The 71,856-nt window shown below is 48.6% G+C and overlaps 2 protein-coding genes across 2 annotated transcripts in view; one reads left to right on the top strand and one right to left on the bottom strand.

Moving 5' to 3' along the window:
• Nucleotides 1-11,731, bottom strand: part of KPNA7 (karyopherin subunit alpha 7) — a 20,070-nt gene extending 8,339 nt beyond the window's left edge. Inside the window, exons 1-7 of the mRNA XM_075317851.1 lie at nt 11,631-11,731; nt 8,191-8,275; nt 7,410-7,544; nt 3,881-3,966; nt 2,109-2,377; nt 324-406; nt 1-84 (exon numbers count right to left, since the gene is read on the bottom strand). The exon at nt 1-84 is cut by the window's left edge and continues 180 nt beyond it. Of these exons, the coding sequence (XP_075173966.1) occupies nt 1-84; nt 324-406; nt 2,109-2,377; nt 3,881-3,966; nt 7,410-7,544; nt 8,191-8,256 (723 nt within the window). The 5' untranslated portion in view covers nt 8,257-8,275; nt 11,631-11,731. The remainder of the gene's footprint in view (nt 85-323; nt 407-2,108; nt 2,378-3,880; nt 3,967-7,409; nt 7,545-8,190; nt 8,276-11,630) is intronic.
• Nucleotides 11,732-30,573: 18,842 nt separating this feature from the next.
• On the top strand, nt 30,574-57,559 carry ARPC1A (actin related protein 2/3 complex subunit 1A). The gene is made up of 10 exons (XM_075317852.1): nt 30,574-30,682; nt 35,321-35,418; nt 36,092-36,196; nt 37,250-37,472; nt 43,812-43,919; nt 44,080-44,292; nt 44,864-44,939; nt 53,839-54,032; nt 54,835-54,925; nt 57,283-57,559. Exons 2-10 carry the CDS (start codon nt 35,355-35,357, stop codon nt 57,319-57,321), a joined length of 1,113 nt encoding a protein of 370 aa, XP_075173967.1. The 5' UTR covers nt 30,574-30,682; nt 35,321-35,354; the 3' UTR covers nt 57,322-57,559.
• Nucleotides 57,560-71,856: the final 14,297 nt, after the last annotated feature.

The raw sequence follows: 71,856 nt of genomic DNA, 5'->3' as shown, positions 1-71,856 counted from the left end.
AATAACAGCTTTCATAGGTGGATATGGGTTTTTGTTACGACATAGGTTAGACAGGGTCCATGTAATGTTTCGGAGAAAGCCAATCTAAAGAGTTAAGGTTAATTATGTTCAGTAGGATATTAACATGATCAAAGCCAAACAAGTTGTGAATTAGTAAGCGAGAAAAAAAAAAATAAATAAAATAAAAAAAAATTATGGAATTGTGAACAGGCCCCACGATGCCATCGTAGAGCTTACACAGCCATTCCACTCCAGCTGCTCAGCTCCATAGTCTACATCATTATTGCAACTGGCTCTGTATAATAAGTAAAAGAGGGGCATACCGGAGTTTTTGGTGCAATCAAGCTTAAAAGTGGTGGAATCACATCGCAGTTGATCAATGCATCTCTGTACAGTGGTCCATCACCTAAAAGAATTACACAGTTCTGTAAAGCAAGACCTTGCAGAATTGGAGTCCATTTTAACTAAATTATTTTATTGTATAATGTTACTGTCGCGGATGGGGAGGGGACGCTGCGCTCACCACGCTCGGGTCCGGCGCCGCTTTGCCTGCTGCTCGGTGGCTCGAGCGGCGCTCCTCGCCCGTGAGTGAAAAGGGGGATTGGTTTTGGGGATTTATTGTCCGTGACGCCACCCACGGTTGTGGTGAGGCTGTGACAACCGCTGTTCTGGATGGGGATCCCGGGAGCGATGACAGGGAGCAGCTTGGATGTTGTTCTTCCCCTCTGTGGGTGGGTGGGTGATTGGTTGTCCCGGGGCCCGGTGAGGGAGGGATGGCAGGCGGGCTACGGGGCCTAGTGAGGTGCAGGGTCGCGGGGGCAGCGTGTGCCGCACGCCACGGTGGTACTCAGCCAATGACGAATGCAAAGTCTCCGGTAAAATGAACGGCTGGATGGACGGGTCCCACAGACTGCTGCGGTGGTTCTTCTCCCGGTAGGTTGGTGGCAACTGTCTTTCCCTGCACCTGTTATGTTCTCGGTTCTGGTGGCTTCCCACCGGTAACCCGCTCCCCCAGCTTGGATGAAGCCTGAGGGAGCCCCTTTTGCCCGCAGGCTCTGGCCCTGGGAACTGTAGCCTTGGCAGTGACTATTTCCCTTCACGGTTTTAGCTGTTGCCTTCAATCGGGTCTTGACTGCTGGGAAACCCGAGGTTCCCTTCGCTAACGGATTTGACCGGTTTTACGGCGACTCCTAGCCTGGTCGGCGTCCGTAAGCCCTGCTGAATGGTGCTGGCTTCTTTTCACTCCCCGATCCGGTACCTGTGGGCCGCCGCCCGTCCCTTACGGTTCACGTCAATCAGCCTCTCCTGCAGACGGTCACCACCGTCTGCCAACCTTGCTGTATGTGCCCGGGCCACACACCCGGACACTGTCAGTCTCCTCCACTACCACTTCACTCCTCAAACTCCAAACTACTCAACTCATCTTCTCTTCCTTTTCCCGCCTCCAGGACTGTGAACTCCTCGGTGGTTGGGGCCAACCGACTGGCTCCACCCCCTGGTGTGGACATCAGTCCCTGGAGGGAGGCAACAAGGATTTTTGTTTGACCTTGATGTGCCTAGCCGGGGTGTGGGGTGTGTTGTAGTATCTGACGTCCTGGCTTGTCCAGGGCACCAAATTACCTTCTGGGACCAAGAGGGCTCCTCAACTCACACCGAGGCAATGGCTATGCAGCAACTTGTACAAGATTGGATTTTCACTAACTCGCAGCCCAAACCAAATACAAGGCTGCAGGATCTTACCGTTTACCTACCTAGAGCTTTTTTCTTGCCAATAATTACAATATGACAGTTTTCCAAAACTGCCCCAGATACCTTAAGGTTGTAGATTATTGCAATGGACAGATGTGATGCAGTATTCAGAGAGCTTTTTTTATCCTTTGTCATTTTATAAATGAACTTTTCCCACATATTGCATTGAGAAGTTGAGCCAATTAGACACTTCTACAATAGTGAGCAGGTATAAGTTGTGAGGTGTAATGTACCCTTTCCAATAAGCATCTAACCAACTGCACAATACTTCATGTAAAATGGTGCACTGCAATATTAACTATAAACTAGGCCACTGTATTGTGCCATCACAGATTAGTAATCAGTTCTCCAAGTCTTACCGGCAATGTTTCCTAAAGCCCATACTGCCTGCTCACTAATTTGCATGTGTGGGGAGGATATCAAAGATATGAAGGCAGGAATGGCTCCTCCATCAACCACAGCTTTGGTTTGTTCACAGGTCCCAGAAGCAATATTTGTTAGGGCCCAAGCGGCTTCAAACTGCAAAGTAATGTTATCATGGTAGCTTAGGAAATCCACCAGCTTTGGTATTAGGCCAGCTTCAATAATGTCATTCAGTGGAGGATTCCTCTCCCGGGACAGCATTTTCCTGCAACCAGAAGTAAAAAGAAGTCAAACTTTTTGTACATTAGGCTATGGCTTCATGGCAACTTTGGCCACGGGTCTTGTGACCAAGGTTGGCTGGGTGTCGCAGCTACAGCGAGAGGCAATGCAAGTGAACTGGGGGTACATTTGATCACCAAGGGTACTGGGACAAAAAAAAAAAAAAAAAAAAAAAAAAAAACCCTTACAAGTATGGACTTTTTGACCTTTGCTCAACACAGATGGAGTACCATAGATTATAAAATGCAACCCATATTCTCCTGTATTGTGATGTAGTAGCAGAGCAAATTGTGGTCACAAAACAGGTGTCTCCGCAAAAATTACTCTATAGCCTGACACTAACTACAACTTCTAAAGTTTAGAGTGTTATTTTTCAGAAAAAGGGAGTACACAGGTGGGCATACCATTGGTGCAACCACACCAAGAGGTAGGAGCCCATTTCCACCTCCAAGTTAGATAAAACTGCATTAGGATGAGCTACAGAAGGGTCCATGTATTCTTGCACCGGGGCACTGTCCACCCCTGGGCAGATATGTAAGGAGATTGACATATTGCCCAGGTTCCCCCTTGAAGACACCAGTGTCATAAAGCCTAATATGATAAGTGTTATTATACATGTTAATTGTGACATGTGTGAGTAGTGTTGAATAGTGTATAGTTTCACTCTAGGGCAAGAAAGTCTAATGTTTGGGACTAGCCCAGAGTGGGAAGAGCTAGAGTGAGGGAACAGTGACAGTAGCCTAGTAGTGCACTAGATAGCACCCAGTAGTGACAGACCCAAGCTCTGACAGGAGAGCAGAGCAACATGGTGTTGGTGTCCCTGATGTGATGAGACATTATCGTAAGATCCTGAGGAAGCAGCAAGAGTGTGGACAGACGCACATAGGGCCAGTTAACAGGCCAATATAGTACAGAAATGAGAGAATATCTAAGGCAGGAGTTCCTTAAGCGTTAAAATTAGAAGCAAAGTCCATATTGGCTAATCAGTTCCTTTAACAGAAAGGCAGGACGCAGAACCTCAGGTTGAAGATATGACTTTCAATAACTGGACTGCTGTGTTAATCTGGGTTGTGGTAAAGGAAAAGACTGGACCAAATGAAGTTCAGGAAGCAGGGGCTGTGTATTGAAGTGCTCTGAGAAAGAATTGTATGAAAAGTTGTGCCCATCATGTACTGTACATAGTTGTCAAGTGGCTGTTAAGTAAAATACTTAACTGAGCTGGTGGTCGCCCCCAGTTGTACACCATCTGATTCTAGGCAGCCAAAGCCATCAGCATCATGGGGTCTGCAAGTTTGCTACACACTCATCTTCATGCAACGTGCTGGGGTGTAAGATAACTACCTCGCCAACAGCTACTGCCCTGCGTCACCTTACATAGGAATTAAATGCACTTTGCCAATGCATTTCCAGATCATACTAACCTCTTCAAGAGAGCCACAATCATGTGTGTCATGCTATCAGGATGTGTGTTAAATCTAAGGTCACATACCTTGCAGCTTGTGTGCACCTCAATTCAAGATCTGGGTTTCCAGAATGAATGCCTTCGACTATGTCACACAAAGGAAGTGGGGGCATCTAGGGAGGAAAAAAAACAAAAAACAAAACAAAAAACAGTTTAAGGGTATGTGCCTATGAGCAACACTCACTGCATCCTGGACGCAGCAGGTCCTGACCTGCGGGGCTGAGAGTCTCCTCCGGAGAACACAGCTGCTTATACCCACGATCAGGGTTTAGTGTGCCATGGTCTCTTGCTTGTGTTCTCCCTATGGAGGCCGCATGCAAATCACAGCAAACAATTGACATGATGCAGTCTTGAAAGACGCTCCGCAGGTCAGTGTTTGCTGCTGAAAAAACAAGCACAGTGGGCACGGGATTTAAGGAAATCCATCCACTGTGCTTGTTTTGGATGCAGCAAAAACTCGCTACATCCAAAACGCTGCAAACACTGATCGTGGGCACGTACCCTAAGGCCCTGTTTTTGGTGCAGAAATTTCTTGAGAAAATGGTTGTAACCTTTCTGCAGACATTCCCAGTAAAACCTATGGAGAGAGAGAAAAAAAAAAAAAAAAAGAAACTCACCAAAAACACATTGCAGTTTTTGCTGCGTTTTTGAATGCAGGTGCGCCAATCTTTCACTCAAGAAATTTCTTGACAAAAATCCTTAGTGCGCACAGGGCCTTACTCTTTATTTGGTTGTCCCATGTTCTCACACAAGTGCCAGAAAAGGGAAGGGGGAGGGGGGGGGGCAAAACCATTCTGGGACTTGTACATACAGCATGAGAGGCTGTTGTCAGCTTATGCTGAGAGAGTCTCTGTAGCCAGTTTTGATTTTGGCTCATACAAGTGCCAGTGGTTTTAATGAATACCACTCGTTATCTGTGATACTATGGGTCATTCACTTGCCTGAGACACACATAATTCAGGAGGTATGGAATTCTCAAATGTTGTTATCTTTTGGACATCTAAGTGGCCGGGGTGTTCCGTTCAACCTTGTGAGCAACATAACAGGGCAGGAGCCCGATTCCATGGTTGGATCACCAGTTAAGCAGTGTTGTATTTTCAATGCAATCAGCATTTTTCCAGCAGATTAAGGGGCACTTCTCACATAGCGAGATCGCTGCTGAGTCACGGTTTTTGTGACGCAGCAGTGACCTCATTCACGATCTCGCTGTGTGTGACACGGAGCAACGATCTGGCCCCTGCTGTGAGATCGCTGCTCATTACACAGTGCTGGTTGATTTTTTTGGACGTTGCTCTCCTGCTGTGAAGCACACATCACTGACAGCGAGAGAGCAACGATCTGAATGTGAGCAGAGAGTCGGCGTCTGCAAGCTGCGGACGGTGGTAACTAAGGTACACGTCGTGTAACCAAGCGAAACGCTTTGCTTGGTTACCCGATATTTACCTTGGTTACTAGCGTCTGCCGCGCTCAGGCTGCCAGTGCCGGCTCCCTGCTCACATAGCCAGAGTACATATCTGGTAAATAAGCAAAGCAGTTTGCTTATTAACCTGATGTGTACTCTGGCTATAAGTGCAGCAAGCCAGCGCTAAGCGGTGTACGCTGGTAACCAAGGTAAATATCGGGTAACCAAGCTTGGTTACCCGATATTTACCTTTGCTGCGCTTGGTAACTAAGGTAAATATCGGGTAACCAAACTTGGTTACCCGATATTTACCAAGCGCAGCATCGCTTGTCTGAGTCGCTGGTCACTGGTGAGATCTGCCTGATTGACAGCTCACCAGCGACCATGTAGCGACGCACTAGCGATTCTGACGAGGTCAGATCGCTGGTGGGATCACTGGAGCGTCGCTAAAGTGTGACGGTACCCTAAGGCTCTGCACACATTGTGTTTTTTTTTGCTTGGAGTTTCATAAATTTGCAAGTAAATCCTTAAATCTTGTATACACACTTTTTTATTTTAATTGCAGACAGCTTTGAAGAGAGAAAAAAAAATAAAAAAAATAAATAATTTGCAGTACAGTGGAACCTTGGATTACGAGCATCATTGGTTCCGGGAGTGTGCTCTTATATAAAAGCGAATTTCCATAGGAAATAATTGAAACGCAGACATTTCGTTCCACAACCCAAAAATATTTATACAAACTTAATACAGTAATATAAAATAATGTACTGTATTCATATAAAATTACAGTACACTAATACAAAATACTGCGCAGTAAAAAAAAAACAAATTAAACTGTATGTTAGCTTTTAATAGTATTGTTGGTGTGCGAGAGATACAGTACAAGCAATGTGCTACACTGGTTATCAGAAAAAGTATAATACTGTATCCATAAATGCAAATGGGTAGAAATGCTATATAGTATATACTGTACAATAGTATACTGTATACAGTAAACAGTACATATATACAGATAGTTACCTCCAGAGCAGGTCAGAGAGCGGTGAAAGTACGAAACCGGAAGTGTGCACGGTGACTATTTGCTCTTCTTGCAAAGCATTGCTCTTAAACCAAGTTACAAATATTTAAAAAGCTTTGCTTGTCTTGCAAAACGCTCTCAAACAAAGTTACTCTTAAACCAAGGTTCCACTGCATGTCAGTTCTCTCTACAGTTTTACAGTGTTTCACCATGGGGGGGGGTGGGGGGGGGGGATGAAACAAAATATGTTACTTTTATGCAGCCTCCTGTCAGGAAATGCAGAAAGTCTGCAACATGTGCACATAGCCCAACACTATCAGACTACAGTTTGTGGCAGGCAGATCTGTGCAACTGAACCACTGATTAGCAGCTTGGTGACATTTCACAGGGAGCTGACAGTCAGGTATGTGGGCCAGATTATACACCGTTTAAAAGGGAACCGGTCAGGTCTAATATGCACCCAGAACCACGAGCAGTGCTGGGTGCATATCACTAATCCCTGTATCTGGTAGCATAGATAAAGAGATTTAGAAAAAGTATTTCTAAAGATCTTTTATCGTGTGCTAATGAGCAAGGGGACTAGTCCCCTGGGCATTTGTTCTCCTGGCTAGTTTGCTCCATTAGCATGTTAGTACGCGCCTGTGGGGCCATCGCTGCCAGACGCTGGATTTCAGCTCAGTGCGTATGATCCTGGACTTCCGGTCATACGCACTACTTCAGTTTGAAACCAGGACGCGTACACCCGGCTTCATAGAGCGAATGACAAATTCTGGGAACAATTAGGCAGGGATTTGCAATATGGACCCAGAACTGCTTGTGGTTCTGGGTGCAAAATGGATCTGACAGGTTCCCTCTAAGTCTTTGCTCTGCTACATCTCCATCAGGCAAACCAGTTATTCTATGAAGTCTACACCAAGCAGCCCACTGGAATAAGGTTTTCTTGCACTAGGTTATGGTGCTATTAGGTTAAATACCAAGAACCTGCTGACAGATTCTCTTTAATTGGGGGTTTTCCCTCACTTCTATTAGTAAGGTTTTTAACACTAGTTAGAATTTAATAAGATTTAGCTTTTTGGATTGATCATAATGCAGAATCCTAGTAGTAACATCACTGGAGCATGGCCTGGCTGAACCACCTGTTGACTTTTCTGTTCAGGCGAGAGGTCCCCATCTTCCGGAAAGGACGTTACATTTCTTCTTTTAAGGATCTGTTCATCTTTCTTTGCCTTTCTGAGCTCCACACTGACTTCAACTCTTCGACGCCTTAGCTCCTACAATAAGCCACATTGTCAAGTTACCAAACCATTTACCATACAGCCATTACCAGTAAATAGTTTGAAGAGTGACAGTTCCCATGACATCACAGATTCAGCCCAAAATATTATATATTTTATAAACCCTACCTAACAAGCGATCAGCTAACATTACTGTACATTCATTCCCGAAGCCATGCACTCTACAGGTTAGATCCTGCACATCCTTGAGCAGTAGTCAGTGGGTGAGCTGGGCCTCACGCCATGCTTGGTACCCATACATGAAGGGGTGTACTCTGGGTATATAAGGCATTCTTTCCATTTCTAATATCACAGGCAGGTGGTCTGTATGGCCAAAGTTTACTGTAATCCCATTAATCGTCCGATTAATTTAAGAGTCTATTGGCCTCTGCTTTCCTCAGTCAGTTGCACTAACATGCTCCGGAGTAGATGTCTCAAGACAGCACTCGCTCTGAGTAGGAGAGCAGTCAGCCACCATGGATGAAGAGGTGGCACACAACCTGTGGGTAAAGTGGTGACCTATGGCATACACTAACATTTATGTAAATTATGTTCTGCAGAATATCAGCATAGAGCGCTAGGAACAGAAGATTAAGTGAAAAAGTGATGCTATGCCCAGGAGTATAGCGTGCCATACACTCACCGCTGTGTCTTTACCCTTGTTCTTAAATTTTTTCATACGATCGTCAACTTCATTTGCAGGTGGCATCTTTTATTAGTCAGCCGTACTGTAGAACAAGCATGTATATTACAAGGAAACCACATCCTACTCAAATATCTGCTACCACATCCAGGACCACAATTGTCAACCTTATGTTAAGTTTTTTCTGGACAGTTTGTAGAAATTGCCCATCCATTATGTAACTTTGTTTTCCAATGTGTCTATCATTATAAGTGACTAACAGCATACAGGCTGTAGACCAGGGGTCTCAAACTCGGCTGGGTGTATGGGCCGCACAGAGGAAAAAATAATTTGGGGGGCTGCATTCTTTGCAGGACAAAGTGACTTATATTGGTACCTTTTTTTTCACACCTTTGGATCACTGATTTTGAACATTTCTCACTTGTTTATTATAGCAAATGTGCACATTTTGTTTAAATATAAAAAAAAAAAAGAAAATATTTCGTGGTAAAAAAAGTCATGCCTTATTTTGTTTACATTTTATCCCTTTCTTGCAACCATTAGTGTTACAATTATCACTATATAGACATTTTTGCTAACATCTTTTAGTAATGTTCTGCACCCTATAGCTCTATGCCCATTCTATAGTCCCCACCCTATAGTCCTGTGCCCACCTTGCCTTATTCTATAGTAATGTCCCCATCCTGTAGTAATGGGTCGGGGAGGGGGGCAGTGGCTATAACCTACCGATCGCTCCCCTCACCTTCCACAGATGCCGGAGTGAAGCTGAGGGGAGTGGTCTCCGGCCCCAGATCCACAGTGATTGGAGAGACCGGCCTTGTAACCGATCTTTCCAATCAAAGCTGGGGGCGGGTGAAGCAGAGGTCACCCAGCTCCAGCCAATAATCGGTGCTATAGCTGCACTGGTGATGGCTGGATTTTAATGTTCCAGCCATTTTCAATGGCTGAAACATTACAGTGTCTGAATGGCTGACGAACGCCACTCAGCCAATCACAGCCTCCGTAGGTCCGGGGAGGAGACACCACCCCTCCTGAGGTCCCCTCCTCCCCGAGGGTACTAGTATTTGCATTGCAAAGCGATCGCAGCCACCGGGGCCGCGATTTCGCCATGACTTACTGGGTACGTCATGGGTCCTTAAAGGGAATCTGTCATCAGAAATTTAGCTTGAAACCTAAAAGTTTCCCCCTCTGCAGCTCCTGGGCTGCATTCTAGTAAGGTTTCTATACTTTTTGTGGCCCCTTTTAAAACCAAATTAAATACTTTATAAACTTGTACCTTTTGGTATGTAAATTTTGTAAATCGTCCATGGGGGCGGTCTCTCTGCTGACCGTTGCTGTTCCTCCAGCACATTGACGCCGTCCCCCCCATGCTCCATTTCATCCATCAGGATGGCACCCACGGTGCCGCCCACGCCAGGATCGCTGGTGACGTGTGTCACAAGCACGAGATTATGGGCGGCGCTGTGATTGCATCGCAAGTGCCCGCCCATAATCTCGTGGACGCGCTTTCCCCCACTGCCTCCAGCGTTCTGCGCAAGCGCTCGCCGGCCAAATGACCCGACGTCACCTCCTTCCCATCTTACCCTGCAGCAGGGCAAAATGGGAAAGAGGTGACTTCGGGTCATCTGGCCAGCAAGCGCTTGCGCAGAACGCTGGAGGAAGAGGGGAAAGTGCGGTCACGAGGTTATGGGCGGCACTTGCTGATGACACTCACAGCGCCGCCCATAACCTCGTGCCTGCGCAAAACGTCACTAGCGGTCACACGTGCACAGTCCCGCTACAGTCGCAAAGCGCATGCGCGGGACCACGGGCGGCGTCCTGAGATATGAAATTCAGCGTTGGGGGGGGCGGCGTAAATCTGCTGGAGGAACAGCAACTGTCAGCAGAGAGCCTGCCCCCATGGACGATTTACAAAATTTACATAGCAAAAAAGGTACAAGTTTATAAAGTATTTAATTTGGTTTAAAAGGGGCCACAAAAAGTACAGGAACCTTGCTAGAATGCAGCCCAGGAGCTGCAGAGGGGGAAACTTTTTAGGTTTAAGGGTAAGTTCACAGTGAGTTTTTCGCGGCGTTTTTTTGCGCGTTTTTTCAGGTGCGTTTTTGGCCTCAAAACTGCATGACTTTGCTTCCCCAGCAAAGTCTATGCGTTTTCATTTTTGCTGTCCGCACATAATTTTTTTTTAAGCTACGTTTTTCAGCTTAAAAAAAAAAAAAAACAAAAAAAAAAAAAAAAAAAAACACATGTCAATTCTTTCCTGCGTTTCCCCCCCATGCAATGCCTTGGAAAAACGCACCAAATCGTGGCAAAAATGCATGCGTTTTTTGCCGCGTTTTTTGGCAGCAGGTGCGTTTGTGCATTTATAGCGGCCAAAACGCACAAAAACGCAGCGTCAAAAAAACGCAGCGTGTGAACTTTGCCTAAAGCAAAATTTCTGATGACAGGTTTCCGTTAAGTACAAGGGAGCCATGACATACCCAATACGTCAGAGGTCGCTAAGGGTTAATGTGCAGTCCTTGACATACACCCAAAAAAAAAAAAAAAAAAAAAAAAAAAAAATTCTCCTCACCTGTCCCGCATTCCCTCAGCTCTGCTTCTTGTTATTTGCAGGCCAGTTTCCTGTTAAACCATCGCGGCCGGTGCAGTGGCCGCAGCCCTGTCAGATGATTGTTATGCTGGCGCTGCGCGTGCAGAGCCCCTGACAGAGCACACCAGCAGAACATTCATCTAACAAAATGCAGACAGTGGCTGCGGCCCCTGCACCGGCCGCGATAGTGACCAGGGAACAGACCTGGGGGCCGCGTGTTTGAGACCCCTGCTGTAGACAGCAGTTGCATTACGTGTAAAAAGGTACATGAATGGCAGAGCCCTGTCAATCCCCTGGATCAGCACCAGAAGAGATCACTGATGTGCGGTGGAGCAGCAATAGTGTCAGGCTACTTTACCTATGGCCATAGTTACTCAGTATTATCCCTCAGAAATGGCAGATCATTTGAAACAACAGTTTATACCAGGCTGCAGTCCTGAAGCGAGGCTCAGTCACTATATAGGTAGAATAATAAGGGAACAGTTGCTCTATAAAAAAGGGCCCAAATTTGGTCTTAGCAGATGTTTGGCACCCTGCAAATTAAGCCTAAAGCTTGCCTGGTGCTCAGTAAGGAGGGAACAAAGCATTATATATTGCATTACCCATGCAATGGGATATATTGTATTTAGTCAGGCAGTCAACCAGGGTAGAAGCACATGAATAGCGAGTATGAGCCACCAGCTCACATTTTACATATGCTAGGAAATAAGCTTAGTCTTAGCATTTTACTTCAGAACTCAACCATTGTAATAGTGTGGTCAGGATAGTCATCCAGAGCTGAACACACATCTTGCAGAGTATTTCCACAAGTCCCCCTCAGAATACCACAGCTCCCATCCCTCCCATCCCTCACCTGCTCACGCCACAGCTCTGCCCAGCAATAGCCTCATGCACAGCCTCCTGGGCCTCCACCTTATAACACAGGGAAGGGCGTGGTTATTGCTTCATGAAACACATCAGCTGCCAAAGGAAAAAAAAAAGGTTACAGGCCTGCAACACACATCCGTGCCTCCAGTACGTGTTTGGTACGTTTTTGCACGTACCGGAGACACGTTGACCAATGTTACCCTATGGTAGATGGCACACACACGTAAAATCACACGGAACGTGTGTCCGTGTGGTAAGTACGTGTGTGCGTTTTTACAAATGGTCGACATGTCCGTTTTTATCCGTCAACACGCAAGCACGGACCCGCTAAAGTCAATGGGTCCGTGCCTGCACGGACGGCACACATAGCATGTCCGTGTTCAGCACGTACCGTCCGTGTGCGTTTTTAATCGAAACATCAGCAACACTTGTTTCCAATCTATCAGGTCAATTGTCAAATTGTCAAAAGTCCTGATGTTTCAATTGGTGATGCACAAGGCCAAGGATGTTGTCAAAGGATGTTATGGTGATATGGCAGTATGCTTGAAATTTTGGAGGAAATTTGCGCATTTCACCATAAAGAATGTTAAAATGTCCATGCGTTTTCCTTATCTTGACAAGGGGGTGGAGCCACATCATTTTTTCAACAGGTGGTTCATAATCAAGCATATGTCTCCTAACCCCAAATCTCCTAGATATCAACCATAGCAAATACATGGCTGCTTCATTGGAGAGAGACATTTTGGTGTCTGTATAATGAGTGGTAGAGCCAGAAAACAATGATTTGAAATGTTTTTAACCCTTAGGCTAGGGCCCCACTTTGCGTTTTTTCCTGCTTTTCAGGTGCTTTTTGGGTGTGTTTTGAGAAGCACCTTTTTTATGCCCAAATGCTTGCGGTTTCATTTTCCAGCCATTTCAATCGCATTTGTGTTTCTTCTGACCCAACTTTGCGTTTGTAAACGCATCTGCGAATTTGCATATTTTGTGGCAAAAACCATGCGTTCAAAGAAGCAACATGTCAATTGTTTTTGCCATTTTGGGTGCGTTTTGCTAACATTGAAGTCAATGAGAAGTTGCCAAAACCAGGATTCCTTCAAATTCCTACGTTTTACCTGCTTTTTATGTGTAGAAAACATGCTTTTTGGACATTAAAATAATGATTTCATATGCAAAAAGCGCTGAAAATGCATCTAAAACGCGGTAAATACACATGCGTTTTCAGCGCTAAATTTCTGAAAAAGACAACTTTGGTCAAATCAATTAAGCCCAAAACGTGCGTTTAGAACTGCAAGTAGGAGAACGCTAAGTGGGGCCCTAGCCTTATACACCAATGAGGGACGGAAATTGACCAATAAACAACACCAGGATCTCATGATGAAAGATTAACAACGTAATTTGGGTATGAATGCGGATCTGAAAAAACGTAAGTCACACGGACAGCACACGTACGTATTTTATGCCAATACTGACATTCCACACGTACACACGGCAAGCATACACCATCACACGGATGTCATACATACCGGAGAGACGCCCATAAAAAACTGAACACGGACCCGAAAAAGGGAACGTGTCACATGTACGTTTTTTATGCGGAAGTGTGTTTTAGGCCACAAACAGGGCTCATGCGCACGTTGCGTAATTTCATGCTGCGTATAGCACTGCAGAGTAAATGCATGCGTCCTGCGTCCCCTGCACAATCTATGTAGATTGTGCATGACACGTGCGCACGTTGCTTTTTTTGAACGCAGCGATTTGGGTGCTAAAATTTTGACCCAAATCCGTGCGTTCATAAAATGAACATGTCAGTTATTCCGTTCGCTATGGATGCAGCTCCCACTCTGTCTATGGTGGCTGCAGCAGCCATAGCGCATGAAATCGGCTTTTTTCTACAAAAAAAACTGCATCGATTATGCAGTGTTTCTGCAGCGATTTAAAGCGCACATGTGCTGTCAAATCGCTGCAGAATATGAAGCAGTTACGTGCGCATGAGCCCTAAGGCTGGTTTCACATCAGCGTTTTTTTGACGGTCAGCAAAAAAAAGCAAAACGCATCTTACCGGATCTGTTGTCTGCTCAAGGCAATGTCAATGGACTTGCGTCAACATGCGTTTGCATGCAGTAGTGTCAGGATCTGGTGAGTTGCAGTTTTTAACCTTTTATCAAAAACGCAACTTGTTGCATTTTTCACCTCCATCCAAAAACTGCATGTCACCGGATTCTGTACATTGCGGCAGTAGCTGCAATGTATTTCAATGGGCGCCGGATCCGGTTTTAACAGTTGCGGTTGTATGCTGCAGGAAGGATCCTGTTTGCTGTACAGAACATGGCCTGAATATTACTCTCTCACTCTCACTCACACACACACACACACACACTCTCACGCACACACACACTCTCACGCACACACACACACACTCTCACACACACACTCACGCATACACACACACTCTCACGCACACACACACACTCATGCACACACACACTCTCACACACACACACTCACGCACACACACACTCATACACACACACACTCTCACACACACACACTCTCACACACACACTCTCACACACACACACTCACACCCCCACACACACTCACTCTCACTCACACACAGACACTCTCACGCACACACACACTCTCACGCAAACACACTCTTATGCACACACACACTCTTACGCACAAACACACTCACGCACACACACTCTCACGCACACACACACTCTCACACACACACACACACACACTCTCACGCACACACACACTCTCACGCACACACACACATGCGTGTCTGTGTGCTCCACACAGCAACATGTCCTTTTTTCTTCGGCCGCACGGGTGTCACACAGACCGCACACTGATGTGATCCGCGTAACATCACTGTGACACATACTGGAGAAAACACAGGTCACATAAAAATATATTTTTTTATACTTACCTATCTCTGGCGCTGCTGTCTCTGCCTCTGCTGTTACTTCCGGGCCTGCTCATTATGCTCATTGCATATTCACGGCACTGACCGCGGAAGTAAAAGCAGTGCCGGGGACAGGTAAGTATACCAGCTCATGCTGCCCGTGTGCTATCCGGATGTCACATGGATAGCACAGGGGCAGCACACATAAAACACAGGCACCTACACCATGGATCATGAAACACCTGTGTGTTTTATGCGGATGTGTGAAAGGCTGGGGTCAGACGATACGGGAGCATCAGATGTTATATGATAATGACACTTGGCTCAGACTCTGCTGCGAGCGTGACCGAGTGTCACTCACTGTGATCTGATTCTCTCACATGGGAGAATCGGAGCACAGATGCAGAGAAGATAGAGAACTTAATCTCTCCATCTTCTCCATTGTCTATCTCTGTGCACTCGGATATCATCAGCCATGTTTCTCACACACCTATAGACTTGTATGGGTTCAAATGAGTCGATATACGCTTCCAAACACAGCGTGCAGCCATGTTTTCAATTATTTTTCAATCTTAGATGTTCTCTGCCTCATTGACTAACATTGGTCAGAGTGTAATGTGAGATTTTCTCTCCTCCGTATTATACGCTCGTGTGACCCCGCGGCCATAATTGCATAAAATGATCAATTGCTTTTCCCAATGCTACATTCCTATAGGATTTATGAGAGTTCATATATAAAATCTTGAATCTTTGTTAAAAACTGCAAATAATGTGATTTTTTTTTCAGTGTTTTTTTTCCTTTTTTTTTAAACTTGCAAAAAAATGTAGACTTTTTTTTACTATTTAAGGCCCCCTTCACACGTACGTGCCTCCGGTACATGTTTGGCAGTTTTCTCACGTACCGAAGACACGTACACACGTAAACCTAGGTATTCCTATGGTTTAGGACACACGTAAGTATTTGCGCACGGAACGTGTGTCCGTTCCATAATTACGTGTGTCCGTGTGTTTCTCAAGCCGACATGTCCGTTTTCTCTCCGGCATCACGGGTGTCACAGGGAACGCAAACGTGTCACACGTAACACACACGGACCACACAGATGTGTTCCGTGACACACACACCGGAGAGAAGACATGTGTGTGAGAAAAAAAAAAACATTACTCACCTTCTCCTGCCCTGCAGTCTCTGCCGCTGCTGTCACTTGCTGCCGACCGCTGCTCATTATGCTAATAGAATATTCACTTCACTGCGGCCGGAAGCAGCAGCAGCGGGGAGTCGGCAGGGCTGGAGACCGCAGATCAGCACCACGGACAGCGACGCCAAGGACAGGTGAGCAGAAAGTTCCCGTTCTCCATGTGTTATCACGGAGAACACACGTAGCCCATAAACAGGGGTCATAGAGGGCAAGACGCACCTCTGAAACGTGCATGGTTTTTCACGGACGTGTGAAAGAGGCCTAAAAGACAGATCCAGGTTCAGATGAGCGTATGTTAGGGTACCCACACATCAGCGTTTTTCTGCCGCACTCGCAGATCCGGCATAAGGGCAGTACAGTACTTTACAGTTCACTGGCAAGCTCCGGGCACATAGGGTCAGGTGACCGGAGCATGTGACAGCATGTGACCGGGGCTTGCCGCATTGTCTGTGAACTGTAAAGTACTGTACTGCCCTTGTGACGGATCTGGGAGTGCGGCAGAAAAACGCTGATGTGTGGGTACCCTTACATGTGTGACGCCCGGGACTAGTCAGGTCGTCACAGGGTTCTGCACAATCTTTCTCTCCCCGTGCAGGGCTCAACCCCCCATGGTTCTGGGAACCTAGCCTGCAGTACTGCCTCCACCAGCATTCACAAATCCCAGATACACCTTGCACCACACCCTGTCGCCTAGGGATCAGGCAGGGAGGTGGGAGGTGTCAAGTCATTTGAATGGTAGCCCTCAAGCTGTGAGGAGCTCTAAGTAAGCTGGGAGTTGTAGCTCCCAGGGGAGAAGCAGACTAGGTCGCAGACGGTGGTCTGGACCTAGAGGAGTCGGACTCCTGGTCGCAGGGGATTGAGGCTAGGTGCCTGGAACCTGTCTTAGAGGACGGTCAGCAGCCTGTGCCTAATCACCGGTCTGGGACCGAAGGCACGACGGGGTACACGGACCCTAGGTCGGGGAGAAGCTTTAGGCAACCTGGCAATTTACCTGCGGAGGACAGGATCTCTACGGACTGTTATCCCCGAAGCTCAGAGATCGGGGGCACTAGCGCAACGAGGGGGATAGGGCTTTCCAAACAAGCAGCCCACTGAAATCCCAAGCGTGAGCCCCGGAGAGCAAGCTCTTCTACTTAACCATAGTGGGGAGCGGGGCCCGGAAAGCTCCAAGCTGACGGGCCACAAAGGACACTCTAAATTACTGTGCCAGGAGGCAGGTCACAGACCACCAAGCAGTGCAGCAGGGGACGGGACCCGGATGAACTCCCCCAAGAGGGCAGCGGCACCCAGAGACTTGGTTTACCCTGTTGTCAGCGTGTGCTTCATTGCTGAGTGAGTACCAGATTAACCCCTGCAACCAGCAAGCCTGCGCTCCCCCTGCACCCCACATCACCATCCAGGGTCCAGAGGCCTTCCCTTACCCGTGGAGGGTGATGACATCTGGCTGCCCCACTCCATCCCCCGGGTACTCCCAACGGCAGTGGCGGTACTCGCAATTACTGTACACCACGGGTGGCATCACGAACTATATCTCCTTTGTAAATACCCCCTTTCTTCATTCGGGTGTGACCCTTAGCCCCCGGGTCCGGAGACCCTCGAGCCACGAGTAGCGACGTCCGGATCCGAGCGTTTTGACCGCTGCCGGGGCGTTACACATGTGTGTGCCATTCCTTTTATGTTTAATCTCTTTTTTATTGAAAAATTAAGGTTGGTTACAATAAGCAGGGCTGCAGACCAAGGCAAACCCCCAAATAGAGACAAAACAAAAAAAAACAAACCAAGAATGCAATGAAACATGAAAGGCTTTGCATGGTTGCAGCCATATACAGTTTGTTACAATAAAGAACATTTAAGAACATTTATATCATTCTGTCTTGAACCATTATAAAAGTATAAAATCCATAAACTATACCATAAACAGCAAAGATTTACCATTCATACCATAGAGGCACATAATGGTAAGTCGAAGGAAAAGAAATAAAGAGAGAAAGAAAGAGGGAAGTAGACAAAGTGAATGATGACGGGGTAAAGGATCATGGGGAAGGGCAAGAAAGGGCCGGGAATAACTATAATAATACAGCCACTGGTATGGTATATGTTATGAAGAGACTGAATTACAGCAATAATACCTAAAATATAACTTTTAATAATTCTTCTAAAAATAGGGAAGGATCACCTTGCCTATGCATAAAATTCCATAGGTTGCAAAATCCTCTATGCCACTCAGAGGACTAGCATATCCTGAGAACGGCGACTGCTTAAAAAGTGCTCTGACAAGGCGGCAGTGTACAGCCGATAAGATATGTGTTGTCACCATATGATTAACCCAGTAAGAGGTTGTCTCCTTAGCTAACTCCCCTGATGAATGATATATAGGAAACGCGTCGGGAGAAGGGAGAAGGAGATTCTGGGAGAGGACAGTTAGTCCCTTCATAAGGGGTCCAGGACTTGTGTGGTGAAGGGTCCGATTTGGAAACGCCGGATATGAGGACTAACTGAACATATTTGGGAGACAAGACACCAGCAAATTGGGTGAGATTGTTCCCTATCAGATATAACCAGGTTAACAACTTGGCTATTTAAATCTCTGGTTAATGCTGACTTGTTTAACCGAGTGTGGAGCATATTGATCACAGACCTGTGGGTATTATGGTCACGTTAGTGATTAACGCCACTGTTGATTTGTGAATAGGATCTAAGTGAGCATCTGCATTAATAATTTTGACCATATCGGTTATATCTGTTGAAATTTGCCAGCACTAATGTATGTATTGATGTCATTGTGTGTTTATAGGATATGCTAGTCCTCTGAGTGGCATAGAGGATTTTGCAACCTATGGAAATTTATGCATAGGCAAGGTGATCCTTCCCTATTTTTAGAAGAATTATTAAAAGTTATATTTTAGGTATTATTGCTGTAATTCAGTCCGGGAATAACTAGCAGGAAAAATCTAGGTAGAGTCTCAATTCGCCCCAAAGAGGGACCTGAAGTCCGGAGAATCCAAAAACATGACCCAGGGATTCCAGATCTTAATAAATTTTTCAGTAGCGTCCTGAATTTCAGCAGTGAGACTCTCCATTCTGTAAAGGGAGGCCATCTCCTCAAGCCACTCATCCAAGGCGGGGGCACGGGTGGACCTCCAGTGTCTGGGGATCACGGCTCGGGCAGCCGCTAGGCAAAACCGCAATAGTCCCATTTTCTGAGATTTAACAGACCCCGGTAGTATAGATAAGAGAGCGATTTGTGGAGATCCAGAGAGGGCCTCCCCACTAATGCTATTGTATGCCGAGAAGACCCCACTCCAAAAAGGCTTAATGAGGCTACAGCTCCACCATATATGCAACATATCCCCCCTCTCGTGATTACACCGCCAACATCTGTCTGACACTGAAGGGAAGATTGCGTGTAGGGCATGAGGGCAGCGGTACCAGCGGGTGAGAATTTTATAACCTTTTTCCTGGACCGAACAAGCCCTAGAGAATTTGTGAGTGAAAAGAAAAACAGTCCTCCATTCCTCAACCCGGATAGTCACGCCCAAGTCTCTACTCCATCCCCCCACAAATTTGAGCTCGTCCACATCCCCCTTCTGGATCAAAAGGTTATAGATAAGGGACAGGGTATGTCCAGGAGCCTCTTCCAAAAGAAAGAGCTTTTCAAACGAGGAGGGGGGGGCAGTATAAAGTGCCTCCCGGCCTGATCCGGTCAAGAGAGACCTGATCTGGAAGTATTCAAACCAGGGTATGGCCCCTCCCAAGGCAGAGGCAGACAGCAAGTCGTATGTAGGCAATGGGGATCCGTGCCATTCCTTTTAGTAGCGGATGTCACACAGCATGCGCTCGCTGCAGTTTTTGATGTGTTTTTTGTGCAGTTTGTGGTGACTACAACTGCATAAATTTCCTTCCCCAGCAAAGTCTGTGAGATTTCAGATTTGCTGTGCGCACGTTGCTAAACCTGCAGCATGTCAATTATTTTTTGCATTTTCAACGCATTGGTGATAAAAATGCAAGAAAAACGCATGGTCAAAAAAACGCACCAAAAACGTATGCGATTTTTAATGCATTTTTTACCATAAGATGCATATTTTTAGCCACAGGGTGCATTTTTGTGGTTACGACAAAGCTGCAGCATGCGGACATAGCCTTACACCTAGACCATCTCCTGGATCAATACATTAAGGTGTGAAAGGGTACACTGGCTGTAATACCCCCAACAGATCTGCTATAAAATCTACAGGTTTTGCTGCAGATTTAGTGAGAGTGAATTTATATGTAGATTATGCAGCTGATTTGTCAGGGTTGTAAGATAATGGCTCATTGAATCTGCCCCTAAGCAAATTACACACGGACCATCAATGTGTCACCAGATCCATCTGTGGACTCGCCGATGCTGCACGCAGAGGAGGGCAGGGGCACCGAGACTGGCAGTATCCAGCAATCTGGAATAGAACAGCACTTATACGCTCTACTGGAAAGAGCTTGTAAGGACTGCGCTACTTACCTAGACCGGCCTCTGGTTTTTGGAGGAGTTTATAGAATATGGTGTCTTTTTGTTTTTTTATCTTTTGTAAAGTATTTGACATTTTTGGTGCTAGAACGTTGCAACCAATGGTTGAAGAAAACAGCATTTTTTACTATTTTGTGTCATGTTCACGAACCACATGCACTATTTTGAAAAATTTGGTGCAAAAAAGTCAATGAAAACAACAAGACAAAAAAAGAACAGCGAATGAGACTTCAAAAATCATGAATGAATAAGGCTCACTGTTTCTGTCATGTCCTACATCCATTAGGCAATACAGTCATGAAAATTCATGCCATGTTACTGTGTCTCAGTCATTGGAAGGGGAGAATAAGGACTGGCAGGGCATTGTAAATATATTAGGTGTTTTCTGTATTTTGTTCTTACATTCGTGCATGTGCCCGAACATTTTTTTGTAGACTATAGTCCCTTGTTTTCCTTGATTGAATAGAGCATAACTCAGTGGGACTCTGGCGTACCGCCAATGTCAGCAGACCACATGGCCTCTAAGAGGCCAGTGAGTTAGGAGGGCAGTGCTAGCCAGGGCCGGCATCTGGCCCCCCTGCCCAGTATCACACTTTTAACTGTATCAGCATAGCAGATGCATGCTGATCTATATAATGGGGGTGCATTATACTATATGGAAGGCGATGTGGGGAAAATTATACTATATGGAGGACTATGGGTGTGCATTCTATTATATGGAGGTGCATTATACTATATGGAAGGCAATGTGGGACCCATTACACTACCTCCCCTTGCTCCCCAAATCGTGTCCTCAAATTTCTCCCCCCTCGTTCTCTATTTTGTCAGCACCCACCTTCCCCTCACGCCTAATTGTTTCCGCACCCATCCCACACCTCGCTTCCCAAACTGTGTTCTCAAATAAACCCTGCCAAATTACAATAAATTCTGTCTTCAGTTCCCCTGGAGCACTGACCACCAACGCTGTCTGCGACTCAGCAGCGTGACTAGATGAGCTGACCACACTGCTGACTTTGCTGGGAGTGCCGGAGGCCAGGGCTTCTGTGATGCCCTGGTGAAGCGATGGCCGAGAGGACCACCGCGGTGCAGAGAAGATTACAGTACACAAGACGAGGTGCGAACAACAAGGGTGTATTTATTAACAGGCGGGGAAAGATGTGGAGAAGGCAGGTTCAAGCACGGGGTATACAGTGGCAAAACGTAATTTAACAACACTTTTGTATTCTCTAGCTGGTCCGCTCAATAGCACGGTGCTCCAACTATTACAGGTTCAAGAAACACAAAAACAGTCAGGTACAATGCTACCCTACACGTAACCTCTCTGGCCTCTGCTAAACGGGCCACATGGATGCCATGTTCTACCTACTGAAGCCTACTTTAGCCCCTAGTATGCGCACAATATTCAACTCACAGTGATGCTGGGGATGTGGATCCAGTCCCGGGGGGCCCCCAACAACAGTCTCATCCGAAGGTGCGCCCGTCTCCTGGGCCGAGTTAAGGGGATCAAAATCTTCTTCTTGCTTCAGATTCCTCGCTGGTTCCCTGGGATCTGTGAGTCACTCTCTCGATTCAGAAGAAAACTCCAATCCTCCGAGACACACCAGCTGTGTGTTCCTTCACACGCATCCAAAGGAAAACAGAAAACTCACTTCTCTTCTTACACTCGGGCAGCCCATTAGCACACTTTCTGCAGGGGGAGCAGAACATTCCATTACCCCCAGACACGGGGAGGTTTCTGTCTCTCAAAGTGGCAGCGTGTTTCTTATTGTCCATAGCAGTAACACCCCCCAATATGCCTCCCTACTTAATGATGGTCGTCCTCGGCCATCACAGCTTCGAGCCCACCGTGTAATGAAGGAAGGTTCAATGTGCATACAGCACCTGTAGAGGAGACAACAATGGCAGTACAGCAGACCTAGTACACCGTTCAACATATCGGATTGGTGGAACCCCTGCAGTAGACCTCTGAGATCTTCTAAGATCTTGACTATCAGGCCAGGCTTGGCTAGCTTCCGGAGGAACACTTGCTGTGGGAGCTGCAGTGGAATCTTGGCTGGTCTCTTCTTCCCGTGGCGGTAGTGCCTCATCCATGGGATCTCCGTTTCCGGAAGGCTGAGGGTCCCCCCCTGCATCGGGCACTGTCCACCAGTCATCATCAACTTCACACACGGATGACGTAAGTTCAGGGAGTGGGGCAGAGACTGCAGGAGATCTTGGCGTAGAAAGAGCTTCAGACCGGCATGGTCGCAACATATTTCTGTGTAATACGCTAGGGCCGGACGCTCCATTCTCAATTTGCACCTTGTAGACCGGGCCGTCAGCATACACCCGTTCGATTACTCTGTAGGGTTGAACTTCCCACCTTTCACTCAGTTTACCCTTCTCCCTAACTAACACTCGATCTCCAGGTTGAAGCGGTATCTCTTGAATCGGTTTAGGGCTCATATGTTCTTTCTTCTGTAGCTGTTGACAAGCCAACCGACGTATCGTCTGTAATCTTTGTCGATGTTCTTTCACCCACGAAGTGACAGTTCCATGAAATCCTCTGGCTGCTCCAAATTCAGCTCGATGATTTCTCGCCCAATTCTTCCAAACAGCAGTAGATATGGGGTGTAACCTGTAGTGGAGTGAACTCGGTTATTGTAGTCCCAGACCAGTTCTGCCAGGTAATCTGGCCGACATGCCTTCTTATCTTCCTCTAATGTTCTCAGCATTTGAAGTAGAGTTCGGTTGAAGCGTTCACATGCTCCATTGCCTTGGGGGTGGTAAGGTGTAGTCCGAGATCGCTCGATTCCATACATATGACATAATTCCTCCATCACCTTGCCTTGAAAACATGCACCTTGATCGGAATGGATCCGCTTTGGGCATCCATACACCCGGATGAAGTCTTGGCAGATGGCCCGTGCCGCCGACTCAGCAGTCTGATCTCTAGTCGGGGTGACTACAGCGAACTTTGAGAAATGGTCGGTCATAACCAGACAGTATTGTAGTCCCCGAGTGGAGTGTCCCACGAGGAGATAATCAATCATCAACAGTTCTAGCGGTTCTTTGGTCTGTATGGTCTGAACGGGTGCCCTTTGTTCGTTGCTTTTAATGAGGTCGCATACTCGACATTGCCGGCAAACCTCTTCCACCACAGACTCCAACCTGGGGCAGTACACGTACTGCTGTAACCATTGGTAGGTCTTTGCAGGTCCGAAGTGAGCGCCAAACTCGTGAGCTTCCTTAGCTACCTCTTGAGCCATTTTTCTGGAGATGACCATCTGCCATCTTGCCTCTATGTCTTTTGGCTGTTGTCTCTTACGATATAACACTGATCCTCGAACTTCCAGTCTATCCCACTGGTGTAAGACACTCTTCATCTCGGCGTCCAGATTAGCCCTTTCTTGTTTCTCTGGCTTCTGCTTCTCAGTTACCCAGTGTTTCATCTGTTGCAGCCCTTCGTCTGCATCTGAGCACGTCCCATTCTTCATTGGTTCTCCCAGGGAATGGGGCAGTGTGCAAGCCTGCCTACTTAACTGAGACGCAACCACCGAGGGCCCAAACTTGCTAAAGTCTGGCGTTTCTTCCTACTCTAATCGTTCATCGAGATCCCCACTGGGGTCTCCACCGTCACTCGACAGCCCATCCGCATTTGCGTTTTCGGTAGCAGGGCGATAACAGATGGTAAAGTCAAACTTTGCAAGGCGAGCCACCCACCGTTGTTCCAAGGCTCCCAATTTGGTATTCTCAAGGTGGGCCAGAGGATAATTGTCTGTCTGGACCTGGATCTTGGTTCCTGTCAGGAAGCCAGCAAATATCTCTGTCATGGCCCACTCTAGGGCCAGGAGCTCTAGTCGAAAGGAGCTGTAGTTGTGGGGGTTTCTTTCTCTGTCCCGCAGGGACCTACTGGCGTAGCCAATGACTCTCTCATGTCCATTTTGCATCTGAGACAATACTGCACCAAGTCCATGAAGGCTACCATCTGTGTACAGCAGGAATGGTCGGTCGAAGTCCGCATAGGCCAGGATCGGGGCTCAAGTAAGGGCATTCTTCATAGCCTGAAAAGCCTCATCTTGTCTCTGAGCCCAAGAGATGCCCTGGTTCTTCGACACTCTGGCGGTCCCCCTCAGCAGCTCGTTCAAAGGACCCGCACCTTTGCGAAGTCTTTGACGAACCGGCGGTAATACCCGGCGAGTCCAAGAAATGCCTTGAGTTCTCTCACCGTTCGAGGGACTGGCTACTTCTGAATGGCCACCACCTTTTCTGCGGAGGGTAGGACTCCATCTTGTGACACTGTGTGGCCCAGGTACTCGATCTCTCTCTTGAAGAGGTGGCATTTTTTGGGCTTCACCTTCAGGTTATGAGCCTGTAGTCTCCGAGTACCTGTCCAAGCCGGTCAAGGTGTTCTTTGAACGAGGCCGAGAACACGATGATGTCATCCAGATAGATCAGGGTCGCTTCAAAATTTAGGTCTCCCAAGCACTTTTCCATCAGCCGTTGAAACGTGCCCGGAGCATTGGAGAGTCCGAAGGGCATCCGGTTAAATTCAAACAATCCCATCGGGAGGATGAACGCGGTCTTGGCTTTGTCTTTTTCCACCACAGGTACTTGCCAGTACCCGCTTGCTAGATTCAAGGTGGAGAAGTACTTGGCCTTCCCCAATGCCGTCAAGGATTCGTGGTAATGGGTACGAGTCGCGAACGGTACAAGCGTTGAGTTTCCTGTAGTCTACACAGAACCGGATGGTTCCATCCTTTTTCTTGACGATTACCACCAGGGCTGCCCTGCACTATTCCTGAATCAGCATCTGCTTCAGTAACGTCTTTACCTCTTGGTACATTTGGGAGGGATCTATCGGTACCGTTCTCGAATCGGACGAGCTTCCCCGGTTGGTATCTCATGCATGATGGCTTCAGTGCAGCCGAAATCTTCAGCGTGGCGAGCGAATGCGGCCTGGTTCTCCCACAGCATATCTTCTACTGCTTGCACACGCTCAGGGCCCAGCGATTTCACATCCACTTCCATCTGATCGAGGATGGCCTTTGCACTCCACTCTGGGGATGGCATCTCTTCGGCCCTCGCAGAGACTGCTAGGGTCCACCCCGCACCTTCTATCGGCGATAAGGATATCTCTTTATGACTCATCACCTCGCCTTTATGTACGTACACCAGGGCCAGATCCGTCCCTCGAGGCAAGGTGACCTCACCGGGGCCCACATTCAAGGCTCTGATAGGGACGCGTCCTTGTTGGAACACAGCTACCGTACAAGCTATCATAACTTCTTGGTCCACTCTTCCGGTTGCTACAAGCTGAACAATCACTTCTATCCCATCGAGATTGCGATAGGTTCCCACTGGGAGGTGTAATATACTTTCTCGCCCGGGAGGCAGGATTATAGGTTCCTTCCCAGGAGCCCTGATGACCCCTACCGTCTGATGAGATGGCACACTCTTCTGCGTCCCACAGACGCAGATCAGCCGTTGAAGTGCTTCTTGTGTAGGCTTATGTGTAGTAGCTTGCTTCCAGTATCCGGGTCCCCGTTTGGTGAACATAATCTGATCTAATTCACGTAGGACATTCATCCCCAATATTACAGGTACATCTTCATTGACGGGCTCGGGGACTAGTAGGATCCCTTTTCTCCCCACTTCTTGCCCACAGATTCGAACATTCATCCACACAACTCCTGTGACCGGGATCGGTTGTTGATTAGCCGCAATCACCCGGATCAGTGTCTATTTCTCTGGCCTGGCCAGTGTCTGGAAATGTTGATTGAAGTATGCTTCTGGCATCGTCGTCACTTGCGACCCGGTATCTATCAAGCAATTCACTGGGACACTCTCGAATTCAGAACGTAGGATGGGACACCCAGCGATCAAATGTTCGTTATGATACGGAGCGGCCTCCCTTCTCGCCTCCCCCGCAGAGTGCCGCACTACTGCGGGGGTTGGTAGTTTACTGATGACTTCCGTTAGCTTTGAGTGTTATTCCGGCACCCCCTAGCAATATGCCCCCGACCTCCCCATCCTCAGCAGTGGATGTCTTCTCCTCGCTGGGGAATACCTCGTGCCTCTGGTGGCTGACGAGAGGAAGCCTGCAGCCTCCAGTCCCCCATTGGTAGAGCCGAGGAATTATTGCATGAGTATGATGGGCCAGGTTGGAAGAAGGAGGGTGCAGCTGGGTAGGGATGTTCACTAGACAAGTCCCTCATTCTTTGCTCCATCTGGGTCAGCTTCTCCTGTACGCTGAGGACGGATTTCTGTAAATCTTGCACCACCTGGACCAGTCCCACCTGGCGGTTTGGTCCACTCTGGAAGTTGCGGTTTGGACGTGCACCACCCCAGATGCGTAACTTTCTTCTTTACTTCAGGCTACTGCTTCTGCTAGGATTTGACGAAAAGTAAGAGCCAGATTCGCTCTGACCCGTTCCGCCAGGGCTCGCCTCAAGGATTCGCTATGCAATCCCAGAATAAACTGTTCCCAGAGTATCCGGTCGGTAGAGCCTATGCCGCTGAGTCCATCTGACTCGTTTCTCTGCACCTCCGCTAACACTTCTTGTAGTGCTGTTGCATACTGAGAGATCCCTTCTTCTTCCCGCTGCAGCCTCGAAAAAAATTGGCGCGAAGATGTCCCGCGCTAGCAGTCTCACCATAGATCTCTTTCAAGAATCCAACTAACTCTTTCAGGGTACTACGGGTGGGTTCTGGTTGTAGACAGATGTTTCTACGAGCTTCTCCCTCTAGGGCAGTCAAAGCGATGTCCACCTCAAGCTCTGGGCCGATGTTATACACTTTCAGGGTGCTCTGCAGCCGGGACACCCAGTCGCACAGTGCCATGTTATTGCCATCGAATTTTGGTAGCACACTAAATATGGTGCCCATTGGAAGTGTCCTTGCAGGGGTTCCACCATTTCCCACAGCACCCCCATTAACATTAGCGTTCCCGCCGTTACTGTCTGCTGCCTCCATCTTGGTGACCGTACCCTGCTCGCAGCGCCACTTGAAGCGATGGCCGAGAGGACCACCGCAGTGCAGAGTAGGTTACAGTACACAAGACGAGGTGCGAACAACAAGGGTGTATTTATTAACAGGCGGGGAAAGATGTGGAGAAGGCAGGTTCAAGCACGGGGTATACAGTGGCAAAACGTAATTTAACAACACTTTTGTATTCTCTAGCTGGTCCGCTCAATAGCACGGTGCTCCAACTATTACAGGTTCAAGAAACACAAAAATTGTCAGGTACAATGCTACCCTACACGTAACCTCTCTGGCCTCTGCTAAACGGGCCACACGGATGCCGTGTTCTACCTACTGAAGCCTACTTTAGCCCCTAGTATGCGCACAATATTCAACTCACAGTGATGCTGGGGACGTGGATCCAGTCCCGGGGGCCCCCCAACAACAGTCTCATCCGAAGGTGCGCCCGTCTCCTGGGCCGAGTTAAGGGGATCAAAATCTTCTTCTTGCTTCAGATTCCTCGCTGGTTCCCTGGGATCTGTGAGTCTCTCTCTCGATTCAGAAGAAAACTCCAATCCTCCGAGACACACCGGCTGTGTGTTCCTTCACACGCATCCAAAGGAAAACAGAAAACTCACTTCTCTTCTTACACTCGGGCTGTCCATTAGCACACTTTCTGCAGGGGGAGCAGAACATTCCATTACCCCCAGACACAGGGAGGTTTCTGTCTCTTAAAGTGGCAGCGTGTTTCTTATTGTCCATAGCAGTAACACCCCCCAATACTGGCAAAACCAGGTAGTCACACAGAAGGCCCCCGCATAACACCTTCCCACACAGGGTTACATACAGCCGACCTGAAACCCTAGCCACCACCCCTTAGGGTAGGACAGACACACCAGTGGGCCGGACCAGACGGATGAGAAACGCCCACCTAGGGGTCTGGAGAACCCGGGGCGGGAAAACAGTCAGTCGAGTTGTTGAGTGGAAAGCTGGAGTTAAGTTCAGGAGGAGAGGAGTGGAGTAGTGAGGAGGTGAAGCTCAAGTTCAGAAAGGAAAGGTGTCGGGGTTGGAGCCCTGGTGTATTGACTAGGTGGCAGACGGTGGTCCATATCTAACAGGAGACGGGAAGACAGCTGCCGGAGCTCCGAGGTGGACTGGGACAGGGTTTTAGCCCGCCGGTACCGACACCGGAGAACCGACCCGGAAACCGTGCACAGAGGGGGTACTTGGACCCTGAAGCCAGGACCGGAATCAACGGCCTAGCTAATTAACCAATTGAGGGCAGGATTATAGGTCCTGTCCCAATCAAAGTCCCAAAAGCAGACAACCACCCACCGAGAGGGATAGGGCATCCGCCAGGGCCCGGTAGATCCCAAGGGTCAGCAACAGCGGGCAAGGCTCCCAACAAAAAGGACCGGAGCGGACTCCCGTGTTTCACACCGGGAAGTCCAACACACCACACACTGAGTGCAGAGGAAAGTGATACGGATCATCAGCCCGTGTGTGGGACCAGATACACCCGACCGCGGCGGCCGGCCACCAGCACCTTGGTTTACCACTGGACTTGTGTGATTTATTCAACCGTGAGTAATCTAACATCCCCCGGTCTGACCGGGCGCAGCGGCCCGACCGGGCACAGTGGCCCCTGCTGTCACCATCCCCGGCATAGAGACACTGGGCCCCGGGGCATCCATCCCTAGCCACGGAGGGGTTAAGATCCAGCTGCCATCCCATCGCCCCTGGGAGTCCCACAACAGCAGCGGTGGTGCCACACTTCACCACACACCGTGGGTGGCGTCAAAAACAGTTTACGGCAAATCCCGTACAAAAACTTCCCCTTTTATTTGAAGTGTCCGCGCGACCCCCGGGTCCGGTAGAATCCCTCGAGCCACACTGCGGATCCGGATCCGAGCATCCCGGCTGCTGGCATGGGGGCAGCACACTTCAATTGTACTTACGCTTGAAAGACGTGAGTACAACTGATAGCTGGGAGACGGCGCGCTGCACTGAATCTCTATCCGGGATGCAGCTGCTGGGGAGACACCTTGGAGGCTGGGGCTATATGGCGATGTGTCACATGACAGTAATTCTCAGAAAAGTCTTGTGATAGAAACATTTTCTTGCAGTCATGCAACTATTTTACAACTCCGATTTTGCTCTAAAAAAATCAGCCAAGTCGTAGACCAGAAGCTCCCGAGCCGCATGTGACCTACATTGAAGTCTATTGTGTGTCGCTTGACCACTGACAGAAAGCCCAACACATTTAGGCCATGTGCGCATGCTGCGGATTTACAGCAGATTTTGCCGTGGATTTGCTGCAAAAAATGTCTAACATTGCTGCAGTCAATTCCCAAGCAAAACCTATGGGTTTTAAAAAAAATGCTGTGCGCACACAGCGTTTTTTTATACCTGCAGATTTACCCGCAGATTTACCCGCGGAATTAATGAGCATGTCACTTCTTTTCTGCAGGTATCTGCGGTTTTTGCCATAGATAATGGGAAAAATCCGCGGGGACCAACCTGCAGAAAATCTGAGGTAAAAATCTGCACAAAAACCGCAGCAAACCGCGGTAAAACTGCATGCGGATTTCATTGCGGTTTTGGTGCGTTTTTTACCGTGGGTGCGGGATTCTTTAAGAGGGTCTGGATTTTCCTTAAGAAAAAGTCACTTTCTAGTGCGCACATGGCCTTAGAAACATTTGTGACTGTGTTGCAGCCAGAAGGTGACACCATAACCGTCATTATGTCCAGTGTAGAAATGTGATGCTGTGACTTCAGGGTCGCCATGCAGCCCAATATGAACAAGCTCCATTAAGTGCCCAAAAGGATGGCAGAAAAAACATGATTACTGTACAGGATGAAAGCAAAAAAACACAGAAGAGGGGAAAGATCACATAAAGCAAGTGACAGGGGTCTGCACCGCCACAACCAACTAGGAAAAATCCAAACGATTCCCAACGTCGGTTTGTGTGGTCCGGACGTGGCGGATCCCTCGCGTTACGCTGCGATCTTTGGCCACGTGAGCGGATTCTGCCTTGTAATCCAACCGCGCATAAAACCAACGGGAACCTTGTATCTGCCAATATCGCAGCTTGTATATCACACTAGATTTTATTGTAGGGTGACATCGCAATGTATAATACTGTATGGGATAAAAAGGGGAAAAATCCTATTTCTCCCTGGTTTTCATGCACATCCCCTGGAGTCGCCCACCATACACTGATTTCCTATGATTCATGTGTAGCCACTGCAGCTCGCCCCATTACACATGCTCACTGCACGGCGACCACGACACCACTGCAATCACCCACATTATTACTACAGAATCAGACGCCTCTCCTGCTGAGCATGCGCAGATGACTACACTGCGCGGCACCGCCCGGCTTCAGGCATGCGCATTGCTGTCCTCCTAATCTCCGCCATCTCCATTCCATTGCTTGGTTCGCGTTGACTGACCAGAGTCCGCGAATCATTATCGCCCGGTAAGTGGCACACCGGACAGCGAGACGCGGGCACAGGCGTCTGTGGGGGAAGCCCGGGCCGCATTCTGGGGAAACCAAACCCCGGACACTATAGAGAAAACTGCTGAGGAGGAGGAAGAAGGGCCGCGCGGGTCATTTCCGGGTCCTCACAGAGCTGTCAGGAGCAGGCGATGGCCGACCATACTGCAGGGATACGTGACAGCTCTGCCCACACCCGAGGAGAGACCAGCATATAGCGTGTATAGGGTGCAGGCACTGTGTGCCCAGTATATATGGGGGCAGGCACTGTGTGCCCAGTATAAATGGGGGCAGGCACTGTGTGCCCAGTATAAATGGGGGCAGGCACTGTGTGCCCAGTATATATGGGGGCAGGCACTGTGTGCCCAGTATATATGGGGGCAGGCACTGTGTGCCCAGTATAAATGGGGGCAGGCACTGTGTGCCCAGTATAAATGGGGGCAGGCACTGTGTGCCCGGTATATACGGGGGCAGGCACTGTGTGCCCAGTATAAATGGGGGCAGGCACTGTGTGCCCAGTATAAATGGGGGCAGGCACTGTGTGCCCAGTATAAATGGGGGCAGGCACTGTGTGCCCAGTATAAATGGGGGCAGGCACTGTGTGCCCAGTATAAATGGGGGCAGGCACTGTGTGCCCAGTATAAATGGGGGCAGGCACTGTGTGCCCAGTATAAATGGGGGCAGGCACTGTGTGCCCAGTATAAATGGGGGCAGGCACTGTGTGCCCGGTATATACGGGGGCAGGCACTGTGTGCCCGGTATATACGGGGGCAGGCACTGTGTGCCCGGTATATACGGGGGCAGGCACTGTGTGCCCGGTATATACGGGGGCAGGCACTGTATGCCCAGTATAAATGGGGACAGGCACTGTGTGCCCAGTATATACCTGGGGGCAGGCACTGTGTGCCCAGTATATACCTGGGGGCAGGCACTGTGTGCCCGGTATATACGGGGGCAGGCACTGTGTGCCCAGTATATACCTGGGGGCAGGCACTGTGTGCCCAGTATATACCTGGGGGCAGGCACTGTGTGCCCAGTATATACCTGGGGGCAGGCACTGTGTGCCCAGTATATATGGGGGCAGACACTGTGTGCCCGGTATATTTATGGGGGCAGGCACTGTGTGCCCGGTATATTTATGGGGGCAGGCACTGTGTGCCCGGTATATTTATGGGGGCAGGCACTGTGTGCCCGGTATATTTATGGGGGGGCAGGCACTGTGTGCCCGGTATATTTATGGGGGGGGCAGGCACTGTGTGCCCGGTATATTTATGGGGGGGGGGGGGGCGGGCAGGCACTGTGTGCCCGGTATATTTATGGGGGCAGGCACTGTGTGCCCGGTATATTTATGGGGGCAGGCACTGTGTGCCCGGTATATTTATGGGGGGGGCAGGCACTGTGTGCCCGGTATATTTATGGGGGGGGGGGGGGGGGCAGGCACTGTGTGCCCGGTATATTTATGGGGGGGGGGGGGCAGGCACTGTGTGCCCGGTATATTTATGGGGGGGGGGGGGGCAGGCACTGTGTGCCCAGTATATACCTGGGGGCAGGCACTGTGTGCCCAGTATATACCTGGGGGCAGGCACTGTGTGCCCAGTATATACCTGGGGGCAGGCACTGTGTGCCCAGTATATATGGGGGCAGACACTGTGTGCCCGGTATATTTATGGGGGCAGGCACTGTGTGCCCGGTATATTTATGGGGGCAGGCACTGTGTGCCCGGTATATTTATGGGGGCAGGCACTGTGTGCCCGGTATATTTATGGGGGGGGCAGGCACTGTGTGCCCGGTATATTTATGGGGGGGGCAGGCACTGTGTGCCCGGTATATTTATGGGGGGGGCAGGCACTGTGTGCCCGGTATATTTATGGGGGGGGCAGGCACTGTGTGCCCGGTATATTTATGGGGGGGGGGGGGCAGGCACTGTGTGCCCGGTATATTTATGGGGGGGGGGGGGGCAGGCACTGTGTGCCCGGTATATTTATGGGGGGGGGGGGCAGGCACTGTGTGCCCGGTATATTTATGGGGGGGGGGCAGGCACTGTGTGCCCGGTATATTTATGGCGGGGGGCAGGCACTGTGTGCCCGGTATATTTATGGGGGGGGGGGGGGGGCGCAGGCACTGTGTGCCCGGTATATTTATGGGGGGGGGGCAGGCACTGTGTGCCCGGTATATTTATGGGGGGGGGGGGCGGGGGGGCAGGCACTGTGTGCCCGGTATATTTATGGGGGGGGGGGGGGCAGGCACTGTGTGCCCGGTATATTTATGGGGGGGGGCAGGCACTGTGTGCCCGGTATATTTATGGGGGGGCAGGCACTGTGTGCCCGGTATATTTATGGGGGGGGGGGCAGGCACTGTGTGCCCGGTATATTTATGGGGGGGGGGGGGGGGGGCAGGCACTGTGTGCCCGGTATATTTATGGGGGGGGGGGCAGGCACTGTGTGCCCGGTATATTTATGGGGGGGGGGGGGCAGGCACTGTGTGCCCAGGAGTATACCAGTGTGCCCAGTATATATGGGGTGGAGGCACTGTGTGAGCAGGAGTATACCAGTGTGCACAGTATCTAGAGTATATGTGTGGGTGGGATGGCGGCTGCCTGTTCTCAGGAGTATGTTTGCTATGCCCAGTATGTAATATGTATGTGGTGGGGGGTGCCCACTATAGATGATGGCGCTCCCCTTATGTGAGCCGTGTATCAGTGTCTGCTCATCATAACGATGGCTGTGCAGGGTGCACTGATATCCAGGAGTGGACACAGAGGAGGCTCCTGTGTAAGGACAATCCTGGGCACTTCGCAGTCATAATGCACAATCCCACCTGTCCATGGAAAGAAAAAAAATAACAATGTAATTTTCACTTTCTGCTTTCTCCTGCACATAATTTTTTTTTAAAATCCTTTGTGTTAAATGGTCACCGCACACCTTGATAATTGCTTTGAGGGGTGTAGTTTCCAAAATTGTCATCACTTTTCGCGGGGTTTCCTCTTTCCTAAGACATCAGGGGGTTTCCAAATGCAATACTGTATTGTAGCAGTAAACCATTCCAGCAAAATGTATGATCCACTGGCGCTCCTTCCCTTCTGAAGCCCGTTGTGTGCCCGATCATTGGGCTACCACCACATATAGGGCATTGCTGTACTCAGGAAAGATTGAGGTTTTTTTTTATTATTTATAACGACTTGTAGAAATGAAAAATTTTAAGCAAAATCACCCACATAGTGTCCAGTTCTGATAATTATAAAGATATTGAGTGTAGGCATAGGCCTTTGTGGGACGTATGGACTCTGCATATGTTATACCTTTATTTTAAGCAGGTGTGGGATGCCAAATTTTTGTTTGTCACATTCAACCCCTAATATGAAATTAGATATAGATATTTATATGTTTATATATATGAGCTATAATTTAATAATGATAATTCTGTTTGCGTGTATGAAGTGCTGAGTGATATTTTGACAATGTGCCTTCTGCTTTCAGAAAATATCTAGGTATGGTGGTTTAATGTAAGTTTTTTTTTTTTTGTTTTGTTTTGTTTTTTTCTTTTCTTTTTTGTACATGTCAAAAGTATGAAAATTGTTTTGTCAATATATATAAAAAACAACAACCCTGGCAGTGAAAGGGATAATGTGGCTTGGCTTGCAGAGTTCGGGCACAATAGCACAATGTGGATTACCACCAAGGTCGGCTTGATACATACGTGAAATAGAGGCAGTTCTCTGAAAAGAAGACCCGGCCAGACCACTGGATCTCCTAACCTGCGCTACCCGCCCTGTAGGCATATATCAGACAGCTCACATTAGGGGATCCGGTGGTCTGGCCAGGCCTGTCAAAGCGAGAACGGCCGTGTTTCATGGATGTGACAAACCAGCCTAACCTCATAAGTGGCTGATAAATGATGAAAACACAGCGGCCCTTTTGCTCTGCTGATTTAGGGATGTCTCTGGATTCGGGTCCTCACTGATTAAATCTCTTGAAGTGCAACTTGTTTACATTTTTATTTCAGGAATCAATAGTGCACATGAAAATCAGCACCTTTATGATACATCTGATCAGACACATTTGCTTCTTTCTCTGCCAGGATTGATCAGTCATTATCAAAATTCACGATTCTGAGGTAAAATCTGTATTCAGGGAAGACATTACTGAGATAGATGGCAGCTGTTACTGAGGAGATTCTAGGTAGATAGAAGAGGGAGGAGGCGGAGCTGTGCCTTTAGCTCCTCCCTCTGCCTCTAGCTCCTCCTCCTGTTATCATAGAATCTTTTCGGTAATGGCTCTCATCTCCTATCTCAGTGATGGGAAAGTCATCCCGAAATACAGATTTGACCTCAGAATGGAGAATTTTCATAATGACATACTTTAATATCCGGCCAGGGTCTGAGCCGCACAGACTAGTCGTATAGGCGGGTCCCCGGGTGCTTTCCTTGAGTTACCGTTTACTCCCTGCATCTGTGTATAGGGAGAGTCAGTCACTGGCAGTGGCGGGAAGAAGAGTCTAAAGTATGTACGGTATTTCTGTGGAGCACCGCAGCATTTCAGAGTCAAACATCCCTGACTGGAATCATCAGCGTCTTATACCTGCTGTCTGTGGATCTGCTGTCATTTATATCTCTGTCTTCAGTTTTCTAGGTTTCCCCACCACAAAATAAAGCAGAATGTCTCTTCACCAGTTCTTGCTGGAGCCCATCAGCTGCCATGCCTGGAATAAAGACCGTACCCGTAAGCTGCTCCCTCCTCTTCATTCTCATTAACTGTATTTCTAGTATGAGATTTGTCATGTAAGATGATCTGACTTTCTTCAGTGAAGTATTACACATGAAATCTCAGAAAGTAAAGGATTAGAAATAAGCAGGTAAATATTGAGCCTTTCTGGTGATAGACTCGGCCAGGTGATTATCCGGGTCACTGCCCTATGCCTGAATTATAGATTGTCATTTGTGCTGTCGTACTCCATTGTAAGGAATAGGAGCTGTGGACAAAGCCAAGTAACTGTTATGGAGGGTGACTGCAGACATATAGGCCCCATGAGGTCAGAATGGGCCATTCAGTTCTTTTCTAATCAGGATTGATGACAGTTCCAGCTGTTTGACTCCATTGATCATACTGTCAGCAATATTTAATTGGCATGTGATGAGGATTATTCCTGGTACCCTCTTTGTGTGAGCTCAGTGGAGGTGAAAGTGTTGTCTCCCAGAATAGCTCTATTTAGATGTTCTACTAAGGCACATGAATGTGGTAGAGCTTACAAACCTGAGAGATCACGAACAAAGCGTAGCTAACATATCATGTGTATTCTGGCCAGTGACATGTGTAAATGAAAGATAATAAAGATGGTCTTGATGTGTTACTGCACTTATGATTGCTCATGTGGCGTTTTCATTACTCTTCACAGAAATTGCATTAAGTCCTAACAATCATGAGGTCCATATCTACAAACAAAATGGGAACCAGTGGGTGAAAGTGCATGAGTTAAAGGAGCACAATGGACACATTACCGGTAAGATAACTAGAGGTTTTCTGCCTCGGATGTAGAAAGCAAAACTTGTTACCATATGAAGAACACAAGTTCTCTCAACTTTTCACTTGTAAGCATAAGAAAGCTTATATGTTCCTAAAAAACCTTACCATTCCCAGACTGATCACCTGCATTGTCTCTGTATTTGGCCAAAATCCGTTGGCTCGCTGCATTATTGCCCAGGAATTTATGTAAAGAGGTGGTCCAATACTTATAAAGCCATTTGTACATACATATCTTTAAATAGTAATCACTCTTGTAATTTAGCTTTATTATTATATTCCTTACACTTATTATTCTGCTATGTCCTATGTGTTTTTTGTACTTTGCTTTTGGGGATGTTTCGTTTGAGAGGAGGGATGGCACAGGCGGCTGGGGCTGCATTCACTTCTCTGCAGTATCTATCGCCTGAAACAAGACATGATCATGGCTTGGTGCTGCAGTCACTTGCCACAGTTACTGTCACCACTGTCCCTTTGACATTCTGGTTCAGTAGAAGTGATTGAGGAATGATTTCATCCTCAATCGCCACCGTGTTATTCACTGCTTCTAACACCACAGTCTTTCCCTTAAACCAATCGTTATCAGGGGCCATTGATAGAAGCTGTGTGAGTGACATCAGCACCGCCCGCTGATGACAATTTGAGTGAGTGCAGTGATAGAAGCTGTGGGTCAGCACTGGTGTCACATCCTGCTCGTCTCTTCTCACCACCCTCAAAAGAATCATGATGACGATTGTTGATGATCGTTTCAGACTTCTCTCAAATGAAATATCACAGGATGTAAAGTAAACATTACACATAGGAAATGGCAGAACAGGGTGAAGTGTAGGGAATGTAATAAAGCTAATTATAAAAATGGTCAAGGCTTAAAGATTTGTTGAAGTAATGTTTGAATTGAGGATTCATCAGATGGCTTTGTGGATTTTGTAAAGCTCTGTTCAGATCAGCATAGCACTAGCAGAAATTCCAGCAACCCCTCTATTGTGTGAATACACCCTGAAGAGTCTCTTCTTTCTGTGCTTTATTTCTATAGGAATTGATTGGGCTCCCAAGAGTGATCGTATCGTGACCTGCGGAGCTGATCGTAATGCGTATGTGTGGAGCCAGAAGGACGGAGTGTGGAAACCTACACTGGTCATCCTACGTATAAACCGGGCAGCAACCTTTGTGAAATGGTCTCCTTTGGAAAATAAGTTTGCTGTTGGAAGTGGTGCAAGACTCATATCTGTGTGTTATTTTGAGTCAGAAAATGACTGGTAAGCATCTTCTATAGTGTCTTCCTATATATGCCTTATGGCCACTCACATTTTAGACACAATTTCCCTGAATAATCCCATTAGAATATACAGTAATGCAATTGATGTATGCTACATTAGGTAAAGGGGTTGTCCTGCACTTTTGTTTTTTTACTTATAAGTATGGTACAGCAGGTCAGTAAAAACCCCGCTCATCTGCCAATCCCTATCTGTAGTGCTCCCCAGGTCTTAGCCATTTCTTCTGGCAGGGATATTGTGAGACTGCAGCAGTCAATCTATTATCGCTGTGGCTGGTTATTTGGCTGCTGTAGTCGCATGTCTGTATACCTTAACAGAAGACTATTGTACATCCAGGTCCCAAATAGATGTTGTCCAGTAAATAACCCTTTACAGACAATACTATTACGAATCTAGCATATTGAGGAGTAAAGTGCTGCCTCTGCATACATTGGATGCCATCACTAAGGTTTGAGGAGACATGGTGGCTATGCTCTTGTAAGTGTTACACTGGTATAGTAATCCACCTACTGTACACATGGTTTTCTTTTTTAAGCCCGGAAATTTTCTTTATCGTTCCTATGGGAGACCCAGACCATGGGTGTATAGCTACTGCCTCCGGAGGACACACAAAGTTACTACACTCAAAACGTGTAGCTCCTCCCTCCCAGTATATACACCCCCTGCTAGCCAGTCCTAGCCAGTTTTTTGCTTTGTGTCAGGAGGATCACAACACACACATGCATCCTTTTTTTTTTTGATTTTCATTTTTTCTACAGATTTGGAAGAAAAGCGGGTCCACTGGACCCCCGGCATGTCCCTTCACACCCCCCTGGCGGCGGTGCTGTTAAGGTTGATTCAGGGCAAGAGCCCTTCATGCCGCGCTCCTTCACCATCCCATGCTGGGGCTCTGGCTTGAAGTGGGAGCCAACACGGTTCTCACTGCTTTGCAGGAGACCGGCCTCCATCCGCAGCCCTTTGACAGGACCCTGCTGGACGGAGCACTGGACCCCCACCCCACCAGGGACTGGTGGACCCTGCGTCTCAAAGCTAAGTATAGAGACGTTATTCAGAGGGTCCTTCTGCAATGTGGGGCACTTTATTAGGGGGACAGTGTTTGACTTTGATAATGCTGCTTGTACTGTGTTTCCGGCCGGTTCCACTGTTTTTTTCTGTGTACCGCGCCGATGATGCCTGATTTTCGGCCGCATGTTTAACTCTAGGCCCCGGCTTCGGCCGCGGCCTAGTTTCGTCTCGTTCCCCTGCATGTCAGTCATGCAGGGGGACGCTGCAGCACCGCCCGCCGGCCGCTCTGCACAGGGGAGGACACTCCTTGTTGAGGAGATGATTCCCTCCCCTGTACATTTCTTAGCCCTCCGATTCCCGCTCCTGGGTTAACCCCCGCCCTCCCCCCTCACTCTAGCGCCATTTTCTCAGCGTTCTTAGTACGCTGATCGGCGCTGGCTGCTCTGCAGTGCAGAGGGAGTGAATACCTGGCTGGGGGTCCAGGCTTGGAACCTGGGGGGGCACTCACAGCGGCCTGACAAGTCACAACCTCTGGTTGTGCACTTTTATATACTATCAGGGCATCGTGAAGGAGTTAATTCTTTATTATAGAACCTCCTCCTCAGCAGCATGTCTCACTAGGAGCAGAGCTCCAAGGCTGGAACCGGCACAGACCCATACTGTCATGGTTCTTAGGTGGTGGTGCCTCAGCCTGGAGTCTCCCCAGGCTGAACCCCTGTCTTGTGTTTTCTACACATTCTAGACAGAGCCCCCCACTTCTGCAGCAGGTCTCACAGAGCGAGGCTGCAGGCTGTTTTTTATTATCCACTGCTGGTAGTCTCGTACGGCTGTACCGAGCTCATAACCGCTGTGGCCCCTCAGCTTGGAGCCTCATGCATGGTCCCTCCAGCTGCTCCGGGTTCGGTGGCTGACCCCTGGGGGAATCTCTTTTTCCAGGGGTCGGCTGTCCCGGCATCCCCTGAGCATGCAACCCCCTTCTCAGGGCGTTTTCTGCTTGCTCAGCAAAGCTCACAGACCCCGTCCTCCTGACAGGGAGACGCAGGGTCCCCTGTCCTCCCCGTTCCGCAGCTCTGATACGAGCTGACCCACTGGACGAGGAGGATGTCTCTATCAGGGGCTCGGACGCTGCTTTACGTACTTTGATCCGTCCGTAGATGACGGGGATGCGAATGATTAGATTGCGTCCATTATATTGGACCTCCATCCGCCTGTATCAGGGGAGTATTCCCCGCTGGCAAAAAGGCATCAGTATACCTTTAACAAGACGAGGAGTGTGTTCCTTAACCACTCCAGTTTTCAACCCGCTGCGTCCAAGCCCGCAGCCTGTCCTGCAGATCCCACAGCGGGGTTCTGCTGCCTGTCTCCCCCTCCCATCAGAGGTGGTCAAGGAGTGTACTCATTCGCCAAGCGTGGCCACTCCGGTGTCCAGACTTTCAGCCCGGATAGTTGTATCAGTGGCTGACGGCACCTCTATAAGGATCCCACGGTACATTAACTTTGTACTGGACCTCAATCCGCCGGAGTTACCTTATCTAGGTGAACACAACGTGTGTTCCTTAACCACGCCAGTTGTCAGGCCCCTGTAACCAGCCCAGGGTCCGCTCTGACAGTCGCTTCCCATGAAGCGTGATTCTGAGGACTGGGTTTCCCCCGTCCACCAATGATGGTCAAGAGGTGGGCTCATTCACCTCAGGTGGTTCAGCCCGGACCGTTATGTCAGTGGCTGATGGCTCCTCAGAGGAGATGCATTCCCTCACAGGGACTCTATGCCCACGACGGTTGCCTGAACTTCCAGACTTCAGTCTTTCCATCCTCTGCCAAGTCTGCCATGCTGGTCACCGCACAGCGGTGGTTTTGGCTACTTTCCTCGCTATCCGCAGGTGTGGCTTCGGCAATGGAAGGCAGATGCGTCTATAGAGGTTCCTTGCTGGGCTCCCCTTTGGTGGGACCAGTCTCTTCGGAACCAACTAGATGAAATTTAGGAAGCTCTCGGCGACGAGAGTTCTTCCTTGCCACAAACCTAAACCAGGGCAGGAATCAGTTGAGGTTTCGGTGGTTTCCGTTCCTCCTTCTGATCGTCCTCTAGCTCGGCCTTAGTTCATAGAACCAAATGGCTTGAAGCTGCGTCTTCAGAAGACCGCAGGAGATGCTACCTCGGAGTCAGCTTCCTCCGAGCTATCTGGCCACGCCAACCACCTCCCTGGTCGGTGGCAGGCTCTCTCCACTTGGCGACGTAAGGTTCTACCACGTCTCCGTTCAGTGGGGGCGAGTTTATATCTCCCATGGCTACAGGATGGAATTCTGTTCACCCGCCAAACAGATTTTTTCTGTCAACTCCTCCCGGCTCCAAGGCCGCCGCCTTCTCACAGGCCGTGGCATTTCTTGCAGGCCAACGGAGTAATTGTTCCGGTTCCCGACTGGGAACGGTTCTGAGATTTTTGCTTAAATCTATTTCTAGTCCCCGAAGAGGGCGGTGCCTTCCGACCTGGATCTTTAGCTTTTCAAGCATGGTCAGGTGTGGCGTTTTCACATGGAGTCTCGGTCTTGTTCCGTGTGTTTTTCACCGGATCAATCAAGAACCCAAGGAGATTCCCTAGAAGCCATCGGCATCAGGGATGCCTTTCGGCAAGGATCAATCGCAGTTTCACACCAGCGTTGACTACGTTTTGCCATCGGAGTGGTCCAATTCGTGGCTCTTCCCTTTGGGTTAGCCACGGCCCCTCGAGTATTCTCCTTGGGGCTGCTGTGATTAGGGTCCTGCACCCCTAGGGGTTGGCAGTGATCGTTTGCCCTGGACGGTTTTCTTCTCGGGGTTTCATCCAGCGCAGACTCTTAGTAGAGTACTTCGCTTACTCTCGCCACTCTAATCTATTCGGGTGGCTTGTCATTCTGTCCAGGTCCACTCTGACTTCGCACCAGAGGTTTTCAGGGACGCAATTCGAGACTGTCTGCACTTGTGAAGCTGCTCTTAGTCGATCAGTAGTCCCTCCGGGTCGACGTCGTTCTATCAGACACCAAATAAGGTGCTGGTCAGACGGTGGCGTCAATGGAAGCGATTCCTTGCCCAGTTTCTCCTGCGTCCTCTGAGACTGGAGGGTTTCCGCTGTACACGCGACCTCCCTCCTTCTCGGAGTGGTGGCTTCGCCACTGACCAGGGGCTCCTTGCAGTGGTGGTTTCGGCCACTCTGTCTCAGGGATGCTCCTTCCTAGCCCCGTCCCGGGTGATCCTCACCAGGGTGCTGGTCTTTCCGCCTTGGGAGCAGTATATCTCCACCGTGGAGCGCAGGGCGCTTGGACTCTGTCCGATTCAGCCCTCTGGTTCAATGTGCTGGAAATCAGAGCTGTATTTCTAGCTCTCTAAGCCTTCACCATCTGTTGGCGGCTAGGCACATTCGAGTCCAGTCGGACAACGTGACAGCGTTTTCCTACATCAACTTCCAGGATGGGACATTCAGCCGTCTGGCAATCTTGGCGGCTCATCATTCTTCAGTGGACAAGGGACTCCTAGTCCACCATATCCGCAGCCCACATCCTAGATGTGAAAACTGTGAGGCAGACTATTTCAGCTGTCCAACCGTGGTCCATTGCGGTAGGCACACTGGTTCATGTTTGATCCCAGCTTCGTCTCTACCTCTTGCCCAGAGTCCTGCGCAAGATCAGTTAAGGGGGCCGTCGGGTCATTCTCATTCTCCAGACTGACCCAGGCAGGCTTGGTACCCTAACCTGCTCCTTCTGTCCGTTGGATTGCCATGGCATCTTCCGGACCGTTCGGACCTTTTCTCAAAAGGGTCCGTTTTTTCCGTCAGAATTCTGGATTCTCAGATTGACGGCGTAGATCTTGAGTCCTGGATCTTGGCGACTTCTGGTATCCTTCCTGAAGTCATCTCCGCTATGACTCGAGCTTCAAAGTGTCCTTTGACCTTTTTAGCCTTGCCGACCCTCCTGTCTCTTTCACAGTCCGGTTTACAGCTAGGACTATCCCTCATAAGGGACAGGTCTCGGCTCTGTCAGTATGTGCCAGCGGCGTATCATCCGGCTGGCTCCGGTGCGCTCCTTTCAGGGCGCATCTCACATTATTCCGCCTTTCCTGCGGCCTATGGAGCCCTGGGACCTTAATCCGGTCCTCCCGGTTCCCGGAAACCCCCCTTTGCGCCTCTTAGGGAGGTTTCTTTGTTTCATCTTTCACAGAAAGTAGTCTTCTAGTGGCTATAATTTCCCGCCAGAGAGTTCTAGCTGTACTCTCTCGGAGTCACCCCCTTCTTGGCCTTTTGCATCAAGACAAGGTGGTCTCCGTCCGACTCCGGACTTTTTTCCCTGAGGTGGTTACTGCTTCCACCTTATCCGGGGCAATTTTCCTGCCTTCCTTTTGTCCGGCTCCTGTTCATCGTTTGAGAAAGCGTTGCATATCCTGGATCTGGTGCGGGCGCTCCGGATCTATGTGTCTTGCACCGCCGTTATTAGGCAGTACACCTCTCTCTGGTGCTGACCGCTAGTCAGCGTAGCGGTCTCTCGGCATCTAAGCCGACCCTGGGTCGTTGGCTTAGGTCGGCCATTTCCGAGGCCCAACAAGTGTACTCAAGTGCCTTCCCCGCCGGGGATCAGAGCACATTTGATCAGACCTGTCGGTGCCTTTTGGGCTTTCAGGCTCCAGGCTACGGCTCAGTAGGTCTGTCAGACTGCAGCTCGAATTAGTCTGCATACTTTTTTCGAAGCTCTATCCAAGCCATGCTTATGCTTTGGCAGACGCGGGCTTAGGCAGACGCATCTTTCAGGCGTCTGTCGCCCATTTGTGAAGTTAGGTTTTGCCTGCTTCTCAGTTGTCTGTTTATTCCCACCCATGGACTGCTTTGGAACGTCCCATGGTCTGGGTCTCCCATAGGAACGATAAAGAAAAAGAATTTTGTTTACTTACCGTAAATTCTTTTTCTTATAGTTCCGTCATGGGAGACCCAGCACCCTCCCTGTTGCCTGTTGGCAGGTTTCTTGTTCCGGTGTCTTCACCGGCTCTTATTGTTGTAGACAGAGGTTCCGGTTCTTCCGGTTTTTACTCTGTCTCTTCTTGTGGGTGGATGTCCTCCTTCAGCTTTTGCACTAAACTGGCTAGGACTGGCTAGCAGGGGGTGTATATACTGGGAGGGAGGAGCTACACGTTTTGAGTGTAGTAACTTTGTGTGTCCTCCGGAGGCAGTAGCTATACACCCATGGTCTGGGTCTCCCATGACGGAACTATAAGAAAAAGAATTTACGGTAAGTAAACAAAATTCTCTTTATTCTGCTAAATCAGACAATGTTTTCTAATTATTTTTTTTCCTATAGGTGGGTGAGTAAACACATCAAGAAGCCAATCCGTTCCACTGTGCTGAGCCTTGACTGGCACCCCAATAATGTGCTGCTGGCCGCTGGATCCTGTGACTTCAAAACCAGGTACAATGATTAGATTGCAGCCCTCAGCATGTGAGCGCAGACACCATGCCGGGTGCTGGAATTCACAGAAAATGTCAGGTCTCAATATTTTCTAGCTGTCAATATCATTCTGGGTGTGACTTTATCCAGTGGTTTCTTTCATTTCTATTTGCATTTACAGGGTGTTTTCTGCATACATTAAGGAGGTTGATGAGAAGCCTGCTAGTACTCCATGGGGATCGAAAATGCCTTTTGGCCAGCTGATGTCTGAGTTTGGGGGAGCCAGCAGTGGGGGCTGGGTTCACAGTGTCAGCTTTTCTGCTAGTGGAAATCGCCTGGCTTGGGTCAGTCATGACAGCTTGGTGTCTGTAGTTGATGCATCCAAAAACATGAGGTAGGTTATTAAATGATTTATGTCTTGTAATAGTGACTGCAGATTACTGTAAAAATTCCAATCACTAGTACAAGTAAATATCTATATTGTATTAGAGAAAAATGATAAATATATCCATCAAAAAGCTGAATGGGGGGTGTGAAGCGAGCTCAGGAGCTGAGCCTGATCCCTACAGGGCAGAAACCAGCTGTGGTGCATCATTTGAGCCATGCAGCATTCATTCTGGGCACCCATTGTATCCTTGTCATGTTCCCTTGCCATATGTGCATTTCTGGGAAGCCTAGCTTTTTACAGTTCACTATGGGATCTAAAAAAAATATATACCGTATTTTTCATTTTATATGATGCATTGGATTATAAGATTATTGAATGTTCTCAACTGGACTAAAATATCCCTTGGATTATAAGACGCACCCCAAATTTGAAGGCGGAAAATAAAAGTTACGGCTCTATTTTTTATTTTGTGAAAAAAATATAAGCTCAAAAATGGAAAGTTGCCCCATTTTTAAGTGATTAATAGACTTTGCCCAGTAAATAAGGGTATATAATAAACAATGTGGTCTTTTTGCAGTGTTTCCCAGCTGAAGACTGAATTGTTGCCTCTGCTGAGTGTCATATTTGTATCGGAGAACAGTGTCATTGCTGCTGTAAGTACCTTTTTCTTTAGGATTTCATGTTGGAAAGCTACAAGCTGTTTCAATTCCAAAAGAGGCTATTTCCGTATGGGCTTTGTTGGCTCTTGCCAGGATATGCTATTGTAAAGTGAAGCAGTGCTAGTAACAACTTTGTATCCCGTCAGCCCCCATGGCTTTTTTTCTAGGGGCTGAATAGTCAGACGTTGAGTGGCACAGTGTTTTTTTTTTTTTTGTAAGACTCACCTCTGCCCATACACAATGCTGTATGCATAAGGATAGCATTTTACGCTCTTTTGTTTTGATCTAATCTCTGGAAAAAGATACATCTGTAAATGGAAGAGATAAATACATATATTCACTGAACATTTGTTTTTAAAAATCAGATACATTTTTATTAAACTTTTTTTGCATATACAAGAAAGAAAAAGTAAAAAAAATAATCAAAACAACTCCCATCTTTCCCTCACCCCAGTTACTCAATGCTTTATGGCAGCCCCTGTGCATAGACTCTGATAGTCAGAATCCGACCCCTAGGCTTATTACAGTAGAGCTCCCTGCTGTGACTTGGACGCGCCCCCTGGGCTGTCCAGATCACAGCAGAGCGAGGAGATCAGCGCCATCTTTCTGCAGCTCACAGCGGTCATGCTGTGTGCTGAACTTTTCCCCCTGTCACCAGATCAGCCCATGGAGTAGTGTACCGGTGCTCCTCCCCCTGCCGCCGATGCTACTGTCTCTGACAATACCCCCACGCTCTCCCCCATGGCCTGTCAGCTGTCGGCCTGTGTGTGAGTAGTGTACGGCCCCCCTCCTTCCCCGGCCGCAGCGGGTGTGCTTGTGTGTGTGTGTGTGCTGGCAGAGCAATGTGTGTGCATGCTTGTGTGTGTGTGTGTGTGTGTGTGTGGCAGAGTATTGGGGGTGAGCGTGCAGCAGAGCATTGCTCCGCTCTACCCAGCCCCCGCTACTGCTGCCTCCCCACCCCCCCGCCGTTACCATCTCTGACACCCCCTCCCTCCTCTCTACCGAGCCCCAGTGTGTGTGTGTGTGTGTGTGTGTGTGTGTGTGTGTGTGTGTGTGTGTGTGTGTGTGTGTGTGTGTGTGCCACTGCATGTGAGTACCTGTGTGTGTACCGGTGATACTGTCTGCACAGCTGTGTATCTAATCCTGCCCTGTGTGATACTGTCTGCTGATTCGTGTATCTAATCCTGTCCTGTGTGATACTGTCTGCTGAGCTGTGTATCTAATCCTATCCTGTGTGATACTGTCTGCTCAGCTGTGTATCTAATCCTATCCTGTGTGATACTGTCTGCACAGCTGTGTATCTAATCCTATCCTGTGTGATACTCCTGCTGTCCTTGGTGACACTTTAGACATTTCTGGTCACCAACAAAATGGCTGTGCACTGTCTCCCTACATGTCATTCTCTGTTATCTGTTGTAAACACTCAGAGTAGGAGGGGGGAGGCGTGCTATCACACACAGGAGAGCAGACTCCGCCCACTTTACAGCAGGCTGTAATGCAAGCTTTTTGTACAGTCGGATTTCTGTAGGATTTCAGAAGCTGCTCCCCCCTAGTGTTTAACAGTGGAAAATATCAAACTTTTTAATTTTTTTTTTTTTTTTCTTTCTTTATATTTTGCACAATTAAAAATAAATAATAATATTTAAACAAAACATTTAAACATTATTACTTTCTGCCGGGGTGGGGGAGGGGGCGGGAGGGGGAGTTAAAGGGGTAATAGATGTGATAAACTTAATTTCTCTGACGCCTCATTGGGGGACACAGGACCATGGGTGTTATGCTGTCTATCCATTGGAGGACACTAAGTAGATGCAAAAGCATAGCTCCTCCTCTGTAGTATACACCCCCTGGCCGGGCCAGGCAAGCTCAGTTTTAGCTTAGTGTCTGTAGGAGGCACTTCCTTTCAAGGTTTGTTATTTTTGGAGGGCGACTGTTTCCTTTTGGGACCGATCTCACACTACCATCAACGGGCGGGAACGTGAAGTGTTGCCTACACGTACCCCCTCCCGCGACGCTGGATTTTGGGCTGGACGACTGGTTCCACAGACACCGATTTTCCAAAGCCCAGGGTAGAGGCCTGTGCCCTATAGCCCAATTCCTCAGCCCTTCTCTGCAGGCTCTGAGTTGAAGATGGCACCAATTCCTCAGCCCCTTTCTGCAGGCTCTGAGTTGAATATGACACCGACACAGCAAGCTGACTCTGCTATTTTCACTGCCTGGAAAGCAGTGTTTTAAGGTGAGATCCCCCCCCCTGACTGGTTTCCCAGACAAAGGGAGAAAAGACACTGCAGGGAAGGCTCCCAGGACATTTACAGTATTTATGTGCAAGGAGCAAGGATCCTGCACACACAGTGTTAACCTTCTCTAGCTTGCTGGCTGGAGGAGGGGGAAGTTCTGCTGTTTGCAGAAAGTCTTGCAGATAATTTCCCGTGGCAGGGGGGAGGGCCCAGGGCTCAGGGCTCAGGGACTCGCACTGTTTATTATCTGCTCTGTTTATTTGCTCTAGCAGAAAAGCCGGCTGATAACCACCAGTGACAAGCTGTGTGCTGACTGTAGGGAAAGGGAGGAAAACTCAGAAGCTCCCTTCCCGCCGTTTTTTTTTATTACCCACAGTAGGGGGGGGGGCACACTGACTCATCTTCCCACTCTTTTAGTGCTAAGCCCCGCCCCCGCGGCCGCGATAAGCCCTCCCCCAGGAAAGCCTGTGAAGATCTTCATAGAGCTTAATCCTTTTTGAGGACAGGGCCATGGGCTGATTCTGGTGAGGTGCTTGCTTTAATTGTAGCTCTGCTGAGCATTGCTCCCCCTCCTGGCATACTCCTATTAGGAACATGCAGAAATCTAAGGGCACTAAGAGTACTAAGGCCCACATAGTCTATTATTCAGCCTGCACTGCCTGCCACGCTGAGCTACCACATAAACACACCTCTTCTCTCTGTGAGTCCTGTGCCCCTATAGCCCCCCAAGACCCCCCTGCCACCGCCGCCGCAACCGGCAGCCCAGAGCCTAGGGCCCCCAGCCCACCGGAATGGGCACAGTTTCTGTCCCAATCCATGGAAAAACTCACAGAACCTGGTTCTGGCTATGCAATGTCGTCCTCCACACTCTTCTGGGTCCCTGGACGGAACGCAGCCTGAGGATACCCCTATGGAGGCTCCTTCTGAGGTAATCCGGGCACATGCTTCACCGGTTGCAGGGATCAGGAAAAGAGCACACGGCCGGGTGTCTCCAGCGGGCTCTCCCTCGGGAGCACACAGGGCAGGCTCTCCCACACGCTCCACGGCTTCTGAAGAGCTGGAGGAGGGAGAATGCTGTTTGTACAAGGAGGATTCCTTGGTTTCATCCTCCCCAGATGATCAAACTGCAATAGACTCCCTTATAGCAGCAATCAACCAAACTCTGCATGTGGAGGATCCCCCATCCACTACCACGGACCATGCGGTCTCCTTTAAGAGGGAAAGGAAACCCCAAAAGGTTTTCGCTGATCACCCAGCTTTTCAGATATCCTCACAAAGCAAAGAGAGAAGCCTGACAGGCGCTTCGGTAACCGAAAACTCATGGAGTCCCGCTACCCTTTTGCCTCACCTGCTCCTAAGGGCTGGGCCGTTCCGCCCTCGGTCGACCCCCCCCCCCCTTTTCCCCCCGGTCTCCCGCCTTACCACAAAGACGCTCCTGTGTTTACCCGATGGTTCTTCCATCAAGGACTCGACAGACAGGTGGAGCACCTCGCCCGCACTGCTTTTGAGGCTGCGGGTTCCTCCCTCTCGCCCTCCTTTGCCTCTGTGTGGGTCGCAAAGGCGATCTCGGTCTGGGCAGAATCCCTTAACACTTCGCTTGAGGAATCCCAGTTCACTCATACCTTCACAGAGGTAACAGCTCAAATTGCCGCTGCGGCGGAGTACCTCATCCAGACCTCCATGGACGCTGCTACCTGCGCAGCGTTTGCCGCCTCAAATACCATAGCCATCCGTAGAGCTCTCTGGCTCCGACAATGGCGAGGGGACTCTGCCTCCAAGAAGTCTCTCATGGGCCTTCCCTTTTTTTCAGACCGATTGGCGAATGTCTGGACAAGCTCATTTCTGACGCCACGGGAGGAAAGTGTACTTCCCTCCCCCAGCTGAAGTCCAGGACGTCCTTCACCAGATGTCCACAGTCCTCGTTCTGCTCCTTTCGGAACTCATTTGGTTGGTCGACATCCCGTGCTGTCCCCGCCACCAGCCGCGGACTACGCAGGGACCGACCTTCTCAGCTCTCCCCGAAACCCACTTTGTCATGGCAGCCTAGACTGAAACAGTCCAGGACTAGGGAGACTCGGCCACGACGGTTTCCCCCCTCATGACTCCTTCGGCGCCCCGGAAGACACACTCATTGTAGGTCGACTGCGGCTCTTTCAACACATCTGGGCTGCCGCCTCAGACGACAAATGGGTGCGAGACCTTGTGTCTTCTGGTTACCACATAGAATTTCGGACCCGACCCCCGAGTCGGTTCTTTCTCTCAAACCCCCCAAAGACTCGAAAACGACGCAATGCTTTTTTTTCTCAGCAATCAACTCGCTCCAAACAGCAGGAGTGATAATACCTGTCCCAGACGACGAGAAGTTCGGGGGGTTTTATTCCAACCTCTTTGTGGTTCCCAAAAAGGATGGGTCAGTTCGACCCATCCTGGACCTCAAACACTTAAACCAACATGTGCACGTACGGAGATTCAGAATGGAGTCCCTAAGGTCCATTATTGCATCCATGGTCGAAGGGGAATTCCTCGCCTCCATAGACATCAAGGACGCGTACCTGCACATACCCATCGCTCCAGATCACCAAAAGTTCCTCCGCTTCGCAATTCAGGACTCCCACTTTCAAGTCGTAGCTCTACCCTTCGGCCTTGCCACCGCACCAAGGGTGTTCACCAAAGTCATGGCGGCCGCCATGAGCGTCCTTCACGCCAGGGGAGTAGTCGTTCTCCCTTACTTGGACGACCTCCTCATCAAGGCCCCCTCCTTCCGCGACTGCTGAACCAGCGTACAAATCACTGTGGACACCCTATCCCGCTTAGGGTGGCTAGTGAATCTGGACAAATCATCCCCGATCCCATCACGATCAATCACCTTCCTGGGCATGTCCCTGGACACCCGTCGGGGCTTGATCCTTCTCCCTCTGGACAACACATTCGCTCTTCAACGAGCGGTACGCTGCCTTCTACGTCCTCCGTCTCGCTCCATTCGATTCAGCATGAAAGTGCTCGGCAGGATGGTGGCGGCTATGGAAGCAGTACCCTTTGTTCAACTGCACCTCCGCCCACTGCAGCTAGCCCTTCTAGCGGCCTGGGACAAGAGCCCCTTCTCCCTGGACAGACATCTTCACCTGACGCCTTCAGTCAGGTACGCACTCCGCTGGTGGCTTCGGTCCTCATCCCTATCAAAGGGGAGATCTTTTCTCCCAGTGAACTGGCTGGTCCTGATCACGGACGCCAGGCTCCTAGGCTGGGGAGCAGTGTACCGGCACCACACTGCTCAAGGACGTTGGATGCCCCAGGAGTCTTTCCTTCCCATCAACATCCTGGAACTCCGCGTGATCTTCCTCACGCTCAGAGCGTTCTGCCCTCTGCTAGCGGGTCGTCAGATTCGAGTCCAATCGGACAATGCGACAGCTGTAGCCTATATCAATCGGCAGGGGGGTACCCGCAGCAAAGCGGCTTATCTCGAGGCCCACAAGATCCTCAGCTGGGCCGAATCGACCGGATCAGTGATATCAGCGGTACACATACCGGGGGTAGAGAACTGGGCAGCAGACTTTGTCGGCAAGGCCTGGCTGCCGGAGAATGGTCTCTCCACCCAGATGTGTTTCTACAATATCTGCACTCGCTGGGGCACACCAGACGTGGACCTAATGGCCTCAAGGTTGAATGAAAAGGTACCCGCATTCATAGCCAGGTCACGCGACCCGCAGTCCATCGGCGCGGATGCTCTAGTCTGCTCCTGCCACCACTTCCGCCTGCCTTACATATTTCCACCTCTACCCCTGCTGCCGCGGGTAATCGGGAAGATCAAGGCAGAGAGAGTCCCGGTGATACTGATAGCACCGGATTTGCCAAGGCGCGCCTGGTACGCCGAATAAGTACAAATGCTCACAGACGCACCGTGGCGCCTTCCACACATCCCAGACTTGCTGACCCAAGGGCCCATTTCTCATCAGAACTCCAGAGCCCTGAAGCTGACGGCATGGCCATTGAGACCTGGGTATTAAGAGCGGGATTCTCCCCCGCGGTTATTGCCACCATGATCAGCGCCCGAAAGCCTGCTTCATCCCGCATTTACCACCGTATGTGGAAAATCTTCCTTTCATGGTGCAGGGAAACTAACGTCCAGCCTATGCCTCTGGCCATCCCCAGAATTCTCGACTTTCTACAGTCTGGCTTTCGAGCGGGGTTTGCTCTCAGTTCCCTTAAAGGGCAGGTCTCAGCGCTCTCAATCTTCTACCAATGCCGCCTGGCTCAAAAACCGCAAGTCAAGACCTTCCTCCAGGGCGTTTCCCATCTAGTTCCCCCGTACAAACGGCCGCTGGAACCATGGGACCTCAACTTCGTTCTGGACGGTCTCCAGAGGTCTCCCTTTGAACCCCTCAAGGAATCCTCCCTTGCTCTTCTGTCCTGGAAGGTAACATTCTTAGTGGCAATTACGTCCATCAGACGGTTTTCGGAGCTGGCAGCACTCTCTTGCCGCGAGCCTTTTCTGATCTTTCACCAGGACAAGGGGGTTCTGCGCCCTCTCCCGGATTTCCTTCCAAAGGTTCTTACCCCGTTTCATTTGAACGAGGACATTGTCCTGCCTTCCTTTTGTCCACACCCGGTTCATAGGGTGGAAAGGTCTCTGCATTCGTTAGACCTCGTCAGAGCTCTCAAATATTACATATCCAGGACAGCCCCCTTTAGGAAAACGGACTCTTTGTTCGTCATTCCTGAGGGGCCTAAGAAGGGACAGGCAGCTTCAAAGGCGACTCTGGCTCGCTGGATTCGCTCTGCGATCCAGGAAGTCTACCGCTTGCAACTCAAGCCCATTCCTAGTGGGCTGCGGGCTCATTCCACGCGAGCAGTTGGAGCTTCGTGGGCCATTTGGCATCAGGCTTCAGTGGAACAGGTGTGTAAGGCTGCGACCTGGTCTAGCCTACATACGTTTTCAAAGCCTTACAGAGTCCATACCCAGGTTTCAACTGAGGCAAATCTGGGTAGGAAAATTTTGCAAACGGCAGTAGAGCACCTCTCTCAGTAGGCGCTCCAGGCTGTCTGGGACTGGTTCCTAGTCCTTGGGTTGTGTTGTCTTTTATGTTTCCCACCCATGGACTGCTTTAGGACGTCCCATGGTCCTGTGTCCCCCCCAATGAGGCGTCGGAGAAAAACGGATTTTTGTGTACTCCGTAAAATCGTTTTCTCTTAGCCATCATTGGGGGACACAGCACCCACCCTGTTGGGCCTTGGTTCTCTCAGTACCTTATTTAGTTATGACTTTTTTTTTTTTTCTCATGTTCCTCTGTTGAGGTAAGCTTTTACTGTTTTTTTTTTTCTCCTACTGCTTGTGTACTAAAACTGAGCTTGCCTGGCCCGGCCAGGGGGTGTATACTGCAGAGGAGGAGCTATGCTTTTGCATCTACTTAGTGTCCTCCTATGGATAGACAGCATAACACCCATGGTCCTGTGTCCCCCCAATGATGGCTAAGAGAAAACGATTTTACGGTGAGTACACAAAAATCCTTTTTTGGATGCCGATTTGTTATTCTGTTGTATGTATTCTGTTTTAATAAAGTATCTGATTTTAAAAAAAAAACAAAAACATTATTACTTTACATTTTTTCAGTTATTGAATTTTTTTTATTTTTTGATGATACCTTCCCTTTAAATGTAAATCTGCCCAGTAACAGTGAGTTGACAGTTGGGATTAGTCAGATGGGGACACCGTTGAGTAGAGAGCAGTAGCTGTACCTGAGAGAGGTGTAGTTAGAGAAGCCCAGAGTAATTCGGCCAGACCCTCAGGATCACCCCAGGAAGTCCAGAGCAAGAGGTCAAAGGAGACTCCTCAGTAGCCAGGTGCAGAAATAAGCACGGACCGACCTTGAAGTTGTGGGCCATGATTCTAGTGTAATTTCCTGCAAGCAATGACTAATAGAACCGGACTCGGTGTGCAGTAACCTAGAGCTGGGTGAACTGGTCGTCGTAGACAGTGGTGGAGGAACTCTGTCCAGTGGTGTAACCTCCCTGTGGGAGGGGACGCAGATAGAGCCATGTGGGGACTCTATGAATTCATTGGCTGCCACTGTTGTGTTACCAGGAGAGGAAGACAGTCCTATAGTAGCTGGAGAGATGTGTAGGAGGGAGCAGTGTGCTGGAAAATGTGCAAAGAAACCAAACTGTAACAAGCCTGTAACGTGCAAGCTATTGTGCCCGCAGCGGATGTGTTCCACAGAAACTGCGCGAGTTATTCAGTAAAGAATTATCCTGGACTTGGTGTCTGAATTTGTCCTGAGGAGGAGAAGCTGTGGTGTCCCTGGTTGCACTGTGGAGGTGGCAGGAGTGCAGAATAGAGGAGAGATGCTGCCTTGAAGCAGGGGCTCGCCTGTGCCCACGACTGCGGCCCCCAGCCACCCCCACAACAAAAAACAAGCCAAAAAAAATCGCCAAACCTCCTCCCATCCCCCCCACACACACCCAGCATGATCCATTGTCCATAACAAATAATATTCATTCTCATTGTTGCCAGGGTATAGAGCACATGTCATCAGCAATAGCAGTATCCTAACTAAATTAACCATTTAGTCTGACCCAAGCAGCACTATCATTCACTAAACATTTAAAGGAATCGTGGTTTGTTTGTTTTTAAGTGTTTAATTCAGATTCTGCTTCCTTAGGGGCATGATTGCTGTCCCATGCTTTTCACCTATGATGACCATGGCTCATTGACGTTCATTTCAAAACTGGACATTCCCAAGCAAAGCACTCAGCGCAATATTTCTGCTATGGAGCGCTTTAGAAACATGGATAAGCGTGCAACCACTGAGGACCGCAATACCACCCTGGAGACCCTCCACCAGAACAGCATAACGTAGGTGTAAATGTGCACTGGAGAACGGCTTGTCCCGGTGACAGTCACCTCCAAAATGCTCTTTACCTGGTAATCTGCATGTAAATAACATTTAACGAATGTCAGGCATATTTATTAAATGCACACTTACAGGGAGAAAATGCAGTTATATCCTCCCTGTAGCCGCTTAGTTTCTGTAATTGATACCGTGCAAGGAGCGTCTTTTGTTTGCATATTTTGATAAACCTGACTTTTATGGAAGCAGTGGTTTTAGTTATTTATTATATGGGGGATAGAGAGAGAAAGGTGATGATTCAGTTTTTTTTTTCTTTTCTTTAAAACATTGTTTTCTTCCACTTTATCCTGTATTTATTAAAGCAATACCATGATGGCAGGCACAGGGTTTTCAACAGACCCCTGGTGCTTAGCATCCCATTTGCGCTGGTGATCACTTTAGCACAAGGGTTGATAGGCATGTGGAATGGTGAACTCCATGCTGGTGCAATGTACTTGCCAATATCACAGATTGATAGCAGCATTTAATAGGTTAATAGCTGTGGCTAGAGCTCTGCTGTTCGACACACATCCTGGCTGTATATCACAGCCATTATCTGACGGTTATAGAGTGGGCTCACAGTCAGAGCCCACCCCATACACGTCCCAACTTATATGTACCGCCATATACGTACCACAGATGTTGGCACTGGGTTGATTTGTCAACTGCAAAAGTGCAACTATGGGTCATATTAGTATTGTTGATAAAATTATATGGCTGAAATTATTTAATGCATATTTCTTAATTCATTCTGACTTTGTCTTGCAGCCAGGTGTCCATTTATGATGGGGATAAATCTGACTGCCGTAAGTTTTGTACCACAGGCATCGATGGTGCTATGACTATTTGGGACTTTAAGGTGAGTTTCAGCAGGTTGTGAACTCTGCATTATCCGGTTCCTTTTTATTCTGCCTGGAAACATGTTACCCTACTGACTAGTGACATGGTGCGACACAGGAGCACTGACAGGTCTCCTTTAATATTAATTTTACATATACAGTGCCTTGAAAAAGTATTCATACCCTGCAAACTTTTCTACATTTTTTTTCACATTACACCCACAATCTTAAAGTGTAGTCGTCCTTTTAATTTTTATTTCAGAAATCCATAATACAAATGAAAATAAGCAACTTTGATATATTTTATCAGACAAATTTGTTTCTTTGCCAGAATTGATGTTTAATTATCAAACTTAGAGGACGGAGGAGCTAGAGGCAGATCTCTGTCCCCGCCTTTCTCTTGTATCTACATAGAATTTCATCAGTACCAACTGCCATCTCCTATCTCAGTAATGGGAAAGTCTTCACTGAATACAGATTTTACCTCCGAATTGAACATTTTGATAATGACTGATCAATTCTGGCTGAGAAAAAAAGCAGATTTCTCTGATAAGATTTATTACAAAGTCGCTTATTTTCATGTGGACTATTGATTTATGAATTAAAAATGAAAACGACGGTTATGCTTTAACTGTGTTTTATGTGATATAACAACACTATGTAGCAAGTATTTTTGAAACATAAAGGAGATGATACATGGTTGTCTACACATATTAAAAATAAAAATCTGAAAATTATGTGCAATTGTATTCAGCCCCTGAATTGTGATACCCCTAAATACAATCCATGGTGACAAACGGTCTCCATAAGTCACATAATAAGTAAATGGTGAAGTGTGTCCACCTGTGTGTAACTTATTCTTGGTATAACTACAGCTCAGAGGGCTGTTTGTGAACATTAGGGATCAAAGAGCATCATGAAATCAAAGGAACACACCAGAAAGGTCAGTGATAAAATTGCAGAGAAGAGTAAAGTAGGGTTAGGTTAAATAAAAGTTCTGAACATCTCATGGAGCACTGTTTAATCCATCTTCCAAAAATGGAAGGAGTATGGCTCAACTGTATAACTACTAAGACATGTCCGTCCACCTAAACTGACATCCCAAGCAAGGAGAGCAGTAATTATGTAAGCAGCCAATAGGCCCATGGTCACTCTGGAGGAGCTGCGGAGATCCATAGTTCAGGTGGAAGAATTTGTCCCCTGGACAACAGTTAGGCCGGGGCCACACGGGGACTAATGCGATCCTCACATGACACCCCGCTCACGCTGGCAGCATAGCAGGAGCCGAGTGCCACTGCGACTGAGGTCCGATCTTGCGATTGGACCTCAGGGGCGGGCCAGCAATGAGGGGCGAGCCAACGTTGAGGAGGGGCTGGCCGGCACGGAGGAGGTGAGGGACGGATTTATCTCCCTCTCTTCTCAGTAGCCAGCTATTGCCATTCGCGTCCTGCACTTGCTGTACACCAGTGTACTGCGAGTGCAGTGCGATCTTTCTCTCGCCCCATATACTTGAATGGGTGCAAGAGAAATTACTTTACTGCATGCTGCGATTTTCTCGGTCCGATTGGGACCGAGAAAATAATCGCTCGTGTGCTGACAGCTTAATATTGGTCCGAGTGGAATGCGATAAAACTCTGTCCGATTTTCATGCCGTGTGTCTTAGGCCTTAGTCATATACTCCATAAATCTGGCCTTTATGGAAGAGTGGCAAGAAGAAAGCCATTTTTTTTTTTTTTAAAGCAAGTCGAGTTGATCGGAAGATGAAAGGCTCACCTTCCAGCAGGATAACAATCCTAAACATACTGCCAGAGGTACAATGGATGGTTTAGATCAAAGTATATTCATGTGTGTGTGAATAATCCAGTCACAGTTCAGACCTTAATCCCATTGAGAATTTGTGGCAAAACTTGAGAATTGCTGTTCACAGATGCTCCCCCTCCAATCTCGCTGAGCTATTTTGCAAAGAAAAATGGGCAAAGATTTCAGCCTCTAGATGTGCAAAGCTGGTAGAGACATACTCCAAAAGACTTGGAGAAGTAATTGCAGCGAAAGGTGGTCCTACAAAGAATTGCCTCAAGTGCTGAATCCAAATGCACGTCACAATTTTTAGATTTATATTTTTAAAATATGTAGACAACCATGTATCATTTCCAGTATACTTCACAAATATTTACTACTTAGTGTTGCTAGATGACTTAAAATTTCAATAAAATACATTTGTTTGTGGGTGTCGCATGCAAAAGTTCACGATGTATGAATATTTTTCAAGGCACTGTAATATTTTTTTAGCCTTATGTATTTTCCTATATTTGCTCCTTTTTAGATTATTATTGATACAATGAACTTACTGCCTTGTAATCTGTTCTCAAACTTCTAGACCCTGGAGTCTTATATTCAAGGCCTGAGAATTATGTAATCGAAGACCAAGCGTCACTAAAAAGACATGATCAAGAATCGGGAATTCCTGTAGCATACCTGATACAGGAACGTGCGCTGAATCTTCACTGACCCATCTAGCAGTGAATAGAAACAATCCTTTCTATATTCCAAAAAACTGGTATATTCCTATGAAACTGTAATTCCAATTACTTGTATGTGAAAGCTACAAGTTTGTGTCACTATAAAAAAAATCAAATTAAAATGCGATGAATTCATGTCTTGTTTGTAGTCATTCATGTATATAAAGGGATATAAAATAAATTTATTTCTGATACACCTGGATCAAGAATGATCCCACACAACAGTTCCATGGCTGCACAGTGAAGCCGTGTCTCTGATTGATATGTACTGATGATAATTTATCTATAAAAATCATTTATGATCATGTAACCTCAGCAAACCAACATGCAGCAGTGCATGCTTACAATACTCTCACTAGAAACTTGATTTTCTCATTAGAAACAGGCCAGTCCACAGCTCGGCACCATTTTTTTTTTTTTTTTGTAACCAAAAGCTGAGGTCTTAACTGAAATATACCCCTGTCACCGCTCACCCAGTATTCAGTAGCGAAACAATCGCTGATCTCAGGGAGACCAGCCAGAGAAAGCACTGACTGCAGCCAGCGAGGGTGATCAACAATGAAATCCTAGGTGCATTGCTCCCTGGGAAGTGTGCAAATGAAAAAGGTCCGTGGAGCCTCTGTTAGGAGTCTCAACACGGAAAAATAGCCAGATATCCCTCCGGGAAGGACCTAGCCAAGGAGTGGCTCTTTTTAGGAGACCACCGTATTAAGTGGCCCTTTTAGTCAATATCCAGCTCTTTTTACGTGTCGAGACTCCTAACAGAGGCTCCACGGACCTTTTTGATTTGTAGTATTCAGTGGCGATCAGTGATAGAAGGTGCGAGGAAGAGACAGTGAGTGGAGTATCAGGGCCGTGAGCACAGGTTGGCAGCCTGACATTGTACTGCCAGTGTCAGGCTACCGCGCCGTCCTCACCTCTTGAATAAGTTACCTCTGCAGTTCTGCTTTGATCAGTGAGAACAGGACGGCAGAGGTGACTTCTTTCAGCAAGGAGAACAGCTAGGTAGCCTGGTATTAATAGTACACTGTAAGGCTCCTGACCTGCCCTTACCACGGTGTAAAGAACACAGCAGAGAAAATAATCACGCGGCTGTGCTCTGAACATGAACTCCGCTCTGCTAAGGCAGCTTAGTTACATCTGAATGAGGCTTTTCACTAATGAAGCAAAGCCACGAATCCAAGCCCATTTGTGTTATGTACCTAAGCCAGTCATATGTGATGCTGTCCACTGAGCCGCATATCTTAGCCCGTAAAGCGTGTTGCAGTTCGCTGAGGTATGTATCTTAGCCCATCATGCATGATGTAGTCCACTGAGCCATAGATCTAAGCCTGACGTGTGATGCAGACATATATCTTAACCGTCATGTATGATGCAGTCTGCTGAGCCATATACAGTGGTGGGATTAAATTTGAGCAGATTCCCTGTTTGTGTTTGGAAACCACACCCATTGAAAAAGTCACTCTCATTTTGCTTTTCACACACTTTTTTTCCTCAACCACAACATACAAGTAACGATAACTAAAAGTAAAGACGCTTTACACTTCATACCCTACCTACACCTCCATGTGGAGCAAATAAGAAACACACGACCAAAAATCCAAATTGCAAAGGTGATAATCTTTATTGACACAGGGGTAGGTGCGGGGCGGCACGAAACAAGTGAGGGCACGAACCATCAATCTCTGACCAGAGCGCATAGATAATTGTCAAAAAAGTCTTATAAATTGACATATAATCTAACCATAATGCACATGTATATAATCAATCATAAATATGAAATCAGCAAAATTGGTAAATAGTGGGTATATGAACACAAAAATCAACCAGGCAAGGCTGTGTCACTACAGGATGGAGAGGAAAATTCATTCACATCCTATCCATGTGGGCCCCTGATCGGGGCTAAACCACAGCTGACAGGATAAGGTTGGGCAATGCCATAACTCAGCTGGACACTGTGTTACATTAAGAGTCAGGGAAACAACTCCAATACTTCATGTAGATCGAATAAACCAGTGGCACACTTTACCTGGGAGATTATGATGGTCAGAGAGAGGTGTCCGTGTCCTTCCCGACGGCCGTTTCGGCTATGGAGCCTTCGTCAGGGGGCATGGACAAGTGAGGGGGAGTGTGAGTTTAAAAAGGAGCGTCAACCAATCAGCGCCGGTTGACGTGTCAGTGACGCAGGTAGTATCCAAGGCAGCACGGGACGCTCAGCGCCAACCGCGCCGCCACCCGTCCGACAGTTCCGGTCACATGACCGCCACGTGTGCGCATCACGTGGCCGCCATGCGAGCAGACGTCACACAGGGAATAAGCGGCGCAGCAGCGCGATGACGTCCACCGCTCCCGGACGCATGCGCACCAGCACTCAAACCAGTGATATGAACGAAAGGATTTAACACTTAAATGTAGAGGATGGAGTATCATAAGGGGTGAAAATATATAAATATATCTCAAAATAGCCACCAAGTATCACAATACAAGTATAAATATAATTATAAATTGATATGTCATATGCGATATCAGAGGCTATAGATATATATATATGGAATATCTGACAACATATCATGCTAAAAATAGCCAGATGATGCATAAAAGATAACAATATAGATGAGGAAAGGGCACAAATGGTCATTTTACATCAGAAGGTAAATAACTTATATACAGTATCTCTCACACATAATGTCCAACATGCCAATTGACATGTAACACAGATTGTTAATAATCATTATACTTCTTGCTTGGTGTAGTCCAGTTTCCTCATAGAATAGATAACAACTTAAGATGATGCAGTACTCCAACTTCCACCCTCAATATCAAATCCTGAAAACTGAGGGAAGACGCCTAAAATAGATCAAGGTTAAAAATGAATAACAAAATTAAAAACAAAACAGCAAAACGCCCTCCTATTTACTAAAAACAGGACCACGGCTATCACAAAAATGGGGCATAAGAAATATTCTCATTCAATCCCAAAGGGTGAAGAGTTTTTAATGTCCAAATCCATCTTGTCTCCATCCTGGCCAGTCTCTGACTAATCTTTCCCCCACGGATGTGAGAATCAAGGTGGTCAATGCCCCTGACCCTTAACAATGTTGGATCCGATTGATGGTATTGTCTAAAGTGACGTGGGATAGTTTTAAGTGATAGGATATCAGAGCAGTTAGCCGCTGCGACTATCCCGTTAACATGCTCCCGAATACGTACTTTAAATTGCCTGGTTGTCAGGCCGACATATATTTTGGGGCAGGGGCAGGTAGCATAGTAGATGACCGCCGAAGTGGTACAGGAAATGAAAGAGCTTACAACAGGGCGAGACACTCTACCAGTCACTCCCTGTTGTATGCCCCCAAGAGACCTCAATCACGGGAAACTCTGAGATTTGTTACCGATTACCATGGCCAATTTTCAGCCATGAGATCGTGCCTGCAGAAATTTTGGCCAGTTCTGCAGGCCGATCCGATTTTGGCTCAGATGATCCCTGATAGGCCAATGCTGAGTATTCGCAGATCCAAAAATCTTCGTGACCATCTTGTTGTAAGCCATTATGATGAGGGCACTCAGTCGCCTCCCTTTGGTCCTGTGGCCCCTCGCATTGGCTGTGTACCATGTGGTCGGTGTGTGGCCTGTCCAAATGTGGACAGGACGGACATGTTCATGGACTCTACGGGGGAACACACTTTCTCCATCAAGAAATTCATTTCCTGTACCACTTCGGCGGTCATCTACTATGCTACCTGCCCCTGCCCCAAAATATATGTCGGCCTGACAACCAGGCAATTTAAAGTACGTATTCGGGAGCATGTTAACGGGATAGTCGCAGCGGCTAACTGCTCTGATATCCTATCACTTAAAACTATCCCACGTCACTTTAGACAATACCATCAATCGGATCCGACATTGTTAAGGGTCAGGGGCATTGACCACCTTGATTCTAACATCCGTGGGGGAAAGATTAGTCAGAGACTGGCCAGGATGGAGACAAGATGGATTTGGACATTAAAACTCTTCACCCTTTGGGATTGAATGAGAATATTTCTTATGCCCCATTTTTGTGATAGCCGTGGTCCTCTTTTTAGTAAATAGGAGGGGGTTTTGCTGTTTTGTTATTAATTTTGTTATTCATTTTTAACCTTGATCTATTTTAGGCGTCTTCCCTCCGTTTTCAGGATTTGATATTGAGGGTGGAAGTTGGAGTACTGCATCATCTATTCTATATATATATTCTATATATCTATTCTATGAGGAAACTGGACTACACCAAGCAAGAAGTATAATGATTATTAACAATCTGTGTTAATGTCAATTGGCATGTTGGACATTATGTGTGAGAGATACTGTATATAAGTTATTTACCTTCTGATGTAAAATGACCATTTGTGCCCTTTCCTCATCTATATTGTTATCTTTTATGCATCATCTGGCTATTTTTAGCATGATATGTTGTCAGATATTCCATATATATATATATCTATAGCCTCTGATATCGCATATGACATATCAATTTATAATTATATTTATACTTGTATTGTGATACTTGGTGGCTATTTTGAGATATATTTTTATATATTTTCACCCCTTATGATACTCCATCCTCTACATTTAAGTGTTAAATCCTTTCGTTCATATCACTGGTTTGAGTGCTGGTGCGCATGCGTCCGGGAGCGGTGGACGTCATCGCGCTGCCGCGCCGCTTATTCCCTGTGTGACGTCTGCTCGCATGGCGGCCACGTGATGCGCACACGTGGCGGTCATGTGACCGGAACTGTCGGACGGGTGGCGGCGCGGTTGGCGCTGAGCGTCCCGTGCTGCCTTGGATACTACCTGCGTCACTGACACGTCAACCGGCGCTGATTGGTTGGCGCTCCTTTTTAAACTCACACTCCCCCTCACTTGTCCACACCCCCTGACGAAGGCTCCATAGCCGAAACGGCCGTCGGGAAGGACACGGACACCTCTCTCTGACCATCATAATCTCCCAGGTAAAGTGTGCCACTGGTTTATTCGATCTACATGAAGTATTGGAGTTGTTTCCCTGACTCTTAATGTAACACAGTGTCCAGCTGAGTTATGGCATTGCCCAACCTTATCCTTTCAGCTGTGGTTTAGCCCCGATCAGGGGCCCACATGGATAGGATGTGAATGAATTTTCCTCTCCATCCTATAGTGACACAGCCTTGCCTGGTTGATTTTTGTGTTCATATACCCACTATTTACCAATTTTGCTGATTTCATATTTATGATTGATTATATACATGTGCATTATGGTTAATTATATGTCAGTTTATAAGACTTTTTTGACAATTATCTATGCGCTCTGGTCAGAGATTCATGGTTCGTGCCCTCACTTGTTTCGTGCCGCCCCGCACCTACCCCTGTGTCAATAAAGATTATCACCTTTGCAATTTGGATTTTTGGTCGTGTGTTTCTTCTTTGCTCTATAATTATTACGACTTATCCTCAGTCCCCATCCAGTCCCTTATGCATAATATGGTTTTCTTTGTCGCTCCATTGGGAGACCCAGACAATTGGGTGTATAGCTTCTGCCTCCGGAGGCCACACAAAGTATTACACTTTAAAAAGTGTAACCCCTCCCCTCTGCCTATACACCCTCCCGTGCATCACGGGCTCCTCAGTTTTTATGCTTTGTGTTGAAGGAGGCACACATTCACTCAAGCTCCCATTTTAGTCAGCAGCAGCTGCTGATTGTATCGGATGGAAGAAAATAGGGCCCCTAACAGGGCCCCTGGCATGCTCCCTTCTCACCCCACTAAGTCGGCGGTGCTGTTAAGGTTGAGGTACCCATTGCGGGTACAAAGGCTGGAGCCACATGCCGTTTTCCTTCCCCATCCCTTAGAGGCTCTGGGTGAAGTGGGATCCTAACCGGTCATCCAGGCACTGGGACCGGGCTCCCTCCGCAGCCCCTGTGGGATTCTGACGGACAGGAGACTGAGTATCATCAGGGACAGGCCCTGCATCATAAAGGTACTCTGTGTCCCCTTGGGGACGGTGCATGGAGCACTTGGTCTCAGACGCTGCAGCGGCTGCTGTTTTTGTGTGACGACCGGGACTACCGCGCCTGCTTGCCGGCCGCGATATTAAATTTAGTCCCCGGCTTTTGCGGCCTAGTGCATTAAACTCCCGCCCCCGGGCCTGGCAGTCAGGGGTAAGGGCGGGATGGTCGGCCTGACGTCGACTGTGAGGGCTGGAGCATACTTAGTGTCCTCCTCCCCCCCTCACTCATCACTCTGGGGCACCAGATTCCCGCACTTTATTGATCACGCCCACGGCTCCCTCCTCCCCTTAGAACGCCGGCAGCCATGTTTTAAACACATTCTGCCGGTGGAGGACTTCTGGCTGCAGCTCTGGGAGACCCAAGGCAGGGAATCTGGTGGACACACACCGCTCTGGGCGGTCGGTAAGCCACACCGGTCACCCGGTGCTGGTCCCCCAAGGGTGCCGAACTGTGTATATATATATATATATATATATATATATATATATATATATATATATATATATATATATATATATATATTATATTTGTATACATTTTCTACTTTCGGCCGCAGTGTTTAGCCCTTGGCTATATACCCTCAGTGATTACTCTCCTAGGAGAGAACAGCATGTCGGTCACAAGGAGCAAGGGTACCAAGGCACAGGGTTATTTTGCAACCTGTACCTCTTGTGCGGCTATGCTACCTGCAGGTTCCACCTACCCTCACTGTGAGCAATGCTCGGGCCCTGTGGCACTCGCTCAGCCGGAGCCTCGGGCACTGGTGGGACCCTCGGCCCAGGTAGAACCGCCGGCCTCCCCTGTCCAGGCGGCAGGGACAGAGTTTGCAGTTTTAGCTGAGAAACTCTCTGAGTCACTTTCACAATCCATGGCTCAGTCTATGGACAAATGGTCTGCTAAGATACTAGAAGCCTTGCAGTCCAGACCGGCCCTTACACAGGCCCCGGGCACTGCGGGATCATCGCCCCCAGGCCCCTCTCGGTCTGCACCGCAGCATGCTCCTGGGGTGGCCCCTAGGTCTCACGAGGAGGACTCCGGCACGGACCGCAGTCCCAGACCGGCTAAGCGGGCTCGCTGGGAATCTTCCCCGACTTCATCACGCTGTTCGGGGTCTCAGCTTGAGGACTCTCTGGAGGATGAGGCAGAGGGCGCAGCCCAGGGCTCTGACCCTGACGTGGCTCTCAATCTTGATACACCTGATGGGGACGCCATAGTAAATGACCTTATAGCGTCAATCAACCAGGTGCTAGATCTATCTCCCCCGCCTCTACCTGTGGAGGAGTCGGCTTCACAGCAGGAGAAACACCAGTTTAGGTTTCCCAAATGTACATGGAGTGCTTTTTTCGATCACTCTAACTTCAGAGATGCTGTCCAGAAGCACAGAGCTTTTCCGGACAAGCGCTTTTCTAAGCGCCTTAATGACACACGTTACCCCTTCCCCTCTGACTTAGTCAAGGGTTGGGCTCAATGTCCCAAGGTGGATCCTCCAGTCTCTAGACTGGCGGCTAGATCCGTAGTAGCAGTGGCTGACGGTTCATCGCTCAAGGATGCCGCTGACAGGCAGATAGAGCTCCTAATGAAATCCATCTTTGAAGCCACAGGCGCGTCTTTCGCCCCGGCCTTTGCAGCCGTGTGGGCACTCCAAGCTATCTCAGCTTGTCTGTCTGAGATTAATACGGTCACACGTACCTCTGCTCCGCAAGTAGCGTCTTTGACTTCTCAGGCGTCGGCTTTTTCGTCCTACGCCATGAACGCCGTCCTGGACTCTGCTAGCCGTACAGCGGTAGCATCCGCTAATTCGGTGGCAGTCCGCAGGGCCATGTGGTTACGAGAATGGAAGGCAGACTCTGCTTCCAAGAAGTTCTTGACGGGTTTGCCTTTTTCTGGTGACCGATTGTTTGGCGAGCAATTGGATGAAATTATTAAGCAATCTAAGGGAAAGGACTCGTCCTTACCCCAATCCAAGCCAAAAAGACCTCAGCAACGGAAAATTCAGGCGAGGTTTCGGTCCTTTCGGCCCTCAGCCAGATCCCAATCATCCTCGTCCAACAGGCCGCAGAAGAGCCAGAGGAACTCTTCTGCATGGAGGTCTAAGTCACGTCCTCCAAAGACCGCCGGAGGCACCGTCTCGAAGGCGGCCTCCTTATGACTTTCAGCCTCCACAAACCGCATCCTCGGTCGGTGGCAGGCTCTCCCGCTTTGGCGACGCCTGGTGGCCACATGTCCAAGACCGATGGGTGAGAGACATTCTGTCTCACGGTTACAGGATAGAGTTCTGCTCTCGTCCTCCGACTCGTTTCTTCAGAACATCTCCGCCCCCCGAGCGAGCCGATGCACTTGCTCAGGCGGTGGACACTCTGAAGACGGAAGGGGTTGTGATCACCGCTCCCCTTCAGGAACGTGGTCGCGGTTTTTACTCCAACCTGTTCGTGGCGCCAAAAAAGGACGGATCATTCCGTCCCGTTTTGGACCTCAAATTGCTCAACAGACATGTGAGAACCAGACGGTTTCGCATGGAATCCCTCCGCTCTGTCATCGCTTCGATGTCCCAAGGAGACTTCCTAGCATCAATCGACATCAGGGATGCCTATCTCCATGTGCCGATCGCACCAGAGCATCAACGCTTCCTGCGTTTCGCCATTGGGGACGAGCACCTTCAGTTTGTGGCACTGCCTTTCGGCCTGGCGACAGCCCCACGGGTCTTCACCAAGGTCATGGCATCCGTTGTGGCAGTCCTGCACTCTCAGGGCCACTCGGTGATCCCTTACTTAGACAATCTCCTGGTCAAGGCACCCTCCCGGGTGGCATGTCAACACAGCCTGACCGTTGCTCTGGAGACTCTCCAGAGGTTCGGGTGGATCATCAATTTCCCAAAGTCAAAATTGACTCCGGCCCAATCACTGACTTACCTCGGGATGGTCTCTCAGTGATAGTCAAGCTTCCGCTGGACAAACAGCGTTCGCTGCAAGCTGGGGTGCACTCTCTCCTTCGGGCCCAGTCACACCCCTTGAGGCGCCTCATGCACTTCCTGGGGAAGATGGTGGCAGCGATGGAGGCAGTCCCTTTTGCGCAGTTTTATCTGCGTCCACTCCAATGGGACATTCTCCGCAAATGGGACAGGAGGTCGACGTCCCTAGACAGGAACGTCTCTCTTTCTCTGGCAGCCAAAACCTCTCTTCAGTGGTGGCTTCTTCCCACTTCTCTGTCGAAGGGAAAATCCTTCCTGCCCCCATCCTGGGCTGTGGTCACGACGGACGCGAGTCTGTCAGGATGGGGAGCGGTTTTTCTCCACCACAGGGCTCAGGGAACCTGGACTCCGACAGAGTCCTCCCTTCAGATCAATGTTCTGGAGATAAGGGCAGTGTACCTAGCCCTAAAGGCGTTCCATCGGTGGCTGGAGGGCAGGCAGATCCGCATACAGTCGGACAACGCCACGGCGGTCGCGTACATCAACCACCAGGGCGGCACGCGCAGCCGTCAAGCCTTCCAAGAAGTTCGGCGGATTCTGCTGTGGGCGGAGGCCACAGCCTCCACCATCTCCGCAGTTCACATCCCGGGCGTAGAAAACTGGGAAGCAGACTTTCTCAGTCGCCAGGGCATGGACGCAGGGGAATGGTCTCTTCACCCGGACGTGTGTCAAGAGATCTGTTGCCGCTGGGGGACGCCGGACGTCGACCTCATGGCGTCTCGGCACAACAACAAAGTCCCGCCATTCATGGCACGGTCTCAAGATCACAGAGCTCTGGCGGTGGACGCATTAGTTCAGGATTGGTCACAGTTTCGACTGCCTTATGTATTTCCTCCTCTGGCACTGCTGCCCAGAGTGTTACGCAAGATCAGGTCCGACTGCCGCCGCGCCATCCTCGTCGCTCCAGACTGGCCGAGGAGGTCGTGGTACCCGGATCTGTGGCACCTCACGGTGGGTCAACCGTGGGCACTCCCAGACCGACCAGACTTGCTGTCTCAAGGGCCATTTTTCCATCTGAATTCTGCGGCCCTCAACCTGACTGTGTGGCCATTGAGTCCTGGCTCCTAGCGTCCTCAGGGTTATCTCAAGATGTCATTGCCACTATGAGACAGGCCAGGAAACCAACGTCCGCCAAGATCTATAACAGGACTTGGAGGATCTTCTTATCCTGGTGCTCTGATCAGGGTTTTACCCCCTGGCCGTTTGCCTTGCCCACTTTTCTTTCCTTCCTTCAATCAGGAATGGACAAGGGTTTGTCTCTCGGTTCTCTCAAGGGACAAGTATCGGCACTTTCCGTGTTTTTTCAAAAGCGTCTAGCCAGGCTTCCGCAGGTCCGCACGTTCCTGCAGGGAGTTTGCCACATAGTCCCACCTTACAAGAGGCCGCTGGAACCATGGGATCTTAACAGAGTGCTAAAGGCTCTTCAGAAGCCACCTTTCGAGCCACTGCGGGATGTCTCTCTATCACGTCTTTCGCAGAAGGTGGCATTTCTAGTGGCAGTTACATCACTCCGTAGAGTGTCGGAGTTGGCAGCGCTGTCATGCAAAGCCCCCTTCCTGGTTTTTCACCAGGATAAGGTGATTCTGCGTCCGGTCCCGGAATTTCTCCCTAAGGTGGTATCCCCTTTTCATCTCAATCAGGATATCTCCTTACCTTCATTTTGCCCTCATCCAGTTCACCAATGTGAAAAGGATTTGCACTTGTTAGATCTAGTGAGAGCACTCCGGCTCTACATTTCTCGCACGGCGCCCCTGCGCCGTTCTGATGCGCTCTTTGTCCTTGTCGCTGGCCAGCGTAAGGGGTCGCAGGCTTCCAAGTCAACCTTGGCTCGGTGGATCAAGGAACCGATTCTTGAAGCCTACCGTTCTTCTGGGCTTCCGATTCCTTCAGGGCTAAAAGCCCATTCTACCAGAGCCGTGGGTGCATCCTGGGCATTGTGGCACCAGGCTACGGCTCAGCAGGTGTGTCAGGCGGCTACCTGGTCGAGCCTGCACACTTTCACGAAACACTATCAGGTGCATGCCTATGCTTCGGCAGATGCCAGCCTAGGTAGGCGAGTCCTTCAGGCGGCGGTTGCCCACCTGTAAGAGGGAGCCGTTGTCGGCTCTTTTTATTGGTGTATTCTTTTACCCACCCAGGGACTGCTTTTGGACGTCCCAATTGTCTGGGTCTCCCAATGGAGCGACAAAGAAGAAGGGAATTTTGTTTACTTACCGTAAATTCCTTTTCTTCTAGCTCCTATTGGGAGACCCCGCACCCGCCCCTGTTCCCTTCGGGCTGTTGTTCTTTTGTGTACACATGTTGTTCATGTTGAATTGTTCTTTTGGTTCATGGTTTCAGTTCTCCGAACATCCTTCGGACTGAATTTACCTTAGACCAATTTATAACTTTCCTCCTTCCTGCTTTTGCACCAAAACTGAGGAGCCCGTGATGCACGGGAGGGTGTATAGGCAGAGGGGAGGGGTTACACTTTTTAAAGTGTAATACTTTGTGTGGCCTCCGGAGGCAGAAGCTTTACACCCAATTGTCTGGGTCTCCCAATAGGAGCTAGAAGAAAAGGAATTTACGGTAAGTAAACAAAATTCCCTTCTTTATTGTTCATATATGTATCTGGTAAATCATAGTGTGGCTGTGGCTCTATTTGAATATCTATACCGCCATGTACAGTCTCATTGTTTCCTGTCATGTCCACATTGTTTCAGTCACTATCTGTCACTTCTTAGTATGGTGTGTAGTATTAAAGTTTTGAAAATTTGTACTAAAGGAAATTTCTCAAATTGGAAAGGGTGACCTCTTGTCAATCTATCACCTCAAGTGTCTTCTCCCCCTAATCTCTGGCCTCAGCAGCCACAAGCCAAATATGTGCAATATACTGCAATAACGTGCCAGACCACATTTCATATGTAAAGCGACATGGAATAAATACTAATAACATGAATATTACCACCAGTGCCATTATTCACAGGATCTTAGTGTATAGGTAATGCAGTGATCACCAGTGACCTTATACACATTAGCTTTCTTTGCATATTGGTGTACAGGCAATACAGTAATCATCAGTGATATACACAGGAGCTCTGTATATAGTGTATCATCTTGATCCCCATATGTTCCCCATTTGGCTGCTTTTTTGTGTTTTAAAAAAACAAACATTTTTCTTACCGGTGGGTCCCCAGAACCAGATCATGGCAGTGCTTCTTGCCGCTTCTCTGAACCATTTTGAATTTTGACAGGGGGAACCATCTGAATCCCAGCCCTGGCCATATATCTATGCCTGTCATGTATAACAAAGCCTGGTAAGCCATGAATCTTTTCCTATCTTCTGACACAGGATATGTATCTAATCCTGTGTGATACAGTGAGCAGTGTAGCGCCAACTAGCAGAATTGCCGTTACCAGACATCCTCTGTGACACTTTCCACATCTCAGTATCACTTTGCTGTCACTAGTATTGTCTCTGTAACACTTGCCAATAGTTATAAGATTCAAGCGGGAGTGAACCCACTGGACCACAAGGGGGACCCCACCTTACCCTGTTGTGGGAGGGATTTGACGCTTGGTACCACTCCCAGGGCAGTGTCCGGGACAATGGCAGCTGACACCTCCGAGAGAGTCTCAGGTGCTGACAGGTGCAGCCAGGACGGCTGAGGCAGACAGGACCATTAGGTCGACGGGCAGAGTCTCTAGTACTGATGGATGCAGCTGGGACAGCTGAGGCAGACAGGTACAGAGGGAATGGTAGGGACTGGCAGAGTCTCTAGTACTGGCAGGTGCAGCTGGGACAGTTGAGGCAGACAGGACTGTTAGGCGAACAGGCAGAGTCTCTAGTACTGAAAGGTGTAGCTAAGATGGCAGAGGCAGAGAGGACAGAAGGAGCAGGAGGGTACAGAGGGCACGGCTGGGACAGGGTGACTGGTACGGGTAGGTGGGCACAGATACAAGTATCTGACAGTGGGCAACGGGACCGGACAGCTAGCTAAGCAGACATACACCATGTTTCTCAGGCACCTCCTCTAGTGGGAGGGTGCCTTAACTACCTAGTGCCCCTCGGCCATCGGATTGTCAAGGGAGGAATTTGGGTTGAAGACTGCTAATGGAGTCTTTATTTGGGATATCCAGAGACGGTGCCGTATTAGCTGTATATCAGTGCCAATATATATCAATGTATATAAGACAAAGAACACACAGACATGCTCTCTTTCAGCCAGCGTCATCAACTGAGCTAGTTTAATTCGATAGATCCAATTATACAGTAAGTAAGCATGAATAACCTTGAAACTGAACAAGGAGTGCTTCCCCTCCCCAATTTCTCACATCACATTGCCTTCCCTCCCGTACATTCCTTTTGTGTGAAATTACTGATAACACTTTTACAGCTTCACATTATGGCTTCATCATCTTTCGTTAACTCCTTCATGATTATACAACTTTGCATTATACTATAGGTCTGTGAAATTGCTACATAGACCGACAGATAATTTTACAACTACATCTACATTTTGATTATTTATATACACAGATATTCTTATTACGTTTGAACAAACAAGCTATTGCTCAGTGCCACCTCCATAGGATGAGGGGCACTTCCAGGAAAGGTGTGCTGGCCCTTTAAGAGAGCAAGCATGCACGCACACAGCGCTCTCCCACTCCTGGGGAACCTTTGCGGCATACACAGGCCCTAGAAGCAGGAGGAAGACTCACACATTGAGGACCATGGAAAGGCACGGCATGGCGGTACAGTCCGGCTGCGGTGGTGAATAAGTCAGCGTCCCTGCTGGGGAGAAGCAGAGCCGTGCAGAGACTCCGGCGCTTCCTCTTCACCAATTCTGAAGGAAATTTCTTCTCCAGAATGACATCCTCTGAGTTGATGGGTGAAGAAATGGCCGGTAGGAGGGGTAGACCGGATGGCCGTTGCTTGGAAGGTGTTTTCAGTGGACGGAACCAGTTACTAGGGTAGACATCTCAAAGGATTCAGGGACACATTGAGATTCATCTCTCCTCTTGTTGAAGTCAATGGTAGAAGGTTGACAGGCAGGAAGCAGGACCGGATGGCAAGATGCTACCTCAGAAGACCTGGGCGTGTGAGCACCAATAAGACATTTCTTGTGGCATTTCTGCCCTGACTGGAGTACCTTTCCGGATTTACAGTCCAGAACAGGCTCCTGAGTACGGAACCAAGGCAAACCCAGAAGAAGCGGAAAAGACAAGTTTGGAAGGAGATTCTTTTCCGAATATGTATTTCCAATGCATAATTACACAGGCTCAGAAACAAAGCGTATGGGTTCTGATAGGAGCACTCCATCTACAAAGATGTCAGATGGGAACCGCGACAGCCTGTTTTACAAAGTTTCCAGCTTATCCGGAAACTAGATGAGCGGTTTCTGAGAAAATAATTTCTCCGTACAATACGGAAACGAGCAGAGTCAATGAAAAAGAGATACTGCT

The sequence above is a fragment of the Anomaloglossus baeobatrachus genome, chromosome 7, assembly GCF_048569485.1.
Source record: "Anomaloglossus baeobatrachus isolate aAnoBae1 chromosome 7, aAnoBae1.hap1, whole genome shotgun sequence".
NCBI classification, from domain to species: domain Eukaryota; kingdom Metazoa; phylum Chordata; class Amphibia; order Anura; family Aromobatidae; genus Anomaloglossus; species Anomaloglossus baeobatrachus.
This window is presented reverse-complemented; position numbering and strand designations above follow the sequence as displayed.

What these genes read in the sequence shown, in the direction of transcription:
- ARPC1A (XM_075317852.1), top strand. Translation starts at nt 35,355, where the DNA reads ATGTCTCTTCACCAGTTCTTGCTGGAGCCCATCAGCTGCCATGCCTGG. An exon ending in CTGGAATAAAGACCGTACCC is followed by an intron (nt 35,419 to 36,091) that starts GTAAGCTGCTCC and finishes TACTCTTCACAG; the next exon opens with AAATTGCATTAAGTCCTAAC. An exon ending in GATGCATCCAAAAACATGAG is followed by an intron (nt 44,293 to 44,863) that starts GTAGGTTATTAA and finishes GTCTTTTTGCAG; the next exon opens with TGTTTCCCAGCTGAAGACTG.